Genomic DNA, 72,089 nt, shown 5'->3' with positions numbered 1-72,089 from the left:
ACCGTTAGTGAGAAACGGGGCATAAAAAGAAGAGGTATGGAACTCGGGATTATACTGTGTACGCTGGAGCCAGACTCTGAATTAGCTGTTTATCGGTCACAATTTCGCCCATCGCAAATTAAATAGAAGACGTTCTCTCAAATATGTGTATCAATTATGCATATTGCCGCCAGCATTGCGAGAACACAAGACGACCGCCACATCCCAACTGCGTTTCAAAGAGCCGCCACACCGCATGCGTCAAGAAAAGCACCGCAAGGCAACGCTGGGCCGGTGCTGACAGACCGGCGGCTCGTGCGCGAGCATCGGACTGGCACGCGACAGGAGGCGACAAAGAAGAGAACGACATTAGAAGAAGCGAAGCTCAAGTGACGTTTTTGTTGACGGGAACAGGTTCGCCCAGAATAAATTAGTTTTCATAGAAACGGCCGTCGTAACTGTTGGTTACATATCTGGTGGAGGCATATAGGTGGAGGCGGGTAAGGGAAGAGCTGCAGAAACTGCAGCTGGCTCAAAGCCCTCCTCCAGTGTCCTCACTTGCCAATGTCATACGCGAAGAAGTCTGGCAAGTAATTTGTGAGCCAGAGCGTCAGGTACGGCCTCGCGCACAGCCAGAGCGTCAGCCGCGGATATCGTACGCCCAAGCTTTACGCCAGGACCTAGGACGCTCCGACTTTGGACGAACGGCCACAATACCCCAGGTACTTCCTCGCAATGTGCCGCCCATAGCAGAAGGAAGGCCACGTAAAAGCGATGCATGGCGCACTGCAGACCGGCGTCCCCTCTGCTACTACTGTGGAGAGGCTGGTCACCTATACCGGGAATGCCCGTATCGCCGAGTAGGACTGTGCGGCTCCTCTGTGAATGCGCCTTGCCCTCGAAACGGTGAGCTCCCTGATGAAATTGAAGCACTTTTGTCCACGTGCCAAACTATTCGAAACCTCCAGCGTTGCCTTGCGGTGCTTTTCTTGACGCTTGCGGTGTGACGGCTCCTTGAAACGCAGTTGGGATGTGGCGGTCGTCTTGTGTTCTCGCAATGCTGGCGGCAATATTAAGTTAGCAGGTCAATTGCAGCTACGATCCATCACTTTCTTGACGACGATGTAGGAAAGGTGCCAAGTAATTCCATTCCCTTGGGCGATTAGAGCTTCCGATGACTGTATAGGTCGAAGGAGACCTGCTGGCTTCAATTGCGGTGTGTTACGTTTTCGGGACCTCGGCAGGTTCTCACGTACTATTGCACAAGATTCAACAATGTTAGACAGAAATATTTCATGCGAATGCGTAGAATGTTCTGCTCACTCTTGGGTGAGCTGCTTATGTGTGATCGCGGCATGCTCCCAATATCACAGGTCGTAGCTTTCAGAGGACGAGAAGCATATTAGCCTCTGCACTGTGCTCGCATTTATTATTGTACAGGACGTTATTTCTGAGAATGAACGATGTTAAGCTGTAGAGAAAATTTCTGGAAATGTTGACAGTGCGTTCTTCTAGGTTATGAATCAGCAGATCTAATTCCACGCCGAACTGCTTGTGCTGCATCATTTGTAATAATGCAGCCCTGAACAATGAACAATCTTGTCCATTTTCCGCAGAAGTAGATTCCGTGGATTTAATTGGCGAACGTGCCAAGCAATTAACATCACAGGGCTTGCAACCCGACTTGTATGCGTCCGCTATATCGTGTTCCTTTGTGTCAGATATCTTGCAAGCCGTACACACGAGTCTTTGAGATTCACCAGCCAGCACAGTGAATGATGGTCACTGATAGCTCTAAACGGTCTACTATGAATGTATAGTCAGGACTTGCTGATGGTGCGTATCACCGCGCGGCATTGTTTTCTGGCGCTGAGCATTCTCCTCTGTCTTCGAATCAGTACGACAGGCATACACAATAACTTGTTCCTCTCCCTTTTGTCACTGAATAAGGATTATCACGATGGCTAAGCTGCTTGCATGTCTGCGGATGTATGTTTCTGCTGCCTTGTTGAAATTCGTTCAAGTTTGCTGAAGACAGTCTCCTGTTTATTCAGCAAGATGAAAGGCGTATCTTCTTTTATTAGCCGCGTTAGTGGTTCGACAATACTAGATAAAAAGACGAAGGCAGAGTCCTAAGAGTCACCGGACGACCTTTTCTTCCGTTGGTTTTGAAGGAATTTCCACAGCTGCAGTTTTCTTAGCCTCTAGGCGAATACCTTCTCAACTGATGACATGACCCAGAAAAAACTGTTCGTGTCCGTGGAATTGACATTGCTGTGGATTTATTTATTTATTTATTTATTTATTTATTTATTTATTTATTTATTTATTTATTTATTTATTTATTTATTTATTTATTTATTTATACAGTACGGCAGGCAGGAATGCTGCCCAAGCAGGAGAGGGTTTAGAAAAGATGCTTTTCAACATATTTTTCAAATGAACCTTAAGATATGCATTCAGCAGCACATTCCGGTAAATGATTCCATTCTTCGCTCGCAAATAGAAAAAAATTCTTTGTGTAAGATTTTAGTGTGGGCAAAGTATGACTGGACTACTTTAGAATTAAAAATACGTGACGACCTGTATGGATCATGGGTAATATATGTGGCATTTGTTAAACCTGTTTGGTCATGAAACCACGAGTAAAAAAAATTCAGCATCGCGATTTTACGGCAAACGTGGAGCGGGTTCAGTCCAAGTTGGCCTAACATGCCATAAACTGATGATGAAGTTTTGTAATTGCAGCAAATAAACCGTGCAGCGAGGCGCTGAATTCGTTCAAGTTTATCTATTTCGTTATTGATGAACGGGTCCCACAATATGGTACCATACTCTAGGACTGGGCGTACGAAGGAACGATAAGCTTGCAGCTTGACAGATGAAGGTGGCTTCTTCAGCTTTCGTAGTCAGACCTACTGATCGAGTAGCGTTCATTACAGCTTGCCGTTGTTCTATATGATGTTCCAACGTAACATAAAAAAGCACGATATTATCAAGATAAACGAGACAAGACCGTCATGTAAGTCCGCGGATCGCAGTGCCCATCATCCTCTAAGACGTGTCCCATGAGGAACAAAGGCCGAATGGAAGTACTTTGAACCCGTGTAGTCTATCTGTGTCGCAAATGCCGCCTTTTTGTGATCTCGTTCGTCAGCTTCTGTAAGCCAGTATGCACTTTTCTCTTCCAGAGAGGAAAAAAAAATTCGCATCTTGTAGTCTATCCAGATTGTAATCAATTCTTGGGTGTAGGTAAACAACTCGGTTTCTGACGGCGTTCAGCTTCCGGTAATCAACATAGAAGCGCAAGGTCTGGTCTGACGGCTGAATTACGTCGTCTTTCAGCGTTTACCTAACCTGACTTTCGATAGCTTCTCTCTTTTTTGGCGACGCACGGCAGGAATGCTGGTAAATAGAACTCACTAATTCATCGACAATAATCTATTGTTTGGCGATAGATATACGTCAGACTCGGGATAGCACTGACCAGTATTCGGCGACTTCTCTTACGAGGTCCTCTATTTTCTTCGCTTGTCTGGGCTGTAGCTAGACCTGGTTCGATGTCGATGAATACAAGGATGTAATCCGTATTTGGGAAATTCCGTGAAGCCGTTTCGGGAGTGCTGAGGTCCGTAACTGGGCGAAGTTATTAGGGCTGGCAATGACGGCTCCCTTCGCAACATATTGCGCCTAATTTGCACGAATAGTAAGGAAAACGCTGGCACATCCACCACGCTGTTGAATAACGCAGTTTGCCACGCAAAATCCTTCTAGTACGAGTCTGATGTAACTGTATGCAGTTCTTTCGTGGTCACTGAACGCGATGCTCCTTAAGGCGGAAGCGGCACTCGATCTTGGAGCAACCATCACGTCGTTGCCTGCAATGCTGAGGGCATGAAATTTTACTTCAGTGTCGAAAGTTGCGACAGCGTGATTCGTTGAAAACACACGATTCCAGCAAGTTCATTACAGTGTCGTTAGCTTCACAGAAGTCCACACGAATCATGTCTCTTGAGCATTTGGAAAGCAGAGTGAAACTAGTCACGTATGTGAAGCCTCGTATGACTATTCTAGCAGTGCACTTACCTGTCGGGTCGTTGAAGGGTTTTACTGCGCTGCAAACCTGTGGCCCTTTCCAAGTAGTCAGCACGTTCAGTTTCCTGCCAAGCTCACTATCTAATACAACATAATCTGCACGTGTATCCACTAAAGAATTTACTTCGTAACCGTCAAAAAACAGACGTAAATTGGAAACGACGTGGCTATTACGGCACGTGTTTCTGAGTCTCTCGTAGTCGTGCACAGTCATCTATGGAGGTTCTGTTTTAGCATCGGCAGCGGTCTGCCCTCCCCAGGTCGCTCACTCGTTTTGCCCACGCCGACTTTGCGCACGTCGCCTTAGAGAACTTGATCGTGGACGGAATCTCGATAGTTCATATCAGCTTTCTTCTTAACGTCGCTCATTTTCGAATAATCTCGGTGGAATAGGCGCGCGATGTCTTCGCCCTGCACCGACACGCTTCTATTGATGCGTTGGTGTCTTGCTTGGAGGGCAGCTCTGGCCTTCTCCCTGTGGTCTGTACTCGGGAAACTGGCAAGCAGCTCCAGTCGGGAGGCATCCCACGACGTTAAGGCCGCCTAGTGGTTTCTGAAACACGTTCCCCGCAATCCTCTAACGCGAAGTAAGCGTTTCGTACATCGGGGTCTGCGTCCCATTCGTGAAATTCCGCAACGCACTCAAAGTGCACTGGCAACTCTTCTGCATCATCAAATATATCGCCATGGAGATTCTCTCGCGTCATCAGTGGCTTCACAACCGTGGGAGTGAGCGTGACCTGAGCTGTCATTCGGTAGCGTCTCCGTTGATGGCTGTTGATTCGCCGAGAGAATTCGGCACAGAAGAACACTTGGAGGGCTCACCACGTAGGTGACGACTGCCGCGTTGGTGAACAGCAGTAAGTTCCTTGGGCCCGGGTCGCCGTGGGTCCGGGATCCTTTGTCTGACCCGAGAAGGGCTTGAAACCATTACCCACCACCTTCACCAGAATAAGAACAATAGTTGAGATAATGTACCCTAATTAGTTCATTACGGGCAAACTTGCGCCCGACAAACAACTAAGTCACTCTGACTCCAACGTACACAGCCTCTTCCCAAGGAAGTGCCACACCTCCTTGTCTTTGTCTCATGCGCAGCGCTGATGTCACTTTGCGGCAATCGGAATTGCTTTGTGAGCTTGTGTTGACAGCTTGAGTGCTGCTCTCTCTGGCCCGTAGAGGCAAACTTGAAGGGCGGAGGAAATGGCTAGCGCGCGTGGCTTGAAGGCAGCTCGTGTCAATGTTCAACGCTTTAAATTACCAGCTTAATCGAAGGGCATCAGCGTAGTTTATTTCAAATTTACCAGCACCAAGCTTGTCAAGCTTTCACCGCGAGTGATGAAGCCATTCGCAATTAGAATATTTTGTGTAGTTATTCTATAACTTTCTTGCTGATATCCTTCAATGTCAAATAGTACTCATCTATCGCGTTCTCTTCTACTGCGAAGAATGTCTATTTTTCATTTCTCAATAGATGGAGTAATATCCACAATTTAAATTCTAGCCTGGGTTGCCTGCACGACGGTGAAGATTCCCCTTTTGGAAATCAAGACATCCCTGGCTCTCGGGAGTGCCCTTTTGAACACGGGTACCTGATGAGTTATATACGGAAAGACAGCAACACTTACAAGTTTTCTCCATGCAGCATCGAACAGATTAGAGAGACAGCACGGTATGCTTCTTTCTCTTCTTGCAGTCTTCGTAATAATATATAATGAAGTGGTTATTTACGAACATATGTGATCTGTAGTACAGAAGTATCGTAAGTATGTTAGGCATGAAAGCATGTTAAGGCATTTCACATTTTTCAAATAGTGCATAGTGAATCATTCATGGTACGTACACTGGCATTTAAAATAACGTGGGGCCAGACATTTCGAAACCATAGATAACGAGTGACATGCACACCATAAAACTCGTACATAACCAAAACATTATGTGGTCAAGTGGTTGAGAAACTCGCCAGTTTGAAAAGAAAAACACATGAGGGAGGCGATAAAATAAACGCTGTCTTTACGCGGTGTAAACAGATCGTACACATTAAAGACATCCCGAATAGAAACCATCGCATGAAAGTTTTGGCGTCAATGGAACCTGGTCACATTGAAAATTAGGGTCAACAACCCTTATGCCGCGCAAAACTAACTTGAGAATCTATTTCCTTACATATTTGAGCTTACCGGCATGGCCATAGCGAACCCGGATAGACGTGAAGCGTACCTGGAAGTGAGTGCACACCTGCTTACATGTGGACACCGAGTGACATCAATACCTTGGACGACTGGCTGGTTTATAACCTCAGTGCCCTGTGAGGTTTTTACCCGAAATGCAACTTTGTTGCATGCCGTCTTTACGCGCAGTGTTCTTTAACCGTGTGCACAGCAAAACCACGAACAAAACACGGAATCAGTTTTTTCCCACTCAACTAGGTGCAACATCAAAAATATCAGTTTACACACCTAAATTAAAAAAAGCTGTTTCTGTCTCTTGTGCTGCCATTATTTTTTGCGCTTCTTTTACGAAGGAGATCAACGAACTCGCCTAGTTGTGCACTCTATTGAAGTGAATTAAAAGTTACAATCATTTCCGATTCCGGTGAAATGTTCAAAAATTATCTGCTGTTGTCGGTTATCTCTTGCGTGTTCTACGCAAAACGCATTTCAACAACTTGCCCCGAGTACAAATGAAAACAATGAACAGTGATGTATAGTGTGATGGATTCTACACTCTGAGCCCTCTCTTCAAGACTCGCGCCGTCCAAACGTAAAGTTTAATTATTGCTTTAGTTTGTTTCACCACCTGATAGGCAGTCTCTAGGGCTACAGAGGAAAGACCGGTGGCTTTTATAATAAATAAAACGGGGGGGAACTCTAATCTTATCTCACTCGATGCAACGTTCGGCTGCTGGACATGATGCCATGTAATGTGCTTCTAGAAGTGGTCACCACGTTCCGTTGGAAACAAACACAAAAAACAACCCACGCCTTAAATTTACGTAAACAAGAATCAGCGGTGATATGATGCACCCCTTTGATTACGTGTTTTGCCTACAAGCAACATACCTGGAAAAGTTTCTTTTTGCGAAGTTTCGGTACCGAATACGAAGCTCCTAGCTACATGTCTTCGGACAACCCTGAATGACAGACATCAAACATCAAGGTCGAGGAATCAGTTTTGCACATGGCTCGCGTTCTTTTGAAAGCATCCTCAGAGGAGCGAGACCTATTCAAGACTTCCGACTAGAGTAGTGCTAAGCACGTGAATTAAATCAAAGGAAATATGCATCTATGCTTCAAATAGGACGAGAGCTATCTGCGGGAACTCCATGTCAATCATAGATTGCTCGAGATGAAGCCTCCTTCCAGTTTTGTCTGGTGTTTCCGAGCTATAACCCAAATTGCTTGCGCAAAGTATTATTTCTTTCTTTGTTTTCATTCCTTACGCTTGCTTTCGGTTGTTTTGCACATTTACACACAAAGAACGGAACATTTTCTTTTTTGTTTTCAAAGTGCAGTCAATGAATGAATATTTCGCAGCCTTCTACGGCGGCATTTTTCATAGCCCCGCTGTATGTTCCAGACATTAAAAATATTCTATCAGCCGAAGAATCAACCGCAAGTAATAGAGAAAGCAATAAATTCGTCTTGTGAAATCGCGTATTATACTTCGTCTATGCCTTAGAGCGATTAAAACAAAAATGAACCTTCAGAGCTTGAGAAGAGGTTAGCAGGTTGTTACGGAGGTCCTCAAAATGCAACAAACATTGTTGCGCCTCGTGTCGTGGCATGGCCGCGTCATGTTTGTGATGGCTAATATTTCATGCATGCAGTCTGTGAAACTTGCAGAATTTGTGTACTTCTTCGGTGGTTTGGCAAATTTGATTCCAATTAGTGCTAATGCAGTCCACGTTTGAAGCAGTAGCATGTCCTTCCTAACTCAAAATCAACGCTGCAAACGTTCGCATTTGCGTAAACATCGCGGTTTCTATTTCATAAAACTTACCGGACGAAAAAATTGCGTTCCCAACATAGCGGTCCTCGATAATCTGTAATCCGGTGGACACCATAGCCGTAGATCTACACTTTGACGGCGTACGCCAGCTTATGTTCAAAGAATGGATGAGAAAAGAAATGGTTAGTTGAACTTACAACAGTCACCTCTTATTTAACTCAAATGACTGCTGCAGTTTTGGTTAAGCTTTTATAAACTAATATAGCTATTTATTTTATTCCGACGAATTCTGCCTGCGGCTTATTAAAGAAAAGAAATAGAAAAACTTGCACTTTGCAGGAAGTTCAGCAAGGCTCTGAAATCACAGGCATCTCGACTCCGGTTGCTTCTGGTAAAAAGTGTTTTTCTATCTGCTTAAGAAAACACTCTAACCTTCTGATTTGCATCCGCCTGGCGCGAACACCAGCCTCGTGGCCGTCTGCAGTCATCATGTTGAGTTTAAAGAAACGTTTCGTCGTTTACTCTATGTCAAACAGCGTCTTTTTTCTGTTGTTTAGCTTGTTGTGTTAGTTATGGTCTTCTGTCTTTGCTACATGTAGTTTTTCTTAGCCCCATACAGAATACGCCAGTTGAGGCATGTGAGGTATGTGTAAAAATATATAAATAAATAAATCCATACGTAAATAATTAAGTGTCTCTTTTCATGACAGGAAGCCTAGTACACATATTGCCGCGATTAAATATTTTATTGACCTTGCTTTCTCTGGTTTGGGTAGAAGTAGACACTACGTTACCGCGGTATCTGTATGACTACACAGACGGAGAAACACTTGTGAAGAAGTACAACATTCAGAGCCTAGCTCCCCCCCAATCCTTCGCCGGAATTCAAAAAGGAAAATCGCTTTACGTAAAAAAAAACTTTATTAGGCAAAAAAAAACATAGGTTCGCACCTGAAGAAACTTCAGCAATAATCCCACTGTCAGCGTCCCTCCAGACCCCTGCTGTGCAATAACGCAGTTGCATTTCACAAAATATTCCGCTTTCAGTACTTTTCACACAAGAGATGCCAATAACAGTTGCCAATAACATTTAATCAATCAATCAAAGCAACTGTGTTTCGCAACCTTACAAGGCGAAAAAGGTGGCCGAAGAAAAAGCTGCTACACTGCAGCTTGTTTCGTCTCCCTTGCTGATAGCAAGGGAGACGAAACACATTTAGCATTGCTAAACCTTCATAAAACCTTTGTTGCTACATGATGAAATGTGGTTTTTACATTATGTTCTATTGTCATTATGTTCTATTCTGTGTATGAATATAATTGTTGTTGCATGAATAGCTTGTTTTTAAACCAAGGCCACTTGTAAACGATTATCGTTGAGCCCTGTGTGAATGATGTATTTTCCCTTTTATGAATGTACCCTTTCCTGCCAAAGCCTTCGTTAAGGCTAGCAGTGTGTACCAAATAAATAAATAAATAAAAAAGCACTGTACCAGACGTACAATGAAACCAAGATTACATTACAATCAAACACGCCTCTCTAAGGACATGTAGGAAATAAGAATGAAATAGAAAGGTTAAGTACTCATAATGTACATATATAGTACAATGGCTACACACAACAAAACAAAAATAAATATTTATTTTATTCCCTGAGTAAACTTCTTATGTCTTTCTTCGCCAACGTTCTGATGTCAATATTTAGTGCCTCATAGTGATTTAATGTCGTTGGCAATGTATGCGGGATTCTCTGTCGGCCGTACTGTGGACGCGAAAAATTGCAGTAACAATGGACTTTATTTAAAGTCCAGGAAGAATGCTAAAGTGGTCTCCTCTATTACCAAATAACACCCCTTCGTCTGTAACATATGTTATTTTTATTTACATACTTGCGCATCATTCAGCGAGTTCATTAATTATTAAATCGTCTGTTCCTTTCTCTGTACTTAGGTAACCATGTCAAGCTAAAAATGGAGTTCACTTGGTGAAAGTTGTGACGCACAGTGTGACGATATCATTTTCACGATTTAGGTCCCAAAGTGGTTCCTGCCTCTACGTTAAAAACAACGTTGGAACAAAGCTGAAAAGATACAGTTATCTCCCTGGAGAAATGATGAGCAGGACGAAGCAGTGTCAGAATGCTTTTCCAACTCTGAAGAATATAGAATTCGTAAGAGTGAGTATATCAACACATATACTACCATACCAAGCGCAGTTATTCCATTTCCAAGGAAAAATGTAAAGATGCCGTCAATGTTACTGCTAGGTAATTTAAATACCGCTCTGTTCTTTTGACTCTGTAAATGTTTTTTTTTATTACTCAGCGATTTGCCACAAGGTATATGGAGAATAAAAGAAAAACAAAAAAAAAACAAATGGGAGCTCGTAACTCTGCATTGCATTGGAACTTCTGAACTGCCTCTATGATTGTAAAGATACTATACGTACAAGTTGTCAAGAAAACAGCGCTAGAAATCATATTTATTGGCACTAAGAGGCAACTGACAACTACTGGCACCAGCACCCTAAGTAAACCCCACCTTCAGTGCCAATGAACATATGAATGTTTCCTACAACTCTACATTTGGTGCGTCAAAGCTTGCACCATTGTGGAAGCTTTTTTAAAGAATTACTATCGCCAGGGAGTGTGCAAATCAAAGGCCATGTCTTCAAAATGCTTTGAATTAAAGCAGATCTGAAATTCGTTATTGTAACTATCTCCTCAAAAGCTGTATCGAAACATTCCTGCGTTCATCACCACATATCTCATTACTAGCGCTGCCTTTTACTAACATGGCATTACAAAAACAGGGAAGTCTCACACAAAAACTTGGTAGTATAAATGGTAGTATAATACACTTGAAGGCTACCTGATGTTATAATTAACATTATAATAACCACCGTTCTTACGTTAAAGAGCCACTTCAACAAGTGCAGCGTTTGGACACATTACGTAGCAAGCCAGTAATAAGGAAGAGTTTTCTACTTTCAAAATCAACTTAGCATGATTTCAAATGAGTTATGAAACCTACTGAGACATCAAGAAAATACAAGTGCCGAAGAATACAAGCAAATCGGCCAATTTTGAGGGAATTTACGAGCCGTCGCAATCAGCAAACTCTGGTCTTTCAAAGAGTATACCATTAAAGATTACCATGTGCTTGTGTATGTGGCACTCGAGCCATGCAAGTGAGGCATTGATTATTCCGCGCGAACAAAAACACATGTATAAACATGCAAAGGGGGCACGTATTGCTCTTCCTATAAGAAAACAAAGCGAAAGGTAGAACGAATGTCATATCAGACTTCCTTTTTCGTACTTTGACAGCCGGTTTTTGTTTATTTTCCGTCACCACCGCCTTTTGTTGCTTCTTTTTCTGTATGCGTATTCTTCAGACATTACATGCTAGCTACATAGGAGTTGGTTCCTGATCACCGCGTTTCAGGAAGTCAGAATTATTGTAGAGTTCATAATTTCTTTGTCTGGCCAACCGGAAACGGCGTTAGCATGCTTGTTTTTTTTTTTTTTTGCTGTTACAAACATTTTACGACCATTTTGAAAGCCTGTTGGCGGCAGCAGGCAGTGTACGAAGGTGGGTCTTCCATTACCCTAGCAATGGGCATTTTACGGTTTATTTCCGATAGCAAATTTTTAAACAATTTTCCAGTTGATTCATTCAACAGACTACTGCAGACCTCAAAAGTAGTCATGCTGAAGACGAACACCGCACAAATATCAGTGACAGAAAGATTGGCCAGAAAGTTTAAATAGTTCTACAAAGCTAAACAACCAAACAAAAATAACGGGGAGAAGGCGAAACAAAGAGTGAACCTTAGCAAATGCTCTTTTTAAGAATTGATGAAGCCCTCATATTTGCTTTAAATTTAGGGCTAGGGAACCATTTGATTCGGCCTTGGGGTTCTTTTTTTCTCTGGTGATTACCACTGTGCTCTTAAGATATTGCCCATTTAAGAATTGCTGAAAGCTTCATAATTGATTTAAATTGAGGGCTAGTGAACCATTTGATTCGGCCCTGGTGTTTTTTTTTTCTCTTGTGATTACCGCTGTCCTCTTAAGATATTAATTCTTTGTTGTGCCCCTTTGACCCCTCCTTCTCTTTATTTCACTCGATTTCATCTCATGGGCCATTTTATTTCATAAACGCTTATAGCAGACCAATAAATTTTATTTGTTGTTGAGTGCTCTCGTTCGGTTTTGTGCTCGTCCTTTAGAGAAATTGCATGCGAAAATAATAATTGCCGGAAATTTAGAGAGTAAATCAGAAAACTGGAAAATAACGCGTTGGGAATCTTGTCTCAGTCAGGTGTAGCCTTAGTTTTAAGGCTATGTAATAAAAAGCACACGTTTGATGGTGAGATTATGCGAATGTACTGATGATAACTCGACCGAACGTTGCGTTCTTTGCATGCAAGGGGCTTTATTGCTAATCTACCACGCTGACTTAAATGATCGACTGGGATATACTTTTCCAAAGTTGATATTCAAGTGTTCTGTAGCGTAACGTTTTTTTTATGACAGAAGAATGGAGCAGTTAGGTCTTCAGCTTACTTTTTTTCCGCATAAGAATGTGCTTGGCACAGTAAGAGGTGAGAACGCAACCCTTCTTATTCAATAATGAAAATGAGCCTATATTTTTCTAATCGAGAAGCGTGCCCTTCGAAATAAACACTGCGGTCTAGTAAGAATTGTCCAAGCTACATGACCTCGGCGAAATTACTGCCTTTACAACCAGCCCGTACGCTGCGCTTATCGTGCCAGCTGTCGACCGTGACGGTTCAGTTCGAGTAGGCTGAGACTATAAGGTTCCGCTAAATCCGATACTTGACATCGAAAGCTATCCACTACTGAAAGAGGACGAGCTTTTTTCCGTTCTGGCAGGCGGAAAGCATTTTTCGAGGATAGACCAAAGTCGGCCGTATCAGACAGTTGAAATACATAGCCAATGCAAGCAATAGCTCACGCTAAATACTAACAAAGATCTCTTCCTGGTTAACCGCCTTCCTCTTTGCCTTTCATCGGCTCCTGCAGTATTTCAGAGCCTCATGGATAATGTGATAAAAGGTTTGAACGGCGTGACAGGGTGCCTAGACGACATACCGATCACTGATATTCGGTGTTTCTTAATGTAGCTGCTAAGACAGAGTTGGTTTCATTCGCATAGAAGGCTTCGCCTCATATTGAAATTTGGTCTATGACAGTTGAAGTACCACGTTTATACTGCGTTTGCACGGTTTATATTCAGTTTGTAAGCAGATGTTCTGTTCGGCTGTGCATTTGGTGCCATAAATAGAAGTCTCAGAAAATAGACTATTTCTGGAAATTTGAACGAATGTTCATCACAATAATGAAAACTTCCGTCGCACAAAACGCGCGTGAGCACTTCATTATTACATATTACGAATGTCATTACGTTAAATCTCATCTCTTCAGCCTACCTGAGCATAATCGGTGGAGGTATCACGAAACCGCTGTTGATGGCTGCCACAGTGTGCAGCAGTTTCACTTTATAATACGATAACCCCGCGTGAGATAAGAATGCACAATCATCCTTCTATAAGGAAGGCAAATAAATAGTGGGACAACAACACGTGGCAGAAATAGTTAAGTGCTTGGCTGGGTCATTAGGTCTAGTAAAGCAAAGTAAATCAGATAGTAGTTTGCATTATAGTTATTCTAATAAAAACTTCTGGTGTACGTAACTAAGACATTTGTAAACATACTTAGTCCGCCTGTTTGCTTGCACAGCTGCTGGTCGCACCAATCTGAATCTGAATACGCATGTTGTGCTATTGAGCGATTCAGCTCTAAAGAAAGTATTGAAAATCCGTTCTTGGGGGGGAGGGGGGTGTACATGTTCAATACCTCAATCGCCTCACTTTAATAGAAACTATTATGTACCGGAGAGCTTGAACAAGAAGTCAGCAGAAACCAAAGCATTTCTACGGCAGTTAAAATGCACCGCGATATCGTAATGTTCTCTTTCCCCGTTTTGTCCCACGATACTCAGATTTCTGGCATTGTAGTTTAGCATTTATACGCCCAGGATTTTATGCAATCTTTGATGCTGTTAACGTTTTTCAAAATATTATTGAAATACAGATGTCTGCGTCGTCCACGCAAGATGAAAGTTAACGTATCTTCTAGTTTAGTGTTGCAATACCCGCGCTGCTGAGTTCATATTTTCTTGCTAGTAGCATTACGGTATGCTAGTATTTCAGCATCATAAATTGTGTAGTGTGTTCTTTGTTTTGATGTAGATAATAGGGGAATAGCTCCCAACATCCCTCAAAAGGTGACTCAGTTTTGCCTACTTTGCGAACATTGCCTCAGTAGAGTCCGTCCTACAATTTATGACGTTATATTTTTATATTTGCAAGATAAAATTTCAAATGCAGATTACACGAAACTTTAATTTTTGGATATACCACGCATAATAACCTGCCCTTGAGTATACGCTGCCCTTGTCACGGAGGCCCATTGTTGGGAAGCAGTAATCTTCCAGAAATAAGCGATATAGAACGTTGCTTTAGAACAACCTCCCCTAACCATGATTATTATCACATTTGTAACAGAAAAACTCGCCCTCCTTTTCAGGAAATGGGAGTGAAAGACTGCACCATTAGATGCGGAACTGCAGGCAAAAAACGAGATTCAGAACCCAAGCTTCTTCACTTGAGTGATGGAACACCTTGTAAAACAAAGCATGGAAAGACATACGTGAGCACTTGATCCTTCAATATCCTTTTTTTAAGTTTTCAGAACCTTCAAAGCTCTTTCTAGGGGCCATTCCTTTGTAAAGCACAGGTTCGTATCATGCCTGCCAAACGCTATAGCTATTCTTGTTAAACATCGTGCCCGCGTAGGTTTTTCACTGTCGTATCTGCTCGGGATCGTGACTGCTGGGAATGCGATGATGTCAGTTTCGTGACATCGTCCGCACAATTGTGCCGATATACTAGGAGGCACAATTTTTAGTGCTTTGTTTAATGTCCGCTGAGAAATATCAATGTTGCAATGACTGAAGCAAAACGAGCTGTGAGGAAAGATTCGGTTTTGGAATGCTGTATGTTATAAATGTTATACTTACCAGCAATGCGAGCTAAGGATATATTGCCCAACATTTCATCCTTGTGTACGGTCGGTAGTGTGGTGGTTTTCACGGCGAAAGAAAAAAAAACGCATAGAACAAACATGTCTAAAAGAAATTCACTCACCTAGTCGTTGTATCTTTCTGCAGCAGAAGGGCGTCATGAATATAATATTGTCACGCGCTAAGGCAAGAGTAAGCAGCAGTATCAGCAGCCAGACACGAAAATGTGCGACACAAAAGGGACGGTTCTCCAGCTGGCGTGTGATCTTTGACTTCGTCGTCTTCAACGCCGTTTTTGCTGGGCACGCAATGCTGGCTCAAAACACCAGGTGGCAATATTAATGTCGAAGTTCAGTATGTTGAGGCAGTGGAAGAAATATTACTTATAAGCCTGCCAGAACCTGGCGCCTAATGGCCGAATAGCCAAAGATCACATGGCAGTGTGAGACCTTAGCTAAGCGTAGAATTATACACACTTAAGCATTACTAAAATTTTCACTCATATGTAATTTATTACGTGGACCTTGTTTTTGTTATTGAAAAGTTGAGGACGATGCAGCGTAAATACCATTTAACAATTGCACTAGAACTTGTACCCCGCTGGCAACAATCGTCCACAGCAGGTTTCTCATGAAATCAGACGATTAGCTCTTATCACATTGGCTTCTTTAATTTTTGTAGACAGAGGCAATTTAGACAATTCCTGAAAAATAAGAACCACCAACCCCCTGCGCTTTGCAAAAACAAATCTTTCTAAATTACTTTGCCGTGCTGTGTCTCGTCAAAATACCGCCAGGTTACGTACATGATGTGTGTACCTCTGTGAAACATGCTCTTTCTATAAATTATTGCCAATTGATATATGAATTGCTCTGTTAGATTGCAATCAGTTCCGTTTAACTAAACTAGAGATAGAAAAAGTATACTGGGACCCATGTTCCGCAATTTGCCATTTGACGTGAAACTCCTTTAATATAGTTAAAACAGGGCAGGGCGCCACTTGCTAAAATCGCATGCAGTAAAACATGTACCACTAATACCGCTGATCTCTTTGCAACCGTAACTACCCACGTAGATTGCTTTGATATCTTTGTGGAGCAGAAAATGAGCCATTGCTCGATCATACTTCTATCGCGCCACCCATGACGCAACTATAGGTAATTTTAGTGTCGCGTGCGGCGTCGACAGAGGCATAGCTAGGCCGCATGTTGGTCTATCTCAACGCGAGCTGTCCCGTTTGACAGAGCTCACTATTGAATCGTTGGTAGAATTCATCTAACTACAGCTGGTGCTCATCAGGCTTTATAAGGTGTGCACGTGTGCAGTCTTGTTGGAGAAATCTCACATCTTATTGGCTAGGCACCCCGGCGTTGGACACGTAAGGTCTACGAATGGCGTGGGAGGACACATGGAGCCGGACAGGAGGAGGGCGATCCTCGCCCAACCATCGTAACCGCGGTGGAATGTGTTCGTCTATGTAGGGCGGGGGGGGGGGCGCAAGAGCAAGTGGTTAAGGCGAGCGCCGAAGCACCATCCATCTATGCGTGTGGTGTGCTTGAGAGTTTCAAGCTAGGATGGTCATTTCTGTATCTTATTGCCCAAACACCATTTGCAGCAGAAATCGGCCCACTACGAATATGGAGCGAGCGCGATTTTAAAGTTAGACCGTAAGATCTCCGCTAGCGGTAGCATAAATTAAGCATGGAAGCCTTGTAAGACGTGACTAAATGCAGATTGCGCATTCCGTTAAGTTATTTTCGTACTTTAGCGCCCATAGTCCCTCTGCCGTACAAGACGTTTCAGGTACACCACTGCGGCTACACCTCTGATAGATCCTACCAGTCCTCCGTGCTACACTCTAGACGTTTGTGACCAGATTTCTCAGACACCGAAGCGGGATAGGGGGAGGGGAGCTCTAACTTTTGGAACTTCTTGCGTTATTGTACCTTCGGCATGGCTCCATAAATATGTTGCAACAGAACTGCTTGTTGGCATAGTTGGTGCTTGCTAACAGACATCTTTTCTACCGCAAGTTAAAACACACACAAAAGGAAGACACTCATGGTTCATAATCATGACCGAGCGCCTCACAATTTGCAGTTTTTGGGTGAATTGAAAATAAAGTTATTTTTTGTCGAGAGTTTTGTTCTTTATTTTATTCTATTGAAAACATTGCCCATAGGCACAGGTCAATTGCCATCGCCACAATCACCCCTGCGACAGCAAGGTGTCCTTCTGGTGGTTTGTCAGAATGCAGAAATGGGTCTTGGTAGCACTTAAGACACGATCAAAGGGTAGAAGTTCGATACAATGATTGCGCAGATCTGGGAATGGCGTCAGTGACCCTACGAGGTGAATAATACAAAACATCTTCTCGAGGATATTGCAGTACTATAGTGCTTAGCTATCAGCTTAGAGGAGAAGGCGGCGTTGGTGGTGGATACCTGAAGCTAAACCGAAGAGCCAGGGGTTTAGGCAGATGCAGCGAGGTCTTCATATGAATTGGAGTGTTGCTACCACTGGTCTTTGGTGGAAAAGGAGTGGGTAAGCTTGCAGCGTTCGCCAGCATTCTCGTCAGCCTCAGACAGTGATCTACTTCCCAGCATTTACTTCCCCGGGTGCTCCAAATAATTTTGGCCACATGGGGTTCAACTGTACCCGATGCTCTGCGAACAAGAGCCTTTGTAGTCCGCCTCATCGGGATGTGCCTGGCTGCCGCGGCCGCGATTCTACCCGTGAGATCGTGCGCGAGACGGCCACGCCATAGCCATAGATATCCCTGGGATAGCCCACACAAGTAAGGACAATATTTGCGAAGAGTCCGTGCAACGATCTGCCAATGTGTCTCTGTAAACGAGTAACTGAACTCTTCGTTGGTGAGAGCGCGGATCACGTAGGCAACGAAATATTAATCTAATGACGATTTTCCTCGTGGAAGCGCAGCGCCAAATGGCATTTCGCTGGTATCGGTGTATGCCTCAGCGGGGGGGGGGGGGGGGGGAGCAGGCTCCAATTTTCGGGGAATGGGTCGCGTGGCTAGGAGTCATCTTTTTGACTTCTTCTCTGACCATTATGCCATCTTTCGGCCGTCGATCCTGAAAGGCCCGTCTTGCGAGCTGATATCAAACCGAAGGGTCTGTGTCGCCGCGAAGGGCTATCAGTGCAGCATGTATAAAGTCACTGGTTCTAACGAAACGGCAGAAATACGAACACAGTCCGGCAAAGCTTCGAAGTTTCTTTTTGATCTTTGATTTGGAATAGTCGGCGACTGCGTAATGCTCAGCTGCGCTAGGGAAAATGTCGTCCCTGTACAGCAAAACGTAATCGAGATGGCAGAGTTGCGTGCAGAAATGGAGGGAAAGAAAGATGGCGCCAACAAGGTACCAAACGCATGTGTACCGTTTGAGCACGCACAAAAAATGTACAAAGCATTCTCAAAAGTACATGGTGCATTGCAGTTACCGAAAGGTCTCTATGATCTTCATTGTAGAAAAATCGGTGACTGAGTGTGGCTGAGCGCAATGACGAAGTATGCCGTCTCTCTATTGCAGCACATGTTCGAAATGGCAGAGATGCATGCGGCAATGGAGGGAGAAAATAAAGAGATAAGAGCGTCAGAATGGTAGTAGAGACACGCCTACTGTTAGCACGTGCACATATTGCACATGTCATTCTTAAAAGTAGTTGGGGTATTGCAATGGCCGAAACGCATCCCATAACGGTAGTACATTCTATTAGCACTAATATATGTAGATTTAGGTTGCCTAGCTGGTGTCATACGAACTATCTAGTATCTAGAGCGTAAATGCATAGAAGAGAAATTTTGCGCTGCTGAAAACCATCGGAGGCGTCGTTGCAAGTTCAGAGTTCCTGGATTCACCAGGACCACCACGTCTTGATGTTTATTAGAATGAAACGATAGCAAATGGGCAGAAGTAACACGAGTGTGCCCAGAAACCAGTGACCACACGCTATAGTGTAGCGGTGAAGATTCTGCTTAGGTAATTTCTTTGCTACTATACACGCTGAAGTGACAAAAAAAAAGAAAGATGTATTGAAGCCTGCTCAGAAATTCTTGCAAACGAGTGCTATTTCTTGAAAGTGGCTTGTCTAGACTTTATTCAGGCTGGCTGGGCATTTTGTAAGCATTTATATTTGTCTTTCTTGCAGAACTGCATCAATGGCTTATGCTTGAAAAAGAGGAAATCGTATGGATACAAAGCAGTGCCATGAGGATGTAGCAAACAGGAGAGTGCGCATCGATTTTCAAATTAAAGGGCAGTGTCCATGTTCTCCTTGTGAACCATGGGCATTTGTGTTCATTGTGTCATAGTAGGATAAGTAGTGTTGTGAAAAAACGCGTCAGTACCAGGAAAACGCGATCTCGAGTACCGTCAAATTTGTTCTACAGATTAAAGATCTCAATCACGATTTTTAGGTACAGCACTCGCATATCCTACAAGCTGCGAAGGTTGTTCTTTCTAACTTTTGTTTGCAAACCGAAAGCTCCGTTGTCAGCCAAAAGGTTGTAAGGTTGTACTGAAATGTATAGAGACGTTGATATTACCTGCCTAAGAGAACTTTTGGAAAGCAATTGGGAATGCAAGAGAGGTGACGGTACAGGCTGTAACGGTGTTTGGTAAGTCTAAAGAATATATTCTTCATTTAATGCGGGCCGCACATGGGGGCTTGTGAAAACATGTGTTGGTGTTTACAACAGCACGCGTTTCAAGCAAGTTTTGAGTTTTTCCTTATATTATTAACAATATAATAATCCCGTTGATCGCACTTCGTTCTTTTTACTTTGGTGGAATCAGAATTAAACATGGAATATTTCCAGTAGCGTTCCAGGCGACAAGGGGGGGGGGGGCGGGGGGAGGGTCAGTATAGGGAAAGGGGGCCTACATGCGCATTAGCCCAGGGCCCCCATTTTTCTTAATCCGGCTTTGACGATATGTCTACACTATATCAACTAGTAAGACTTGTCGGTGCTTGGTTTCGTGAGCTTAGAAGCCAACTGTGCACATCCTACCTTGTATGCACGCATTAGGAAGAAAGAAAGTCATCATATATATCGAAATACAGACTCAACGTGCTACTTGCTTTTGTTTCCTATAAGTAAAAACGTAAACCTACACGTGCAGGAATTCACCAGGCTACAGAAGCTGAAGCGGCGGTACCACTGGTTCCGTGTTTAGCCTTCGAAAACTTCTGGTGGCGTGATCCGCCTGCTCAGTCGCTCGCACTAATCCTGAATATTTTGTCTTTGAACGCTTTTTATAGAAAAGAATGATACTATGGTGACGGTCTACAGAAACATGGCCAAGAATTCTTGCAAGAAAAACAATTCTGGCAGAACCAATCTCAATATTAATGTCGACGTCAATGTAATTAGCAATGAAGCAATATACCCAAAAACCACATTGCCATCGCTTCAACGGGTTATGTATGAGCCATGTGCTGCAGCCAAGGTATTCTCCCGCGCTTTCCTGTTAACAGACTATGCCATCTGCAGGCGCCACCAAGAAGCCCGCGCCTGGTGCTTATCTGAATATATGCTGACGCAAGATTGACGAATGTAGATAACGCCGGTTCAATTCCTCTACACAAGAAAATTTTAAAGGATTTAAATGCAGTTAGCATTCCTTGCGAACTTTCTCAGTTTAGGATATGTCTATCTCCTTAATAGTTTGCTTTTCTGCGTCTAGTCTTTTTTGTCCCCCAAATTCTCACACCGGGTAGTCCATATTCTCTCCGGTAGGGCATCAGGGAAGTGTGGTTAAGGGACAACGTTTGAAACCAAGCATAAGACAAACTTCGGCCACTGGGTATCGGTCATTGAGTATCAGAAACTGGGTGTATAGCACTGTTGAACGGGCCTCTTCACACTAACATTTCTCACAAGAGGTGTTCACTTTGCACTTTATGCCATTTTTAACTACAAGTCAACGAACAGAAAGCTCGTCACTCTGGAGAGATACTGAATATAAGCTGCCACGCATACTGCTACGTGCTAAAGGATACCAAAAGTACGGAGAGCTGCGTGAGTTGGTAACGCGACATAATTGTAAAGCAGCACCAGGCTTGCTGATGGCGGAAATAAACAACAAGACAGGTGCGCTGTTGTTTCACTGTCCGGTTCTTTCTATTCTCTTTTTACGTGCCTGCCGCTGTTTTATGGTTGTGCGATAAAATAGGGCACCCAATTTTCCCACCGACTTACACCAAAGACAGCATCGCTAGTGAGCCGTGAACTTCGGTTCCTTAGTTATGTGCGAAAGAAAAATTTGAGTCACCGAGAGCCATGCCAAAGCATGTTGAAGAGTTTTGAGAGGAACAGAGACCTTTACGTGTATAAGTTGTTTCCAGTGTTTCCAGGTATTAGTCGTGGTAATGCCATGGTGTTTAATTTAGTGTTCTGTGTTAATTTGCCCTTTGCAGTGCACCAAAGCAACTTGCCCGCAATTACTTTTTTGGCCAAATGCTGTAGCCGAAAATCTAGCCTGCCTATTTATCACATACTTGTATGTCGGACTTTTCGTGACCATCTCTAATCAAACAGAATTGTTTTCTGCAAGAAATTTCAATCATCTCGTGAAAATTTTGTGAACGCGAGCTAAGAATATTCAGGCACAGAACACAGCCGACGGGAGATGGCGGCATATCATTTGGCACACAATGTCCGTAACTTTATTGTATTCACCGGAGAATACGCAGCTGCAAAAGTGCTGTCGTGGTGCAGCGACTTTTGTATTGTCCCATTGTTTAGCTGAACTTTCTTCCTTCTTTTTGTTTTCATAATTTAGAATGTCGTTCTTATCGAAAACATGAAGTTTCAGCTTGCACTTTGCTATGTGCAGTGGTGTTCTGCCTCTGCTTACTATCGCTTCAGTTTGGTATGCCGACATATCGTATTTCTCTGTTAAATTATGCAAAGTTTTATAATTTGATTCAATTATTTTTCATCAAATGTTGGATTGGGAGTGGTATCTCAATTTTGTGTACGTCACCTGTTACTTTAGTGCATGGTGCTTTGTAATATTATTAGTATTCGTCCTTTTTTGCTTTTTTGACTTATATGACTCGAAACACTGTTCTTCCTTGGGAAACATTGTCTTGTTTACCGCGTTTGTTGGTAGCACATGTGTTCTTTAAAAGATAGCAGTCACATTGATTTTTATTTAGCGTCAAATGATTACACGAGTTTTTATTTTTATGGCTAAGTCAATTCTCATATACGATATGTTTTATATACAGATGTAGATGTCCTGTCACGTTCTTTGTTCATGCGCTTAGATGACGCGCTGGTGATGACGATTTCATCTGCCACTCCTGCTGATTCAAGCTATTATGGGCCAAAGTTAATTTTTCAGTGTGGCAGATTATTTCTTAATTGATTTTGCATTCTATTAAGGTCAGCGCTTTGTGTCTACAGTGGATGTTATATTACCTAACATATTTTCATGGCGTGTCCTCATATTTAGATCACGGTTTTGGAATGTAAAACCCCTGAATGAAATTCAATAACGTTTCAGCAAAGAGCTGCCTGTAAGAAAATGCATTTTTTCACTGAGTTAAATTCGACAATGCAACTATTGCAGACAGTATTTAAAACTTATTCCGCCTAAATGGGCACTCTATACCAAGAAAGGTAATTTTTAGGCAACCGTGAAGTTATGCATCCGCAAAATATGTAAAACCTAGTGTTTTTTCCTCATTGAATATGTGTACTTGTATAATCGAGGTGCGGTAGTTTTCCTGTCACTGTTCCCTATTATTGTCCTCGGGTATAAATGTAAATAAGTGGCATAAATAATTAGCCTTTGAAAGATAATTGGTACCGCTTCATCAATTCGTGTAACGTAAATTATCTTGCATACTTTGCTCATACCTGAATTATTCCGTCAACTTCATCACGTTTTCAGTATTCGAGTGATAACGTAACATTACGTTTTAATTTAACACGATGTTCGCTTTGAAATTACCGTACCGAGAAAAGAATAATCTCCTTGTTGGCATAAATACCTCTAAGTTGGTTACCCTCCAGCAAGAAAGAGCTGCTTATCCTTCAAGTAGGTTCATCAAAGGAATGCTCGACGAGATAGCTACTTCGTTACGACAATACGCAGGAACATAGGAAGCTCTAGTTCAAGTATACTCGGTAGAAACTGCAGGTTTATTAGATTATTTCTTGTAGATCCATTTCAAAAATTGACCGAATGATAATAGCGTTCTTATACCACCCAATGTTAAATTTAATATAAGTGCATTCTTTTTCTTGTCACATAAGTTCTTATAAGATCAGTAGACAACAATCAGGTACAAGTGTTGGAGAGAGATGCAAGCAGGGTTGTTCAACTTACACGGAAACGACCGGTGTATCGCAAGGAGTTAGCTGAATTTCTCGCTTTAGGGGACGTTCAGATAGTCTAAATTGGCTGTTTTCAGCACGATTACTGACATCATAGGCGTTATCATCATTAGCCTAATTTTATTTCACTAAGGGGCGAGGACCTCTTCCATAGCAATTACCCGTCTGGCGCCAGCTGACACCAATCTTGACGACGAATCTCCTAAATTCACACCATACCGTCACAACACATGATTACAGGCAGTCCTCCAGCCTACGGCCTCTCCATTTGGCACCTATTCTTCAACTCTAGAGGACTACTAATTGCCTGTTCAGCGCACAATATAAAGTGCTTAACTGCATTCATTCTTTTATTCGCGTATAGAATATCGGATACATAGGTTAGCTGTCTATTCGGCGCCGCTGTCTTCCTGTTCGTAAAGTAACGCCCGTCAATTTTCTTTCTATCCCACATTGGTGTAGTCATCTTCTCAAGCTTCCTTTTCAGCCTCCAAGTTTTCGCCCCAAATGAGTACTACTATAGTCGGATACAACTTTAGAAGAAAGGGGGCGCTTACTCTTCCGAGGCGGATGCACACGAGCGTCCACCAATGGGCGCGCACGCCGGACCGACGTCATGAGCCAGAGGGCCGCTGTCCCCACCATCGGAGAAGATGCCCTCCCGGGCTTCGAACTGGGCCAAGTCGCGTCAGGTGTGCGCGTCAAAGCTTCGTCACAGTGAATTCCCAAACTGTGTGAGGTTGTCTATCATGCCGGAAATATTACTGCGAGCTTACGATGCGGCATTTGTGCCACGTGCGTTTATTCTAAGCCGTAATCCGGCAAAGAAACATCTGACGCTGCGCTACGCTTTGCCTGAAAACAGGATCTCACAGCGGCCGCTGCAAAACACATCCTGCCTGTTTGGTCCATGTCTTTTATATTTCGCTCCCGAGTGAAGTTACGACGAGAAAAGTTTGCCAAAGTCTGGTGCCTACTGTCAGCTGCGGGTGTGTTTCTGCACTGTGTCGCGGCGTTTCCCGTCGGACGGTGTGAACTGAAGGAGCAAAACCATTCTCATGACAAATGCGAAAAGCGTGCGCGCATGAAACAAACCTACGAGCCTCTCAACAGAATATATTTGCAAAAGAAGCCTCCAATGCAAAAATTTGTCGCCGTCAACTTAGCGTGAACGATCGTTGCCAGTAGTGAGATAGCCGAGCGTCTAACGGCGGTGTTCGAGCGTTGTGTAGCACCGTAGATTGATTGCGTTCCACCATTGCTCACCGCGCGCGCAAGGTGTAGAATGCGTGTTGTGGCACAGTCACGCAAAAGTTGTGTTGCCAGCGCTCAATATGGGCGCTTTCGCGAGGGCATCGACAGTTTGCCACCCGAAATATGCGAAGCTTTGACCTCCCTCCTCACCTTGAACACTGTGCTTTCGCTGACACCGAGTATCTGGAGTTTGTAATGGTTGCGATAAATGCGTTGTTTTATATAAATACTTGTTCAATAGCAATAACTGATTCATTTGAAGCACGGAAGAGTAGTAGTAAATGTGCCTTGTACATGTAAACAAGCGCAAAACCATGCAGAGCTGCTCTTTCTACTTTTGTCACTTGCAATGAAGCTAAAGAGCAGACCACGGGCAGCGTTGTGGAAGCCACGGGGTTATTTTTCTGTCGCGATCCGGCATGTGCTGTAGCACAGGAGAGCTCTACTAAACCTGTCATCAAGATACAAAAATATTTATTTATACCGAGAAGTGCGCGTTTTAGTAGCACGATTTTTTGAGCGGGATTATTTTATTCGCGGAAGCAAACGGACGTCGCGCTTCGGTCATCTGGGTGGGACCTACCATTTTTTCTCAAGTTGTATCCGACTATAAAATACAATCATCGTAAAGATTTATTTTAAAAGGTCGTGGTAAGTGATGAGTCATCACTTGAGAACGCCTGCCGTATGCGCTATGTAACCAGTTTTACTCTTCGGTTGATTTGCTTGTCATAATCCAGGTTCACTGCGACTATTCCCCGCATTGGCGTCTGCATCAGCAGGCGTTTGGTGTGTTGCGCCACCACCTAACCGAGCACATGAGGGTTGCACGCTCCCGCGTATAGCCCTACGCGGCTTCGCCGTGTCTGGGAAATGTGGGATCCTGGGGCTTGTGCCGATGCAGGTGTTCAGAGCTTTATCGCGCCCCGGCGGAGGCAACATATCTCTTTGGCCTCTGCTTCGCATAGACGGCTCCTCCAGACTGACCCACCTGGAGGAAATCGGCAGTCGCCTTTCCCGGTCCTCCTCTTCAATCTTCGTCTTTCTCTTTAGCCTTTTTATCTTTTCTGTCTTCTTTTCACTTCTTACTTCCGAATTTCCTGGCGGCAAGGGTTAACCATGTGTACTATATCCAGCCTAGGGTATGTACATTAGGTTATAGTGGCGGTGCATCGTTGGCTTCTGTATCTCGGTACCTGTAGCGTCCCCTTGGTAGGAACCGTGGTGGGTGGCTACCACCGCCGCCGATATAAAAAGCCATGTTATGGCAGAAGCATTCCCCCGACTTCCAGAATGGCCCCTGAAAAGAGGTCACACCGATGCACCTTTTCAATTTAGCCTCCGAACCGATCTAGACAACTTCCCACATTACCAGGATTTGGATAGTGAAGGAACTACAAGTATGCGTAAGCCATCACCTCCCTTGGTGGCCAAATGGATCGTAGAAAAATTGGCCAAGAATACAAAACCTCAAAAATTACCAGCGGAGACCTGTTAATGCAATTGAGGAACAAAGAAGAAGTGCAAAGGCTGTCTGAACTGACATGTATTAGTGAAATCAAAGTCATGAGTTATGCCCTTCGATCATTAAACATCTGGAAGGGCGTTATCTCAGAGGAACATTTTCTCAGCTTCAATGACGAAGAACTCCTCGAGGGGTGCAAGAATAAAATGTGATCGACGTTTAAAAAATTACAGTCCGAAGAAACAGTAAAGAACGCCTCACCAAACATGTGATTCTTACATTCGGTACTACCATTCTCCCCACCTCACTCGGCGCAGGATATATAAAGATCAATGGCAGACCATACACACCGAACCCAAGGCGGTGTTTCAAGTGCCAGAGGTTTGACCATGCATGACAATCATGCAGAGGAAAAGAAACATGCGCGAAATGTAGTGCCAACGACCCTGCATCTGAAAACTGCAGCGCTCCCCCACGCTGCGGAAACAAGCAAAGGGGATCATCCAGCATATTCATGATCATATTTCTGTTGAAAGAAGGAGAATGAGGTATTTGGCCTAACAATGAAAGAGAAGATTTGATTTTTCTAAGCGAGGAAGAGGCTTTTATTCTTACCTAAAACAAAATATGCTAATGTGGCGCGGCAGACATCACCACATTGGTTTCAGGAGTCTACGGCGGTCACAGTCACTGGTCCCGTAACAACTCCATCCGCTCCTTTGGTGGCAGCAGTTAGTGTTGCTCCACCATCACCCAAGACGGCCCTGCAGGCAGCTGTTCCGCAGTTCCCAAGACTAAACCAAACGCCAAGGTCCGAGACGCGTGTCTAGGCGCCTGGTTCTCGACCACCCAGTGCTTCAGAGAAGGCAGAGGAGATCGATGCCAAAACCCCGGTGTCATCGACGCCAAAGAAACAGCGTTCTTCTTAGCGCTCTAAGAAGGACAAGTTCCTTGTAGCTGCGCCGGAAAAAAGGACAGCTAACCTGTATTGTTACCGTCCATCAAACGCGTGTTATTCCCTATCGCATGTCACCTTTAATTTTTAAGATCACAGATATCAGTACATTTTTGCATTTCACAACCTTGGCTTTCATTGTACACTGCAATTGCAGAGGTCCCATACACAATATAGATGACATCCAAGACATCATCAACATCTTTTCGATAGTTGCAATGTGCCATCAGGAAACGAATCTCGGTCCGAAAAATTGTGAAATTCTCCAAGGTTTCATTGTTGCCATAAGAGACCGCGAATGTTCCAGCTGCTTGTCAGGAGGAATCACTATAGTTGTGCAGGGCGGCACTTCTACACGAAACATCCAATTGAATAGATCTTTCGAGGCGGTAGCCATCGCCAACCATTCTGACCAAGAAAACCATCACCATTTCCTCACTGTATATTCCACCCCAGACCCATTTTACTAATCCACTCTTGGGAAATTCAACATGTCATTTACCGGAGCCATTTGTTTTAGTGGGGAATTTTAATGATCACTGTACTCTTTGGGCCAGTGTCAAAACTGACAACAGAGGGCAGCTCGTTGAAGAGTTTGTTCTGTCCAATGATATTTGCCTTTTAAATTCAGGTGCACCGATCTATTTTTAATGGAATCTATTTTTAAATTGGAAGCCCTCGACAGGTCATAGGGTAGTGATCACGTGCCTGCAGTCATCAAACGCTTATCATCACGACCAATCTGTCACTCAGCCACGCCGGTGGAAATTACAGCTCGCGGACTGGCCGGTTTTTATGGATAATGCGCAAGTGGAAGTTGTCTTTTTGCCAGAACTGAGCATTGACAAACTTAACTGCAAAATCACTACGGTCATAATCTCAGTCGCAGAAAAGGCAATACCCCAGAGATACGGTATTGTGCGCAAAAACCAAAATCCCTGGTGGACAAACGAGTGTGCTGAAGCCAAAAAAAGACGTTCCATGTCCAGGCACCCAAACAACAATACAGGATCAGGACGACTTATTAGCCGATCGCTTTTACAACGTCTCCAGCTTAGCAAACTACTCAAATGAATTCTTAAAATATAAAGAGTCGGCGGAGAAACAGAGACTGCCCACTACTGGGGCGTCAAATGAACTTTATAATGATGTCCTCGAAGTGCAAGAATTCAACAGAATTCTATCTGCCGCTAAAAAAACGACAACAGGTCTTGGCCATATCCACTACACAAATCTGGCACACCTATTTCAAGCATCGGTAGAGGCACCACTTAAAATTTTCAACAGGGGAGTCTGGGGCAATGCCCACAGATTAAAAAATGCAGTGGTAGTGCCTTTTCTCAAATCAGGTAAACCCACAACATCCCCAAGCAGCTACATTGACATTGCACTAACAAGTTGTCTAGCCGAATCCTACGAGAGCATCATAAACATAAGGTCACATTCATCCTTGAATCAAGAAGCCTAAGAGGCATGCACCAGTGCGGATACAGAAAGGGCTGCTCCACTACTGACAACCTCGTACGACTTGGGCATAAAATACGTGACGCGTTTCTACACAAACAACACTGTCTCGCGGTTTTCATTGATTTAGAAAAGGCGTATTATACCACGTGGCGATTTGGAATTTTGAGAGACCTGACTGACCTGAGAATTGGCGGCACAATGCTAAACTATCTATGATTTTATGACAAATAGAACATTTCAGGGGTGTCTCGATGCAATACGTTCACGCACATTTGCACAGGAAAATGGCGTTTCACAAGGTTGAACTCTGAGCGCGACACTCTTCATAGTAAAAAGGAACTCTATTAATAGAATCATTCCATCCTGTGTTATGCACTCAATATATGTCGACGATTCGATAGTGCATTTCCGCGCCTCAAATCTACACACTACACATAACGATAAATATTACTACACATAACAATAAATATTATCACACAATGGGCTGAACAAATGGATTTCTATTTTCAATACACAAAACTGTTACAGTTTTCTTTTCCCAGAAGCGAGAGTGACACCGCAATTCGATTCTCACATTGTATCGTACAACGTTTCCGGTCAAAGAAGCTACAAATGTTTAGGCGTAACTTTTGACACAAAACTGAACTTCCTGGCCCACATTAGCACAACTAAATTTAAAGCGAATTAAGCACTAAATATCCTGAAGGTTTTATCGCATAAGCACTGGTGATCTGACCGAACATGTCTACTACCGGTTCCTTCTATGTAGCAAACTGGACTAATGTAGTGTAGTTTATGGTGCAGCTAGGCTGTGATTTGCACTATGTTACCATGTTGTAGCATATATGTTGTGCTGATGACCGTGATTTGCACTATGTTACGATGTTTTAGCATATATCTTGTGGTGAAGACCGAATTCTCGGTACGTTGGAAAGTGTAAGTAGTGTAGTGTAGTAGTCTAAGTAGTAGTGTAATATGGGATCTATATTAAGCAACTTGACCGAGTCAATAATTTCGGCCTACGATTGGCGAGCGGCGCCTATAGAACATCACCTGTCCAAAGTTTATATGTCGACTGGCATGAGCATTCCTTAGAGCACCGCAGAACACTAGTTACACTTTCCTATGTACCGAGAATTCGGTAATCACCGCAACGTATATGCTACAACATCGTAACATAGTGCAAATCAAGGGTAAACTACACGAATAAGCCGAACATAATTCGGCCACTTATGCTAACACACGAGGAATACTATCATACTTATCATATTCCTCATGAGGTCCTATGGGTTGCTGAATGGCCATCAAGATTGCCCACGTGGTGCAATTTTACGCAGCTATGTGATACGACGTTTACACATCTAAAGAAAAAAATACATTCCACAAAACACACAGTGCAAGAGTTCCGAGCCATTCAAGAAAAATATAAAAACTGTACGAAATTTCCCACTGATGGCTCCAAAACACAATACCTGAGTGTCGGAATTGTAATGAAAAAATTGCAAAAATGGCATTAGGATAAATCTTGTTTTCAGTCTTTACCACCGAAATTTATGCAAACGGAAGGCAGTTAACAAAATACCACGGACAAGCAGATGAATGCTGTCATTTACGCCGATCCGTCAAGAGCGCTCAGAACTCCAAACTTAGGCTCCACATCTGAACCCCTTTTTACCGATTTCTTAAACATGGTCTTTAATAACAAATACGAAAGAACCAGACAATTCTGCTGGGTCCCAAGACATGTTGGGATACCAGGGAATGAAATAGCAGATAGATGTGCATCCATGGCGGTACACAAAAGGATAACTCACATAACGCTTCCATACAAAGGCAGTATGGAGTGATTCGTAAGGCCCTAGCATCAAAGTGGCAGCAAGAATGTAACTCGTGCATAAATAACAAGTTACATATGAATAAATCCCCGCTTGGCGAGTGGAAATCATGCAATCACCAAGAACGGTTCTATGAGGGGATGTTATGTCGTTTTTGAATTGGACACATGCGTCTAACACACCACTTTCTATTACGAAAAAAAATCACCATCTTGCTAGAAATGCCATGAATCACTTACAGTAAACCACTGAATTATGTCATGTCCACATACTGAAACACACAGGCGAAAACTTTTGAACAATTTCCATTACTTGCGTATAACTTTACACCTTGCCTTATTAATGAGAGATGGGCCGCTAGTGCTATCCACTGATTTGTTAGATTTTTAGATGAAACTGGTTATTTCCATCGACTTTAAGATAACGCAGCGTTTGCTGCCTTAACATTGTGTTTTGTACTGTCTTGTGACTGGCGAAGCATGGCCTTAGACGCTTTTGTACCATTCAACTCGAATGAACTTACTATGACTATATATCCAAGGTAAACGTACTCTTGAACACATTAGAGAAGCTGGCTGCCGAACATAAATTCTCGTTCTATCTCTCGGCTATTAAGCATTAACTTTGCATCCTGCAAAAATAATATTCAGCAACGCTCTTACCCTTTCCTGGCTAGATTCATCAAGCATTGGTTTCAAGTCACCTTCACTATCATTCGACAGGACAATGTAAACGGGAAACCGAAGACAGCGGAGATATTCCCCGTTGATCGATACACCTAATCTTTTCCAAGTTATCCGCTTTAATACTTCTTAGCACGCCGTAAAATTGATGTAAGAAATTGTGTCACACTTCCTGGCGCCCTGTTTATTGTCTATTTCTTGTTGCTCTTTGTATTTTCTGTGCAGAACAACGGTTAGTATTGAACTATAGGTTAGAAGTGCAGATATTCGTTAAGACACTCACACATGTTTCCTCTTCTCCTTGAACAAACAATGCCTCTGGGAAAATCTGGCATCGGTCGGGGAGCAAAGCTCAACATTGATTAATAATTCCGAGTTTATTTCTAATGTAAAAAGCATTACGAAACAAGTGGAGGCAAAGGTAGGCCTAGCTGTTTGTAAAGCGAACAGTTGATCACAGTGGCACCCAGCCCGCTTATATTTGCGTCCCCCACCGATGAAGAAGCAGTGCAAAAGAACATTATGGTCGCTGTAATCTAGGCTGGTGTTGCGCACGGGCGTGAAAATAGAGCTCTGCTGGACGAAGCGGTGGCACTGTGTAAGCTTTGGCAGACCTGTGCGACAGCTGTGGCGACAGTTTAACAGTACAGGTGTTTTACGGGATCGAACGCCTTTTCGTCATCTATGGAAACCTTTTATTGTGGAATCTCGTTATAGAAAACCTTGAGGATCCGGAGAGAATTATACGGCTAAACAGGAGTGCCGTTTACAAAGCAAGATGTTAATGTGCAGCACTAAATGCGATATACGGTCTTAACAATGTCAGAAATGTTGAGCATTGTGAAGCGAATGTAGCAGATGGGCAAAAAAACTCGATTTTGTCAGAACGGCAAAACATTGATAGTCATGGCAAATAATAAATAAGATAATAATAAATAATAAGGAGAAGAAATAAAGTTCGCCTTTTCCTGCAACAACGTCGTCTTCTGCTCCCACCAGCAATTGGTTCAGCGTCTGCATTTACTCTATTCAGCCGCGCTGGTTGCTCATAATTGCGTGCAAACTATCACATGCATGCGGATTTATTCAGTATCAATACAACTCCTTAGTACGTTTAAGATGTTTCGGTACAGAGGGTTTAAACTTACAAACTGGAATAACAGCTGGTATCCCCTTATCGTTATTACACTTCAGGACCTCAAAGTTAAACTAAAAGCAATTTTAATAAATGCGATATGCTAGCTACGCAATAGCGGCTTCAAAGGTGGTTTGGGCACTTTACCCCGCAGGGGCGTCTGCGTGAGCAGGCGTTTGGTGTGTTGCGACACCACGTACCCGAGCACACGAGGGTTGGACCCTCCCGCGTGTAGCCGTGCGCGGCTTAGCCGTGTCCGGGGAAAGGGGGATCCTGGGGGTTGAGCCAATGCCGGGTGTTCGGACCTTTAAGGCCCCCCGGCGGAGGCAACACACCTCTTTGGCCTCTGCTTCACGTAGACGGCACCCCCGGACTGACCCACCCGGGGGAAATCGGCAGTCGCCTTTTCCTGTCTCTCTCTTCCTACAACCTTCGCCTTTCCCTTACTTTCCACCTTTCCTGTCTCCTTCTCTCTTCTATTCACTTCCTTCTTCTTGGCGGCAAGGGTTAACCCTGTGTGGCTATCCAACCTTGGGTACACCATATTTGGTTATAGTGGCGGCGTACGGCTGGCGTCGTGCAGACTTGCATGCAAGCTCTGCCGCGTCCCCTCGTTGGGCTCCGTGGTGGGTGGTCGGCGCTGTTGCCGAATTTTTATATATTTCATGGAAACTTCTTTTCCCAAACTTCCTGATCGCCCTCAGAAACGAGGGCGCACCGAAGATCTCTTCCAATTTTTCGGACGACAAGTCCACAACTTTCCGCGATTCCATGTGATTCACTCAGAAAAGCCAGACAAACTAGTGCGATCCATTTCACCGTTCCTTGTATCCAAGTCTTTGACCGAAGTTTTCGGTACAGGATATAAGGTGTCGAGAATGTCAAGTGGGGATCTCCTTTTGGAGCTCCAAAACCAGAAGCAGTATGAGAAGCTGCCGAAACTTGTGTCATTTGGAGAGACCCAAGTAACAGTAACCCCGCACCGTACCATGAACACAAGCCGCGGTGTTGTCTCAGACGATGACTTGCTGGAGCTCACTGAGGATGAACTCTTGGAGGGGTTCAGTGATCAGAATGTTATCAATGTTAAAAGAATTAAGATCAGGCGTGACAGCAAAGAAATCAAAACCAAACACCTTATACTGACTTTCGGCTCAAGTATTCTGCCCGAATCTGTAGAGGCCGGGTACATCAAGCTCCGTGTTAGGCCATATGTCCCAAATCCCCTTAGATGTTTCAAATGCCAACGCTTCGGCCACAGTTCGCAGAGCTGCCGAGGCCGTCAAACCTGTGCGAAGTGCAGTGCCCACGAGCATAATTCTGAAGCTTGCAAGAACACTCCCCATTGTGTAAACTGTGAAGGCGAGCACGCCGCATACTCGCGGTCGTGCCCGTCCTGGAAAAAAGAGAAAGACATAGTCACAATCAAAGTTAAGGAAAACATTTCGTTCAAAGAGGCACGCAGGCGGGTGTCCTTCCTGCCAAAGAACACCTTTGCCGAAGTGGCGCGTCAGGGGGCAGCGCCACAACGGTCTCCGGCGGCTGTCCGACCCACAGGCAGTGAGTCGGCAGTTACGCCATCTGCCCCCACGGTGGTTGCAGCTAGCGCTGCTCCGCCTACTCAGCAAACGGGGCCATAGACCCCGAAGGTGGGCGCAGCCGAGGCTGCCCAACCTCCCCGGCCCCTTCCAGCGCTGGCAACAGCCGGCGCAGCCAAATCCCGCAGGGTGCCCCATCGACCTCCGGGCTGGTGGGCGCAGGGGTCTTGCCCTCCAAGGCAGGACTCTCCCCTGTAACTTCTCGCTCGCAAGAGCACGTGTCCGGCGCCTCACAAGAGGCAATGGACACTACACCTATCCCCAAGGCGCACCAAACGCCTAAGGAGCGTCGAGACTCCCTCGAACGCTCCAGAAAGGGCAGAACTCCCGTTACAGGGCCTCGAAAGAGCTCTGTAACCTAACGCAACACCTCCCTTTCCATACACACAGCACTTATTTCCTTCCAATATGGCTACACAAATAATTCAATGGAATGTCAGAGGTCTCCTTAGGAACCTTGATGACGTACAAGAGCTTATCCAAAAACACAATCCAAAAGTGCTGTGTCTACAGGAAACACACTTAACACCACAACACACAAACTTTCTCCGACCGTATGTCAAGTTCCGCAAAGATCGCGATGATGCTGTCGTATCATCAGGCGGTGTTGCCATTTTAATTCATAAAAGTATCTCCTGTCAGCGTTTACAGCTACAAACGCCCCTCGAAGCAGTGGCGGTTCGAGCTGTTCTTCTAAATAAACTCGTCACCATTTGCTCCCTTTACGTACCCCCAAACTACAAATTAACGAAACATGAATTCCAATCCTTTATAGATCAATTGGCAGAACCTTATGTTGTTCTTGGCGATTTCAATGCGCACAGCTCCCTCTGGGGCGATTCTCGTATAGATGCGCGAGGTCGTCTTGTTGAACAGTTCCTTCTTTCTTCTGGTGCGTGCCTTCTGAATAAGAAGAAACCCACATATTACTGTCTTGCAAACAATACCTTTTCTTCAATTGATCTGAGCATAGTCTCCCCGTCCATACTGCCTGAACTCGAATGGGAAGTTGCGAACAATCCTTACGGAAGCGACCATTTCCCCATAGTATTAAGAACACTTAAAGAAGACGAATATCCACCACAGGCTCCTAGGTGGAAGACTAACACAGCAGATTGGGAGAAATTCCGAACCTTAACTAGCATATCATGGGATGACATGTCCGCGTTAGGAATTGATGCTGCTGTGGAATATTTTACAGCCTTCGTAATAGATGCCGCAACTAAATGTATATCACAAGTAAATGGATTGGCATGTAAACGGCGTGTCCCGTGGTGGAACGACGATTGCAGGATCGCTCGTAAGAAACAAAACAAAGCGTGGGGGTTGCTACGCGCCTCCCCCACTGCGGAGAATCTTATCAATTTTAAACAAGTAAAATCCCAAGGCAGGCGAACCCGCCGACAGGCCAGAAGAGAGAGTTGGCAGAAGTTTTTATCTGGTATCAACTCCTATACAGATGAGGCCAAAGTCTGGAACAGGGTTAATAGGATAAAAGGGCGACAAACATATTCACTTCCTTTGGTGAACACACAAGGTGAAACACTGAAAGATCAGGCAGACTCACTTGGAGAACACTTTGAGAGCGTGTCGAGTACAAACCATTATTCGCAATCCTTTTTGAAATACAAACAAATAGAAGAATGTAAGCCAATAATACGAAAATCCAGACAGAATGAACCTTATAACCAGCCGTTCAGTATTGCCGAGTTGAGAGCTGCCTTGACCACATGCAAAAGTTCTGCACCGGGACCTGATAGAGTCATGTACGAAATGATCAGAAACTTACATACTGACACACAACTTACACTTCTCACACTTTTCAACACTATTTGGGCTGCGGGATACCTCCCATCCACATGGAAAGAAGCAATTGTGGTCCCTGTTCTTAAGCAGGGTAAAGACCCTTCCTTGGCGGCAAGTTACCGCCCGATAGCTCTTACAAATTGTCTTTGTAAGCTTTTTGAAAAAATGGTTAACCGCAGACTTGTACATTTCCTGGAAGTCAACAATATGCTCGATCCCTTTCAGTGTGGCTTCAGAAAAGGGCGGTCCACAACCGATCACCTTGTGCGCATTGAGGGAAACATTCGCGACGCCTTTCTACATAAACAATATTTCTTATCCGTATTCCTCGATATGGAGAAGGCGTACGACACTACGTGGCGCAATGGAATCTTGAGGGACTTGTCGGGAATTGGCATCCGTGGCAATATGCTCGTACTAATAGAAAGCTATTTGTCCAACCGTACATTCCGCGTGAAAGTCGGCAATGTATTGTCGCGACCTTTTATACAGGAAACTGGTGTACCTCAAGGAGGTGTACTTAGCTGCACGCTCTTCATCGTGAAAATGAACACCCTTCGTGCTTCATTACCGCCAGCCATTTCCTATTCTGTTTACGTAGACGACATACAGATAGGTTTCAAATCCTGCAACCTTACAGTATGTGAGAGGCAAGTTCAACAGGGCTTGAACAAAGTGTCCAAATGGGCAGAAGAAAATGGATTTAAAGTTAACCCCAACAAAAGTTCGTGTGTGCTTTTCACAAGAAAGAGAGGCCTCATTGCAGAACCCAGTATCGAAATGTATGGTCAGCAAATTCCTGTGAACAAAGAACACAAGTTCTTAGGCATCATACTTGATTCGAAATTAACTTTTATCCCACACATAAAGTACCTCAAGGTCAAATGCTTAAAAACAATGAACTTACTTAAAGTGTTATCCCACACTACATGGGGCAGCGACAGGAAATGCTTAATGAATCTTTACAAGAGCCTCATTCGATCACGCTTGGACTACGGTGCAGTGATCTATCATTCTGCTGCCCCCAGCGCGCTAAAGATGCTAGATCCGGTCCACCATCTAGGAATCCGACTGGCAACTGGAGCTTTCAGAACAAGTCCTGTTGAAAGCTTATATGCAGAATCAAATGAGTGGTCACTTCATCTGCAGAGAACATACATCAGCCAAACATATTTTTTGAAAGTCCACTCTAATCCTCAACATCCATGTTTTAATATCATTAACAATACGACATATGCTACACTCTTTCATAATCGTCCCTCCGTAAGACAGCCTTTCTCGCTGCGTGTGAGGGAGCTTATTGATGAAATGCGTGTCCCAATCCTTGAGCTTCGCCCAATGCATCCAGCCCAGCTGCTACCTCCTTGGGAGTGGCAGCTGATACAATGCGATATATCCTTCATGCAAGTTACAAAACACGCTCCAGAGATTGAAATCCAAATGCATTTCCGGGAACTCCAGCACAAATACTCCTGCACGGAGTTCTACACAGACGCATCGAAGTCACACGACGGGGTGTCCTATGCAGCCGTCGGTCCATCCTTCTCGGAAACCGAAGTACTGCATCCGGAAACTAGTATCTTTACGGCTGAGGCTTACGCACTGCTGTCGGTCGTAAAGCATATAAATAAATCAAAACTCCAGAAATCAGTTATATATACGGACTCCCTTAGTGTTGTGAAGGCCTTGATGTCTTTCTGTAGCCACGAAAATCCGGTAATTAATGAACTCTACTCCGTACTGTGTAAAGCGTATACAGGAAACCTGCATGTCATCATATGCTGGGTGCCAGGTCATAGGGGCATCGAAGGCAATGTTCTGGCGGACCAGATGGCCACGTCAGTTGCATCGTATTCTGTTAATTCCACCGCCGCAGTCCCTGTGACAGATCTGAAGCCCTTCTTACGGAAGAAACTACGGAACCACTGGCAACGCCTATGGGACGCGGAAACAAATAATAAGCTCCACGTGATAAAGCCACTGTTAGGATTCTGGCCCTCCGTAACAAAATCACGCCGGACAGATGTCCTATTCTGTCGTCTAAGGATAGGACACACATTCGGCACACACAACTTTTTACTCACCGGAAACGAGCCTCCAACCTGTGGTAGATGCGGGGAGAGGCTGACCGTTCTCCACGTCCTTCTGGAGTGTCGGAAAGCCGAATCTGAAAGAAAGAAACATTTTCCCTTAGCATACCGGCAGCACATCCCCCTTCATCCAGTATTGTTACTCGGCCCAGAACCACTGTTTGACACCAACGCAGTCCTGGGCTTCCTGAAAGATGTCGTAATACATATTATTAGCCCCACACACTCGTAGCGTCTCCTCTCTTTAGAGGATGCCGCTGCGATAGCTGTTTCATATAGCACATGCCTCTAGGCCCTTGTGCTTCAAGGGCTCTGGCGAGGCAATGGTGCTAGAGGTAATTTCACCATCCTATATATTTTCTGTATTGCATCGCTCTTTCACGATGAATTTTATTGTACATTGAACACGTCATTTGTCATCGACATAATCTTATTACAGATATATTTTACGCACTCTAGAGCGACAATTTTTTTAAGGCCCCTATACAGCCAATTTTCATTAACCCCATAGAACTCATAACTACATTGCAAACTTATCACCACTGCCTTGGCGCTCTTTGGCCAAACTTGGCCCTTGCGCCAATAAACACTACATATCATCATCATCATCATGGGCACTTTAGCGGGAACAATATTTTCAGACAACTTAGACTCACTATGCAAATAATAACAAAAAAATTTTGTTATCGCATTCGTGATAGAAATTTATATGTGAAAATGTAAAACGAGCTTATTTGAAGAAAACTTCACTTTATTATACTCTATTGGCCCGCCTCTCCTAATTTGTCCCCCCACCCATTCATGGGCACAAATGCCAACATGAAGTGGTGCTCCCTTTGTGACGTCGCTTACGGCGTAAGGCACATCATTAGACAGTTGGGCGAAGCTGATAACAGCGCTGCTTTTCCCATACCTCAGCTGGCGAAAACAAGCAATGAGTCCCTTTTCCCTTTCTATTACGTTGACCTTTTCTCATGGCTTAACTATCCGTTGAGATCCACGGCCATTAATGCGAAATCAGCTGACTGAGTGCCAAATTTGATAATCAATGTCTTCTGAGAAAAGTAATCGAGGGGAATGAAAGATAATTTATCTTAATATATGATTGTAATAACATATGAAATAGCTGCACTTACAATATTGGTGACAGTAAAAAAGCTTTTATGTAAGAAATTTTGTTTGGATGTAGTTTTGATTACTGCAATTTTTCGCGAAAATTATCTCCTCCAAAGCGCATAGACCGTCTTCTATTACTGTACAGATTGATTGGATTACAAATTTCCGCTAACCTAAACATTATCTCACCCCTAGCCTCCAAATTGTCTCAATTCTGGAGCGTCGAACACTTTAACACAACTGAAATCAAGGGGAAGAAGTCTTATAGCAAATTAGCTGAATTTTTTTCGTCATATAATATTCTTGTCAAAATTTAGAGATGACTTTAATTTCTACCGAACTTCATTTCTGAACACAAGAAGACGGTAAATTTCATAAATATAAGTTGCATAAGTTCAAAGCAGTACATTCTATTTGTCTAGTTGGCTCCTATTATTTATCTTAAATCTGATTCTTTCTTTTTTTCACATGACAAACGCTAATGACTTAGAACACTGTTATAACAAATTTTCACATTTTTTATGATTTCGAAGTTCCAGCGCTTGCAAATAATCTCTGTGCTACCGTAACCCTACTAGATTTGCTGTCGTAAAATCTTGTAACGTTTCTTTTGCTTACAGGCCCTAATTTTGGGGGATATGGCAAGGACGGTCCTGCTTATTACCGTTTTAATCGGATTTTTCCATTGGTTGCTCGCTAATGTCGAGAGTGAGTGTGCATCTCACGTATTCTGCCTGCCACGGTTGGGGTCGAGAACACTGTATAAAGGAACTGCCTTCCACCATGTATCATTCTTTTGGCGGAATGCGACACATTCCTAAAATATAGCACCTGCCGAACGGGTACTGTGAGACTGTCTATCACTTTCATCTGACTGAGAAATTGGTCAGATCAGCAAAACGAGAGATTACCGGAGTAATTCATCAATTGTATGCAACTGCCCATGCTAATGCGATGAGCAATCTTTCTCACAATGGATGTGTAATCGGTGATTATGTGCTTTATAGAGTTGATGGACAAACATATTGCAAACTGGGTGAGGCTCTCCGACGACGCTAATTGATATTAAAGCGCATCGAAACGCTCGCAACGACTTCAAACAAATGGTGATTTGTCATTTTCAATATATGTATACCCGCCACTTGATATGGCCTGTGTAGCGAAAAGGCCTGCGTAGATGGGAAACGTTTCTGCGAAAGCTACTACAAAATCTTGGCGCGCGTAATCAAGGTGTCCTCATATCAGATTCAAATTACTGCGCCTCCACATTGCACACGCTGCAGAACAAAATAGTATTGTTGAACAATGACGCTCCACCATGAGTCAGTAGCTACAGCGTTTTTCTGTAGGTGACGAAGTCGAAATCCCACTGTCGTGGTGACGTCATACCGATTCGGACGGAATTACAAAAAAGGAAACTAGGTTACATATGTTGAGTTTTGACCCTAAAACCACTCAGCTTTATTTTCAAATGTCAAAAATGTCCATTTAGCTTCTTCGACTTGTCAGCGGGTGCAAAGCATTGTCTTACATGGCTGTGAATATAGACCGCTCATAGGCTGTTTGAATTGCACGATACTGCTTGTTCGAGGACTTTCGAAGATGAGGAGGCTGGTATGTTGATTTCTCTTGAAACTCCTACGGTATTAGCGCTCGCTGGTAAGTGGTATCTCTGAACAGATAGTTTTAGGAGGCCTCTTATAATAGCGTGTGTTTGAGGCGTAATCGTGCAATAGGTGTTTGCCACGCCGCCAGTATGCCTCCCGTTATACTTGTTTCAAGACGTTTTCATAGCCCTGTATGTCACACTGCGCCTCTAAAGCACGGTACCCTAAACGGCGAGCCTAGTAAAGCAGACTTGAGCAGGAGGGGCCATTGGTGATTTGGTGGGCAAGTATAAAACGAACGTGGACGCTGCCTCCTGAGGGGTTACAGTAAAAAAAAATGTCGCATGTTCAAACAAGAACCCACACGTACCTGTATGAACATTTGCTTTTGTACTTATGTGCAGACCAGTGCTGTTCATGGAGCTACACGTACAGAGGAGCACATAACGCGTCACACTGTAGCACGCAGAGGTCTCGTCGAGTCTAAGATAATTGTGCCCCCTGATCAACTCCTCATCTAGCTGCAGCAAAACGGTAGCAGGTTCTCCTCAAGATTGCTTCCTCTGTTCGCTAGATGGGCCTTTACGGCGATTACGGTTGCAGGGCATGTTGCCCATATGCTCCGGCTTTACAAAACTCTCATCAAATGCACCCGAGCGGCGATTGCAGCCAAGTGAAACATGCCTTGCCTGCAGCCAAGAATGACCACTTGCGCCTACTTCTGTGTTGCATATTAAAGAAAATCGCTTGTGTCGCGCACAGTATATCAAACAGGCCGGCCCAGCGAAAAAAGAAAAGCTGAAATGCAGGACAAAATTGAGAAAACATGTATCATCGTTAGACAACAGAGCTGCCGCTGCTTTGTCGACATGACGCTCTCTCGTGACATTCGAAATAATAGAACATGCTGTCCGCTTAGCACTTAAATATGTTACAGTATATATGGTCTGCAAAGTGCATGCGCTGCACTGAAATCCTAAAGACGAACGATAATTCGCATTTGCTTATGATGCTAATAACAATTCATCTGCCAGCACATTTTGCTGACTCGAAAATAAAACAATATACGCGCGTATTATCTGTTGGTGACTGGTGGAAACCTTCCACAATATTTCTAGTTCGCTGTTTGTTTCTGCAGCTGTCTCATTGTAAGCAAATAACGGACAAAATACCCATTTCCCTCACTAAACAGCTAAGTGACACTTCCAAGTGGTCTTTATATTTTATATTAGTTTTTAATGTATTTTAAGAAATCACTGCAGTGTTCTCACTTGGTTAAAGTCCCGTTCTTTCTCATGCTATGCAAAACGTAAAAACAAGCAAGGACTGGAACTTTATCAATGCTGCATGAGGCTGTCACTTATTTCGTCGGAAATAATGTGCCATGCAACGATCTTTTTTTTTTTGAAATATAGAACACTTAACAAGTTTATTTTTGTTTAGACGAATCACGACCTCAAGAAACAAGCATAAAGAAATACGCCAGAATAGTAAGTACAATAACATTATTCCTTCAACGCCGTATTTATTGAAATAATGTGTTACCAACAAACTTGGCGTATTTCATGGCGTCATAGAACTATCACAATCAACTGTAGTGCTGCTAATAAACCACGTATAGTAGTGTACGCTAACGAGCATGGTACTTCTGACCTATCTTCTATAGTTGTTCTTGTCTTGGCCTACGTGATGCTCTAACTACCTAGCCCATAGTCCTTTCCTTTTGTTTTCACGTTGCTGTTTCGTCGCTAAAGTTAGGCTTGTTAATGTTTTCGAAAGGATCTGGAAGACGCTTTCACGACTTTCAAATCCGGTGTAGAACTTTCCATTGCTCTGCATGAATCTTGCCTCTAAAACGAGCAATGGAATTTTTATTTCTATCCTGCGTTACTTGACTTCTTTTCGTCGCTAACTGGTTTGCCTTTCTACTTTCTAAATAAATGTAGGAAAATATTAGCCTCCGCATTCTCAATGGACAATATGACGCGTGTGACGGTATATACCTACCACACTCTAACCATGGCTGCTTCAAGAATTACAATGAGATACGTTTTCTTGCATTTGTTTTCTTCGGCAGCAAAGGCCTAGCGACTGCTGTTTATCTGAGATCATGAAAGCCGTAGTCTTCATATTCGGCGAAGATCGACATACTCTAACCGTGGCATAATCTAGAGTCGCTCACATATCGCGTGCTCGTTATAGGGATTCTACAGTCCAATTCATACTATGCCCTGCACTAGGAGATATAATTGTACATTATTCGCTTAGAGATGCCGAATGATACAATGACTGAAGGCTTTCTTGCACAAGGTAGAAGCTACTCACACTGTAATAAAGGAACTACTGACAACCAGAAGACATCACTCAATCAGTCGCAAAAAGAAAATTTGAATATACTTGCATACCTATGGAGTCGTGCTTAGAGCCTGTAAAAGAGCCGTTTGATGTGAGTAAGGCTCACAGTATAATCATGTCTTTACGTTGAATAATGCTCGTTATCATACTTTTGGGACCATAGTACAGGGATTATAAATGTTTAAAGGTTGAAATTTTGTGGGCTGCGGATTGTCGATGCATGCTTACCGTGAAAAATTTTGTGCCTTATGATCGTATGTGTGCTTCAAAAGAACGAGGCCGGAACATGCACGCGCGAGTTTTTTCATAACTAAAATATGGTGAAATCAGGGTCGCTATAAGGAAAAGCTTTTGGAAACTGTTTGTATCCCATTTCTGCCATTAGCCCCCTGCGTTTCGTAAAACATTCCCGGGCCATGCCCACTTCGCCAGTCTGTCACGCGACGTCACAAGATCTGTGCAAACACCCCATCTTATATGACACCATACGTAGTGATTATGCATATTTCGGCCGAACAAAACACAATGCACTTTTTCGGATTCTACGTTTTTCTTTCACCAATAGCCTTCCGCCATTGGTCGAAATTTTCCTAAAGTCACTAAATTCGCTTGTCTTTCACGCGGTCTCAGAAAACTGCAAAACTCACCACGTGAATGTACCTGCAGACTTTACGATGCATAACTATGCCGCATAAACTGGGGCCGTATAACGTAAAACTATTCCCATATGTTCTTATTCCAATCTCCTGACGTCCAATTTGCGTAACCACCAACGCAAGCGTCGGGCGGTCACCCGCCGGGTTGTCTGAACAAATCAATCAAATTTTCCCCTCGTTCATAGGAGGTCAATTTTGTTTGCTTGAAGAACAAATAACATTGTCTGCACTGAGTGGCTTGTCTTATCTAATTGGCTCACAAGAGGCGAGGAGCCTGCTCAAGTGGAGAGGGATTCGATGGGGTCGAGCCGCTGCGCTGAATATCGATAACCGCATGAAGAGGTTGGTGCCGGCGTCTGCGATCGGTTCGCTTTCTCTTACTTAGCTTGCGGTGGCTCGTAGACAATCGCGGCAGCATGCAACGGAAGCTGATATGAATGACGCTAAAACGGATCCTCAGCAAAGAAGAGTTGGCATAACGAGGTAGTAAACGTGCCGTAAGCTCTCTAAAACGTTACAAGGCCACGCAAAAAGCTTTATTACACGCAAATAAAACCCTGCTCTCCGGCAGGGGCGAGTAGCCAGTGCCGGAGTGATCGGCGCCAGCCATCTTTTATTCCTTTCGGAACGGGACAACCTGCGACTATTCAGAAGAAAATTCTTTTTTTTCGGCGTATTACTGCATCTTTAACGCATACACGTCACTTTGAGGTGGTAAGGTATTGCGGTTTTGTGACGTCGCGTGAGAGGCACGTGAAGTGGGTACAGCACGAAAACTTTTGACCAATAGCCGAGTACTAATGGTGAAAACGCGTCTAATCAGAAATAACTACTTTTGTTTTGTTCTGTCAAATTATGCATAATCAGTCTGTACACGTCATATCAGCAGGGCAGCTATCCTGGTTTAGTTTTCGTGGCGTCGCGTGACAGACAAGTGAAGTGGGGGTGGTCCAAAAAGTTTTTGACGAATCGCGGTGGGCTGATGGCATAATTGGAATAGAAAAGTTTGGAATACTTTTACGTTATAGCACCCCTGACCTTTTTTTTTGTCGAAAAGCTGGAGACGCTCCAGTTCCAAAAATATAGAAGATTGCGGCCCACTCTTTACTCTTGCACTGCGGCTACTCGAAGCTGCCAGTGTCAGAAGGTTTATTTGCCGATGATAAACATTCTTCCCGTGGACGCATAACATTGTCTAGTACATTCAACAAGTATAGGACATCACTGTGCCGACACTTTTAAGTAAAAGCCCGTTTAAGCGGCATTTTTGCCTCCGCCGATCACGCTGCCGCAATTTCATATTGGTGATTACAATCTAAGCAAAGGGAAGCGGACCAATCGCAGACGCCGGCAACTTCCTCCTCACACGGTTATCCACTTTCACTCAGTTCCCTCGGCCCCACCGAAATGCTCTCCATTCTGCGCACTCGTCGCCTCTTCTCACTCAATTAAATAATAAAAAGCTACCAAGGCAGAAAATGTTATTTCCTTTGGAAGGAAAATAGGAGATTGGTCCTTATAAACTATGTAATCGCTTGATTGCCCGGTTCCAAAAGCGCTGCGGACCGCCACCCGATGCTTGCGTCGCGCCTCCGTAAATCTGGCGTCAGGACATTGGAATAGAGTCAGAATGGAATAGCTTTACGTTAAACGACTCCCCCCCTCCAGCTCTTCGCATTGATATTCGCTTCGTACGAGCACAATTTCTAGGTCGTACCGGCAGTGCGTGAGATGCAAGAAAATGCTTCTCGTGATACCAAAAGTTGTTGCTTTTCAGGGCCTGGTATTTGTGACTGCCTGCGCGAACCGTCGTTACAAACTGGGCGACGCATTTATACAACACTTTATACATGTTCAACATATAATAACCATTGTGACGAGTTCGAAAAGATCAGGAACATTCACGGAATTCTTCAAGCTTAGTGTAATCGAGTGCGCGCCAGAACTAATTGTTGTGTAGTCAGTTGATGAGTTTCAATTTCAGTTTCAGTTTATTCCGGACATACATACGCATTGTGCAATACGACCACGAGGTAAGGCGAAAAGGGACTCCTATGTCTCCTGACAGGGCCTTATCCCCGGCCTTCTTCGTCGAATCCGACGTGCCTGCCTTGTTTTGTTTTGCTAACTCCGACGGGTATAATTTCGAGATATTTCAATTGAATCTAGAAACGCTGCCAGTCGAAATTACAACACGAGAAGGGCACCCCATTCCGAGGGTGAACTCCATGAAAACTTTAGGACTTTTAATCAACGCCAAAGGCTGTAATGCAAAAGCTCTAAACAAGCTGGGCGTGCAGACGAAAATATACTAGGACTCATAACTAGAATCGCAAGCAAAAAGGGGGGACTCAAGGATGACAACCTACTTAGGGTCTTCCAAGCTTTCTTCATCAGTCACATTACTTACACGGCACCGTACCTCAAATGGAGCAAAATTGAAAAGAACAAACTCGACACGCTCATCAGGTCCGGCGTCAAAAGAATACTCGGTATTCCACAATCCGCTAGCACATTAAAACTACTTGAACTCGGAATTCACAATACCACAGACGAATTGATTGAAGCACAGTTTATTCCACAGATCTCTAGGCTTTCGTCAACTAAGCCGGGAATCAAGATTCTTGATGAAGTTGGTCAACTCCCTATACAGGCACCGCTCGACAGACACCCCCTGTCTAAATTAGCCCGTGAAAGTATAAAGGTTGAGCCCGTACTGAGGAACATCCACACAATATATAACGAAGGTCGCAGAAGAGCGTGGGCTAGAACCAACCTTCGACAATTTGATCCTTACGGGGCAGATGCATTCTTCGTTGACGCCGCTAAATATGGCAGCGAAGACAGGTTTGCAATCACGGTCGTTGACGCGCGCGGAACACTTATCAGCGACGCATCAATCTACGCTAAACACTAGAACGAGGCGGTGGAAACCGCGATAGTCTTGGCTCTTGAAGCCGCAAAAGGCCCGGCGACCATTGTCTCCGACCCGCACACGGCGGTCAGGGCTTTCTCGTCCGCTCTAGTCTGTAAACACGCAGCCGACATCGTCAACAGATCCTTTCGTATTACTACGCGAGAAGAAACTGGAGGTCATACCATAGCATGGTCCACGGCCCACATGGACGATACAACTAACCAAGCGGGTTGCAACCCTAACGAGCGGGCCAACTGCCTGGCGCGTGAATTCACGAACCATGCCCGAGCTAGCGGTCCGGCTCTCATGCAGGATTGCCGCTTCAAAGATAATATTACGACCTTTCACGAAATTACGTCACATTCCAGACATAGCAGGCAGAAATTACCTCCCCCCAGCCGGAAATTGAAAAGGGCTCAGGCTGTTACTTTCAGGCTTTTACAGACGAGATCCTACCTCACCCCGAGAGTGCTTAGTTGGACAGACGCCAACTTCCCGCACTCGTGCTTCAAATGCGGTCACGCGTGCTTCTCCTTCGACCACATGCTCTGGCTGGGCCCGTACAACGCGGGCTCCGACTTTCATAACAAGTCCAAGTGGGACGCCTTGCTGAAGTGCTCGGATTCCACAAACCAACTACAGGCCGTCCAGAGGGCCCTCGACGTCGCGGACAGTCACCATCTCCTTGTCCCGTCGCGGGCGCAGCCACCAACTTGATCGGGGAGCCATCGGTTCCCCCTCAATCGAGTTCCTCAGTACACTCTAATAATTAGAGTTCTTGTCACTGTCACTCCAATATACAACCTAATATCGGACTCAGGCTTTTACAGATTGACAATAAAATGTTTGCCTACTGTTAAAAGACAACATAAAAAAGTATAATGAGCTGAAATTTGCCTTGCGGTGGCGGGTGTATGCTATCAAGTATAACATTTATCTATTAAGCCAACTGGCTCCGGCGGACTACATACTGGGCGCGGACTTAAATTCTGAAAAATGATGTGCAAGGCTCAACGTTGCATGGGTCGAAAATGCAGGTCTGAGCTGTGGCTTACTCTGCTTCAACAAAAACCAAAGCGTCGGTGTAACTGTCACGCGTTGCTAGATGTCATCAGAAAGGCAAGAAAAACTTGTCTTCGTTACCACATGAAGATATTTAGGTGCCTAATAACGTTTTATTTTTTTCGACAGCTGCTTCGAAACAACAATCTCACCCTGAAATGGGCTCCTGTTGACCCTTACAAATATCTGAGTGTTAAATGTCTATATTCAACCGTGTTGAAGCGGATTCTACGACCTGTCACCCGCCGTGTGTATTTCCGAACCTCCTTTGGGGTAAGTGTCCCCATTTAAGTAACAGTAGGGCAAATACCGAAGTACGCTGTTCAATTTATTACCAGGTTTAGTGTTGTGTTATGTGTACAGCAAGTAAAATAACTAAACACTGATTTTGGAGTCTCATCGAGGCCTTGATCAGCTGGAGAGCGCTTCTAGGCAGAACCAGGAAAATCGATGCCGTTAAATTGATTTAGTCTCGTAATATGAAATGCAAAATAACTAACTCAGACATGACGTTTTTTATGTAGACACAGTCGGCGTAAAATTAATGCACGTTCTCTGTGATACATTCAAAAATCTCAAATGTGTAAAAGGAGCTTGCATAGTAGCGAAACATGGACGAATTAGGCGAAGTTCGTATTTCACATGCAGAAGCGGTAACAAGACCCGGCTGAAGAAAACAAAAATCATAACATAAGCGCTCATGTTCTGCTCTTCTTCGTCCTCTTTCAGTTAGTGTTGATTAATATCAAATAGGTGCTGTCGTATTGTGAACGGAGTTCATGAAGAAATGCTGATAGACGCCGCTGTCGAAGTACCGACAATATTTGAATTTTGGCTAACTGCCACTGCAACTGGACATTACGTCCAAATGAGCCTGCAGGACTTCACTTGTCCGTGAGGCATGCGTTCGCTTCAAGAAGGTTTAGCAGCTTTCCCCAAGGCCGAAGTATTGAAAGCAATTGCAAGTTTCAGCGATGAGCTCGATCTTCTCAGGCTTAAATTGCGCGGAGGCGAATCGAACGACGCATCGCGCTACACAATACGGCGCCATGGCCGCAACCAGGCGTGTCAGAACGCTCACAAGATCAGAAACGCCGGCAGATGCGTTACAGCCATCGCCCGTAGATTGGGGATCACACGAGACCGATGGAAACTAGTCGGTATTTGTCAGCGCCCATAGAAACTATTTAAAAAATAGTGGCAATTTAGCGGTAACTCCGAGAGGAATGCGTTATCATGACTTCGCACCTCTTTGAGTGCCCATACCCATGATCCAAACTGCGTTCACCAGATTGCAAAGCGTTGTTGAAGAGCAATGTGCGGGACGGGGCTAGTTGCTAACCCATTATTGTTTTGTTGTTTTACTGATTTTAAAGCGAAGGCTTTACTGGCCGCGAACTTGCGATTTCGCCGTGGCGATGCTCCGACGAGGCACATGAAGTCACAACGCGCGCCTCGCCGCTGGCTATTTCTCTCTCTCTCTCTCGCTCCTTAGTCACTACTGCGCATGCGCCTCTAGTAGCCGCAAGCCACAGGTGTTCCGCCACTTCGCAGCACCGCGCCTTTCCGCCGCCATTTGGTATGACGTCACAGCCCATTCCTCGTTGTTGCCCTCACCTCCGCTCGCTTCGCCAGCTGCGTCGCATGCCTGATAACATGTCGGAGCATTGAAAGGGAGAGCTCCCGTGCGCCGCAGCCACTGTTGAGGCGGAAGTATGGACGGCGACAATTCTGATAAGCAGGAGGAGCCCTGGAATCGACATCGGAACGAGATGAAGTGGGAACGAGTCACCCAGGAAACAGATGAGCAGCGCGCCGAACGACTGGCTAAACGCCACAACATGGCTAGACATCCAAACTACCCTGGACTTGCAATCAAGATTGACCAAGGCTAACCATGCTATGCCTTAGCTTTCGCTAAGTCTATCCTGGCATAGCCGACCTATGCCACTGCCAATTTTTTCTTTCTGTACATCAACAGAACTCGAAGCAAAAGCAAAGGCTATACGCCTCGTGCACCGCCTATAGAGGTGCCACTGAAAGCCACCTAGCGGACGCTTCCAACAGTACATGCGGGAGCAGTAGCAGACGACAACCCTTTGCAGCAAGGATGGTTGAAGTTCGCGCCTGCGATTTCTTCTTTGTTCGGGTGCCAGGCTGCTTCTTCTGCGGTGACAGCTGTAGGGAAGATGCTGACCTCTGTGCGAGCGGGTATGAACACGATGTTGCCGGTGTTTGGGACAACATGGTCCACATACGTGCAAGGTGTGTCCCGCAGACAAACGCCAGGAACCCCATTTACATGACGTGGAGCTCATGTTCACTAGCCGATAAATTTTATTGAGTGATGCGATCTCTCGATGGTATTTTTCTTTATTCTACCCTTGCCGCAATGCTGCTTCTGTACCTGAATAATAAGCACCCGTCGTTAGTGCAGACTTATATCAAACAAATCCGCACGGTGCAGTCTCTGCATATGCCGTTGTGATTTTTCTGCCAATGAATACATGTGACATCGCCGAATAAGTGCAGTCGAAGTCCCCTCAAGAAGAGTAATTGCCAATTTATTGATGAAAACGCGTACATTAGCCAACGAAGTCACCAAACACACGGGTTAATAAAAGCGCGTGTTAGTGCTGTACCGCCGATGCAATTCTGCTGCATACGCCGATGAACTACCGTTCCCGCTGCAGTTTGTGCAATTTTAAATGCCCCAAAGGAGCTGCTTGGAAACGTACAAAGCTAAAGACTGGCTAACTTTTCAGTACTTTTTTATATTACTAGAGAGAGGTGCCACATGATATATTTAAAGGCAGAGCAGCGCCAGTCAAAGCAGATGAGCGCTGGCGGCAAGGCCCGGTTTAGTCGTCTGCCGCGTAAGTATAAGAAAGAATTCAGTTGAGTACAAAACTCACATGCAAGAAGGGACTACGTTGTGAAACAAACAAATCACTCGGCGTGTTAAGTTTGCTCAGGCAGCATCGAGGTGTGATAACTTCCCAAACGGGACGTGAACCTTTCAGCGAGAAATGAAACAAAAATACCATATGCAGCAGCTATTAGCAATTCTCGCCCTGAACTACCGATTTTCTAAACACATTTTCAAAAAACGCAAACAATATCTAAGGTGCCCTCGGGCGATAAGAATAAAGCTGTTAAAGAAGCACTTCCTCAGTATCATTCCGATAAGACACAGCGTCATTTACACCCTTTACAAACAAGGCAGGGTAAAAACTTCGCAGCTCAAAAGAATCGACAAGAGTTATGCATGGAGCAACTACCAACAGTTAAACGTGTGCAAAGCCACGCATAAAATAGATGTAAAAACATGAAGTGCGCGACAGCTGGGGCGAGGATTTACCGCGCCACACGATAGCAACAATTTCAGTTCTTGCAAACTTCAGTAGCTTTAACATACGACGCATACGCTCGTGCAGTCGTGCTGCCTAGCTAGCGCAACGCGGCAAAGAAGCGGATAACAATATAAGCGGCAAACAGCATTCCGAACTTTAGCAAAATCCCTTTAAACCTCATGCTGCACTGCAGACAACCTTCGTTGCTCACGCGTCTACCTATGATCTAGTGGAAAAAAACACCGACGAGACAAAGGAAAGGATGAGAACAAGAAATTTCCCTTCGAAGCGACGATCCATTTTTGCTACCGTTGCTCCCGCTGATGAGACTTTGCCGGGAATGATTAGAACCGTCTCGCCGGCACGTTTTCAGCGGTATTTGAGTCCCCACCCTGCAACAATTCTTCTTCGACACTCCCTGAAGCTTTGGCCACCCCACACGTGCGAATGGTATTGCCTATCTTGCTCTGAAAACGTGAATAAGACAGAGAAGCACGATCAACGACACAACAAACTACAGCGTGCGCCAGGCTGCTCTCCCGCGTGTTCTGCGCAAGGCCGCCACCAGTGGCGCGTCCGTCGGCATGCACGGCGCGTATACAGCCTGACAGAGGCTTTTGCTTCGAGATACAGTTGAGCACACAGTCATAATACAAGTAGAGGAACAGCAACAATATACAATAACTAACATAAGATATTCATTTAACAATCTAAATTGTCTCTATAATATATAAAAAAACAAAAAAGACAAGAAATATCTCAGAGTAAGAAAACAAGCAAATCGACATACATATATTGTGACAAGCAGCAGAAAAAAAACAAAAGCAATGTGCGCTCAGAAATAAAATACACAGTGAACATTGAGCAACAAAGTCGATACACATGGAAGTTGTAATCAACACTTAAACAGTATTTAAACATAATCAATGCAGTTTTCAAGAAGAAATTGTTTAAACCTATTTTTGGAAATGTTATAAAATAGCGCAATACGGCGGACGGAGCATAGAAACCAACAATTTACGAGCACAAGCTTTGACAGTTAGCGGAAGTTGGCACCTGTGTTCACTCAGGCCTTCTTTCTGTCAAACGTCCGCTGTTGCGCTGGATTTATAATTGTGTGCTCTTCTGGTGCTCAGTCGAGACACCTATTGCGTATGCGAGGAGCGAAGTGGAAATGAAGGTGGTCGGGAACATAATAGCGTCACCTGCACAATATATATATATATATATATATATATATATATATATATATATATATATATATATATATATATTACTTTATCACGTGACCAGTTTTCCATTTCATACACTTTTTTTTCAATTGCACAATCCACATGATGCCGAAATAATAGGTTTAGGTTGACGTTGGGCATGCGTTACCCACCGACCATTGTAAGCACCATAATGGTGTTCTCACAGAGCTCTATATAGGAACGTTTCTTTGGGTGTGCGTGTGTGCGTGCGGCTAAATAAGCCTTCTCGCTGCGCGACGGTAAAGACGAATATTCTACTGTAAAGGTGCCGAAACGTTGAGCAGCTGCGCACGAATGTTTGCATTTACTTTAGCCCTACGTGAATATAGCGGCAACTCATCGATGCACCGAAGAGTCAAAATGAAAAGAGTCCGTTCCTAGTAAAGAACCCATTGAAGCGGCACTTTGGACCCAGCACCCTGGACATGGAGGCCCTCTAAAGTGGGTTGTGCCACACGCATTTCTTGAACAAGAGCAGAACACCCGCTACTCGAGAATTAGCACGATTCTCGCACGAGAATTAGCACGCTTGAGCCCTACAAACTTTTTGGGGCAACAACAACAAACTTTTCGATGAATAAAGGCAGGATGTAACACTTGCAAGGCGTTTGCTTCTAAGCCTAATTATAGGAGATGATTGGTGTTGCTACGGCCTCTCGCATGCCAACGTTTCACGGAGACTGCGTCATCAGACGGCATGGTGGCACCCGGTGAGCATGTAGCCGTTTCTGAACCATTTGTCCGCTTTCCGGGAAAAGAGTGCTGTTGTATACTTTCGCAATACCTGTTATCGCACCTTAGCAGCAAAGATAGGGTGTTATCTCGATTGATCATTGATATTTAAGGAGGACGGCGTGGCCAATGGTAGCATACGGGCGCCTTGAAATTGTTACTGTGCTGGACTTGCGTTGGCTTTAAGAGCAGCACATGCTCTATGTTTGGGGCCGGTCCCGACTTGAAGTAATTGAAACATACGTTGACACAAACAAATGCGTGAACGAGCCCGGGCACTTAAGATGAACGTATGTAATTGTGTGAAACTTGCCACATAAAGGCACACGTCCCGGCTTATATGTGCATCTCAATACTATCGCAAAACGCGGACATCGACCACATGTACATTTTTTGTTCTTCCTGCTCTGTCTTTCTTCTTTAGGACAGTGTTTGCAGGCGACTGATGCCCTCACTTACGTTCACGAAAGCGCAGACGTTCCCCATGCGCGCCGTTTGAACGCGAGAGCTTTAAGGGTCCCTGTTGCACAGTGAGCAGGCCGTCCGCCCCGTTGAGCGTGAATTGGCCGCGTTGACCGCGAGCGAAATGTGCCTACCAATCACAGCGTGGCGTGGCGCGTTTCTCCCATGCGCGGTAGCGGTAGCGCCGGAAGGGGGGAAGTGAGAAAGAAACAGCAACCAGAAAGCTCGCCTTCGTGTGGAGCGTTCGACGCAGACAGACAAACAGACAAATAACTTTTATTTTGGTCCTGGGAAGACGATGAGTGTCCCCGTTAGGGGACAGCGTCTGCGGGCCGCATCCATGACGGAGCCGGGAGGTTGAGACTCCCGGCGATATCGCGGGCTGTCTGAACAGCCCTGAATTGCTCTTCCTTGGCGGAGCTGGTGACGAGCCGGAGCGAGTGTTCCTCCAAAGAGGGAGACCCTGAGCCCCCGCGCAAGTCCAGGCACGGCCAGAGCATGTGCTTAAGAATGCATCTGGGATTTCCATAGCGCAGGCAGCCTGGTTTGATGAACCGTAGTAATTTTAAGCAAATAAATGGAGACGGATACGTCTCCGTCTGCAGCATTCGCATGGTGATTGCCTGATGTCTATTTAGGTGTGGGTGTGGAAGTGGAAACTTCCGACGCCCTAATTGATAGTGCTTGCAGACCTTGTTAAAAGTAAGGAGAGTGTCCCTGTGCTATTGCCCACCCCCGGCCTCCGATTGCCCACTTCCGGCGCGGTGGGTGAGATCTCGCGCCTGGGAGTCGATAATTTCATTGGCGTTGGGGACGGCTTCATGAGCATTGCTGCCCATGTAAACGCGGAACCAGATTAAGTGATTTTTGCCTGTCCAAGATGCTGCATAGAGAACGCGAGCGGCTTCCTTGCATACCGAGCCTTTCATGAATGCTCTAACGGCAGCTCGTGAGTCTGTCAAAATAGTGGAACGGTTCGTGGTGGCCATGGCGATGGCTACAGCCACCTGTTCGGCTTTGTCCGCGTTCACGTTTTGATGTGTAAGGGACATCAGCAGCTCCCCTCACAGCGAGGTAGCCACCGAAACAAAATTATTGGAAGCTGTGTATTGCGCAGCTTCTACGAAAGCGACGTTGTCCTCAATCATAGCCGCCAGGCTAAGAAGGGCCCTGGCACTCGCTTTACGTCTCCCGTAATTGTGCTTAGGGTGCATATTTCTCGGAATCTGGAATACCTAATACATTTCTCTCACTTTGACGGGGAGCGCGCACTCCCTCTATTTGGCGATGCTCGAACCTTGACCGATATGCGCTAGTAGCCGTCTCCCGGCTTCCGTAGATGCCAGTCTTGCAACTTGTGCCATCTGTTGCGCCACGACTATCGCTTCAAAGTTGTTGTGGACGCCTCGCTCCAACAGTCTTTCGGTACTGGTGCTCTGTGGGAGACCCAGTGCCTTTTTTATACTCTTGCGAATGGTTGTTTCTAGCCTAGCTGCTTTCCTTATGCTCACTTGTGGGCCAGGGCTATGAAATTAATGTGGCTGATTAGGAAGGCATGGATAGTCGCCGAAGATTATCCTCCAATAGCCCCCCTTTTTTGTTGGCCAAGCTCGCGATTAACTTTGTCATGGAATCGGCTTTAGTTGCGATGCGCTCTATGGAGTAGTCACTACTGCCGTCCTCCTCCAGGAACATGTCCAAGATTCTGATTCTGTGTACTACCGGGATAGCGGATCCGGTCCCGGTGGTGATAGAGATATCGGGAGGTGTCCCTTTCTTTGCATCGATTGTGGGTCGGTAAGGTAGCAGTTCCGATTTCTTAGCCGACAGGCAGAGTCCTGCCTTCGTGATAAAATCCTGAGCGACTGTGATCGCTCTTTGCAATTTCTCTTAGATCTGCCCTTCGCTACGTCCCTCGCACCAGACTGTGATGCCGTCGGCGTGGAAGGCGTGACCGACTCCTTCAATCTCAGCCAGATTGTGGAAGAGAGCTCTCATGGATCAGTTGAATAAAAACGGGGAGAGGACTGCCCCTTGCGGGGTGCCTCTGGGTCCGAGATCGAAGGCTCGCCGGAAGCGTTTCCCGCTCAACATTACGGTTGCATGAGCTGCCTTTGCCGGGAGGCATCTGAAGCAGTCAGTGCGACCATTTAATGCTATCACGTTCTACCCTTAAAGCCGAAGCCTAAACGCTTCCCACGTTTTAAAGCTGACGTGCTTAGGCTGATGGTTACATTATCGAAATATTGTGCTGGGCGCTCAGGGTTCGAAACCGACCAGCGGACACATTTATTTTGCCATTGGTTGGGACTGGAGTTGTTTCAGGCATTTAAGCTGTCTTTCACGCGACGTTGTTAACAGAGCTTTTCGTCATGGTGGTGCACCAACATGGCGGATACGATCGGTAACCTATATCATTGTGACCGAAATGCGGTCGCAACGCCGCTCAAATCTGCAAGAGCCGCGGCAGAAGACCCGCTCGATGTATTGTCCCACAAGAAACGCGTCTGCGTGTTTGTCCAGCTGTCCTTCATCGTTCGCCGAGCTGTTTCTAAATAAATAACGCGTAGGTGCCGTATAACTGAGGTACTGCCGAACGGCGATGGAGATCGTCTTAAACTATGCTATCTAAAAATGGAGCTAGTGTTACTTACAAGGTATTCTTAGGGGTGACTTCGTCCGTCTTGCTGCTGCTTTCATATTGAATCGTCCGAGAGTCGAGATATGTGACTAATCCTACTACCTTCTTCCCCTTTCATTTAGAATATGTAGAAATATCAAAGCAATAGTGTAGCGACAGCGATAATGCCAGTAGCTCTAATGTCGGAGAATACGGAGGCTGCATTGTGGCAGAGAAGTAAGGAAGCGTGCCGTTACCGGGTCAGTAAGACTTCATGGTCCCGTAAAAGAGCGCGCCCTTTTCACGTGTCAGGCACCGTTTCCTTTTTTTCACTGCATGTGTTCAGAATGTTCTCAGTTTGTGCGTACGCGTGTATATTTCAGTATTTTCTTCAAAACACTATTGTCTCTTTTTCAGATGGCTTGGGTGACATGGTATGTATACCAAGGAGACATATACTCAGTACGTTAGCAAAATTTGCACGTGATAAAGTCGAAAGAAATAAGGCGGCACGGAAAAGTGTGAAACAAGTGGTTTGATGACACTTGGGCTTCATCAATCACTCTAGAAATGTCTTTTCTTACCATCAAATTGTTTCCTTCTTCCCGAAACAAAAAAAAGCGAACTTGAGTGCTTGGGAGCACGCTTGCTGAATGCCGTACTTCGTGTCCTACGTCTAAGCAGGTCTAATAGGGTGGAAATTCGTGAACCTAGCACAATTCCATTGTCGTGTATCAATCATCTCGCTCTAAATATTCCACGTTTCTGGTACGCTAAGGCACAGGAACTGCATTCTTTAGACACCCCTGTTTAGCAATGGGAGGACGAATTTTCTTAAGCAATCACGCGTTCTTCTAAGTACTATGGCAGAACGGGTGACGCTCCTCTCTTCAGCCTAATAAATGTAGCAGAATAATAAGTATATAAATGCACCGGCAAGACGAATGCGAACGTACCACGTCACCACAACCTTACGTCATATTGTCAACAAGAAGCTCTACACCGCAAAGCACATGCTATCATGTGAAGAGAATCTGAATGACCGATAATGCTCAATTGAGAACGTTTCGCCTTGGTTATACGGTTATATGTATAAAATCTATCATATCAGTCGCCTTCTTCATACAACATAAGATGTGCTACGCTAAATGCGTCACTTGGATCACCTAGAGATACTAGAACTTATATATTCACAGTAGCATACGACCCACATCACTTTTCAATGTTATTTGCCCCTTGTAATTTTCCCAGTGCTGCTGGTGCTGCTGCTACCGTTGTCGCTCTCTTGCACGTCGCGTCTGAGGGTGCTTCAGAGCTTGCATACACATCGTATGAGCGTGCAAAAGCGGAAAGGCGATGCGATCGAGAAGCCCGTTTGCGCCTTTCCATAGCGTGGCATGGGCTCAATGCCTTCAGGAGCTTTCTGGGTGTCTTCACCTTAGTCTTGCGACAGCTGTAATTATCCGCGACCCTCCTGCAAAAGCATTGCGGAAGCTGCAGTGCTTAGCTTTCTATTGACGTGCAACAGCACAAAGGGGAGGTAGATAGAATGGTAGAGAGGCGGTAGGAAGAGGAGGCAGAGAATGCGTAGAGCCAACGCACACACAAAAGGTGTGAATGATAGGTGTGCCACTCTTCGCTCGCTGTTCCCATATAAAAGGGGGAGGGTGGGAGAGGTAAAAGGCGACGTGAGCTGGTGAGCAAAAACTACTTCTAGAAACGACAGAGGTTTCGGACAAATTGGGCAAATTTAGGTTCAAGGCACGGTGTGGTACGTTACTGCTGTTTCTGAAAGATAAATGCCATGCGAATTCGTCATGCGCACAACTGACGCACGGTGCACAGACGCAAAGCCACATTAAAACACGCTAGCCACTAGGCGGCATTACGGAAGCGGCTCCACTTCAACTCAACGCTTGTGTGCTCACCGCGGCAGCTTTACGGTTATGCCATTGCTTAAGATCACAGATTCATTTACGATCACGACAGTCCCATTCCGACGGACATGAAATACAAAAAATCTCGTATGCATAGATTTAGGTGCCCGTTAATGAGGCCCAGATTGTTAAAATTATTGTGCAGTCCACCACTAAGGCCTGCCTTATAATCCGATTGCGGTTCCCACACGCACAGCCCCATAATTCAGTTAAAATTGAGCAGTTCTGCCACGATGCGATGTGCCGTGTAAATCAATGGCAATGTTAACCTTCTCGGAGAATATAGACCATGGCACGAACACCGCATAAAGTAAGCACGTGAGTTTTGTGCACTGCGCAACCACACACCCATGGCGCACTCAAAATAACATTTAACATCTAGGCACTTTCGTATCGCACTAAACGCTGAATTAAACATTAGTTGTCAACATCATGGCTAAGTCTCGTCATTCGAAGCAAACAGAATGGAAAGCTTCGCTCACATTGATTCCCATAATGCGTGAGATTCGCATAATGTTTTGTGCTGCAACTTGCTGTAGTGTTTACCGACCGGCGGATTATTTTTATTTGGAAATTAAGACTTCCATGTTACACCCTATGGTGTTCGTTTTGCTTTCACCATGGATTCATTATTTGTGAGCATGTTTTACCACTTCCGAAATAGCGATAACATGTCGCCATTTTCTTTATGTAACCGTCCTTTCTGCGAACATCAGAATATTTGCAGACGATGTACAGCGATTCTGCCCCTGTTCCTACCGTCGTTTTCTACGAAAATATTTTTGACACTATGGCCAATGGGTCTTTTGCGCTACTTGCGTGAAAGCATTATTTTTTCTTCAGCATTTGACATTTGAACACGCAAAGAGTGATTTTATACTAGTAGAATTATTCGAATAAAATTTGTCCCAGGAATATTACAGGAAAGAAAAGAAAACTCGCACAATTGTTACGCGTCAGTAACACGAATGCCCAGGCGTTAGCTATGTTGTGTACTGGGCGTTTTCCGTCCCAATCTCGAGGTTGAAGAATAGCTCCGTGATCTCTGCCTTCAGGGCATTTCAGTGCAAAATGTGTTTTAAGACTTTCTCGTGTAAACTACACGTTCGTGCCCGATGCTCGTGTGTTTGCCGGCTCGCTTTATTTACACTAAAAAGATGAACTCTAGTCTTAAGGAAAGAGTAGTGAAACGCGTTGTTGTTCGCTTCTTGTTCTCGCCACTTCTTGTACTCTCCAACACAACACAATGGTCGGAATTAATGCCACCTACAGCGTGCGAGAGGCGATTCCACAGGTGGGCGATCTGCATGACAGCCGCGCTGGAACATGCGGATACGCATAAGGTTCCGGATAGCTAGCACCAGGCTTTTCCTGCAGTCTACAGGTGCGTCAGCCGATTTACTTAGGGGCTATTTTCGGCTAGGAGAGCACATGTTTCCGACAATTGTACCCAAGCTCATTGTGTGGAGATGCATACGTGTTGATTATTCATCCTGCATCTATTGGCACAAAGAAATTCACCAGGTTTTGCATTTTCCGAGTGACCTTGCACTTGGTGATAAAGGTCACACGTAGTCAGTTTCAGATGGCCCAACTGGTCTGATGCTAACCTTCGGTGGTCAAAATATTTTGGGCAGTGCATGCACAGGTAACCCTCAGGAAACGTCTAAAAAACGCCTTAAAGGGCTTTCCGAATGAATTCTATTCATTGTCAGGAATTTTCTGATCACGACATGTCAATTAACTATTTTTTTGTTCTTCGCAAATACCGTACCAGCTAACCGTTACATAGCCAAGTATACACTACATCTTAATTGGAATAGGCTCGTGAAACTTCTTGGGTAACATAGCGAGCCCGTTTTTTTTTTTCGAATTTCGCAAGTGCGAATTTTCCTCGCGCTCCAGCGTAAATATTCAATGCTTACGTGCAAATTTACTTTGATCAGTTGTGTACATTTCAAATAAGTTCAATTTACCTTGTTGATATTTTTCGCATTTTATGAAAACATGCTTCTACAATGCTACTTACACCGCTCGACATTCATGTAGTACATAGAGAACTTTATTGGTATTGATTGACACCTGAATTTGGATCTTGTTACTGCCGCACTATATATAGTGTGCCACGTAACTTGAGCCAAACATTAAAAATATGCAAATGTCACGTAGATGGACAGAACCAAGGTAATGTTAGCTGCCGTCGCTTGGAGATACTCAGATTAACCTTTGTTCATTCCGCCCAAATCGATAACTTGTCTTAATTATGATAATCAGCTTCTCAAATATTATAAGTCGATGAAACGTGTGCATGAGAAAATTGTAGAGCAACATGAAAAACTCCCGATACAGCTTCCTGTTGCTCTGTACGTGCTACATAAATGTGCTTTTCAAAACGTTGAGAAACCCACGAATACACGCAAACTCCCTCGAGCGGCCAGTCGCGCAGCAATTTTATGTGTATTTTGGTGCTTCTTTCACGCTCGGGAGAACATTTTTATGTAGCACGTATTGAGAAACAGATAGCTGTGTCGGAAGTTTTTTCATCTTGCTACACGATTTTCTCCCTGACGTTTGCGTCAAATTATAATATTTGAGAAGTTGATTAATTCGGTAAGACTAATTATCTAATAAGGGGAACTACAAAAATTATTTCAGTATATCCAAGCGACGGCAAACAGCATTACCTTGGTTCTGTTGAGCTACTTGGCATTTGCATATTTTCAATGTTTGGCTGAAGTTACGTGGAACATCCCATACATTTTTACTGCTTTATTAGCCTTTCATTTCTGTCGGCGTTTTTTGCTTCATGAAGCTGTACCGCGAATATCGACGGCGTAGTTTGTTTAGTTATGTTTGGTCATTTATTGCCAGAAGATGTTGAGTTGCATCATTGTGATCGCTTTATGTAAATAATGTACACGCAGACGTCTCCTATAAAAATTATTAAGTTTCAACATTTAATAAACGTTTCTAAAAATATATGCTTATTGGTTCTCGTTCTAGCTAAAATAATTATATTGTGGGAAACTGAATATTCAGCTCTGTCGAGCTGCTAGTCATATATCATGCGTTTAATTCAGGGCGCAGCTCTAAAGATGAGACGTTTATTTTTCTTCTAATTCAAGTGCTTATCAACTAACGATGAAGGTCAAGCAAAAAGGCAACGACACTTTTCTCGAGATATCAGATGCCGGTGAGTTGCCACAATTTTGATCTCTCTTTATTTATCAATCACATAAAGTTTTATTATTGGAATAAAAAGGCGAGGGAAATGCTAACAGGTTTTGCCCTTTCATTGGATAACACCTAGAAAACTGCACAGCCTGTAGATCTGTATGAACGCTACATGATGGGCAAACCACATATGAGTGAATGTAGTGGACGGAATAGTTTTTTTCCTGAAAATGATCACTTTTGCATATAACGCACCAATTCCAGTGTTCTTGTAGGAAAAAATAAATTCCATCCTTTCAAGCTCCCCTAATTATAAAAAGCATAATACCCTCAACTTAGGACAGACAAGAAGATCAGCTTCATGTGGTTACTAAGAAGCAACACACTACCTCTTGTTATCAAAAGAGACATACCTAATTTTTGCCTTCACCTGTGGAGAATGGATTTTTGGCTGAGTTTGTCGAATGAGAAAATATTTCGTTTTTCTCGCCAATTTTGTTGGATACCAGATTGTTTAGTACATTTCACTTTATGGCACATCGGTCCTCTACGATATCACAGTGAAACTATGAATTTTTCCTCCAGCATATTTATAGGTAAGTTTGCTTTGAGCGAAGAGAAATTGCTATGAGAGGCATTTGCTTTGTATCTATTATTAGCAAAGTAGCAGAATAACTCACATGTCTCTGTGCTTTCCTCAGGAGACTGCAGTGAAAAAAAGAATGTGATATCTTGTTATTTGATCAATATCTATCGCCGTGCGCATAACTTTGCTTTCTCCCGTATCTTTATTGCGTGCGTTAAGAAATTTGGACCCGCCGCTGTTTCTCAGTGGCTATGGTGTTGGGCTGCTGAGCACGAGGTCGCGGGATCGAATCCCGGCCACGGCGGCCGCATTCCGATGGGGGCAAAATTCGAAAACACCCGTGTACTTAGATTTAGGTGCACGTTAAAGAACCCCAGGTCGTGTAAATTCCCGGAGTCCCCCACTACGGCGTGCCTCATAATCAGAAAGTGGTTTTGGCACGTAAAGCCCCATAATTTCATTTTTTTATGAAATATGACCTGCTACCGCTTTGCGAGTGCTACATTTTTTTTAGGTGCGCATTGCTTTCTGTACTCCCTAGCATCGATGGGCACTGTCCTCTCTTCTGTAAACATTTCATTATGGCAGTTTTTCTGGCAATTTGCGTTTATTCTTTATCGATTTCTTTATTATGAACCTGGAAAGTGTGCAAGAAGGTACAGTTGGCCGCTATCTTCACCAAAATTTTATACTGTTGTCTGATTTAAAGATAATCACGGGTCAACTGAAAGGTCTAATATATATAGCAGAGTACTGTCAAACGCGAAGCAGTCAATTACAATTCATATAAATGAAACATAAAATGATATATCGTGTTCCGCATTGCCTTAGATAGAGACCATAAAAAGCAGCCTTACAGGTTTCTGTAAGGGTCATCACGTTGGTAAGGTGTTCCCACATGCTGGCGACGTCGTTTTTCAACTCACATGCCAGCCGATGTGACCTCATGTTGCAGCCAGTTTTCAGACACACAGCCTGGCCTCTTAGCGTGTTACCCGGCTGGTCGTCCTTCACCCTCATTGAAGACGCGGCATCGACCCTTGAAATAGTCCCTACGACCATATACCGGACAGGGACTACAGCACCGCTATCAGTTTCATCAAGTCGACCTAAACAGCGTGGACCAATAAGTACGCTCAGTTTATACAGCAACTTGCTGAAAAAAAAACCTTTACATATAAGGTCGACGCCAAGCATGGGAGGGAGACTTCACAACAACCACGTGCATAGAGGATAATCGACCGTGATTGCACGGGACGGCATTTTAAAGCGATGTTTTCTTTCCCTGCCATTCCATGGTTTCGCCTGGGTCGGTCTGTGTGCCCTTCAGTCGGCCGGTCAGTCACAGTGTTCTCGCCCAGTAAATTCCTGCTGACTCACCCCTCCCCCTCCCAAAAGAAGAGCGCGTCCGGCGGAGGGATTCGAACCCCTTCCCCTCAGTGCAACAACCCGATGCTCTCGCAAATGGTGATGATGATGATGATGATGGCCACATGGTATGACTCATACCCACACGCAAATGGACCACAATTGCTTCTTTTTTTTTCTTGCATAGTATCGTGCGTACACTTCTCTCGTAACAGCACCACCTAAATATTTCAGATTGTCGCCCCATGTGGATTCTGATGACCACTTCCGTACTTTGGAAGCTACCCACAAGGGGGTATTAGCCAAGAAGCGGCCGGCACATTTAAAACAAATGAGTAGAAAGGAAGAAGAAGAATACACAATAATGAATAATTATGAATGAAATGTCAACATAAGATTTGTCAAAATGCGTAGCACGGGCGTGTCAGAGCACAAGCGCGTACCAGTTTTCTTTACGCCAAATACGCAGAATACGCTTTGTGCCGAAATTTGTACCATTTCATTGCCCGCTTCACTTACATTCCAACATGTGCACTGGATCCGCACATTTTTTTTTCCCGGGACTGCGGGAAATGGAGCAAGGGACACAAGTGCAACCACAATTACGCTCAGTTTGTTTCTATCGCCTGCTTACCGCCAGCGTTCGGTCGCCATGTCTTTGTCGTCAGCTATCCCGTCATCAATGGGGCTGCATAGTACGAGCTGGGTTGGTAGCTGGAGAGAGCAGATGCACTGACCTTAAGCAAGCTTTCGAGAGTAATGAATTATAGTCTGAAAAGAGAAAGAAAATAAAAGAATTTGTCCACATTTACCACAAGATTTACTCTGTTGCAGCAAAGTACCTTCCTTTCGGCGTGCAGAAAAGCTATACTATTCTGCATGCTGAAGAGACGTGCCTAATATTGCGTGACGACAGCAATGCAACCGGTAAGTGCTTTAAGGTTCATATTTGTCGTGCAGTTCTCGCCAGGATCCAGCAGTATTCGTCTAATTCTTCATTTGATTCTTTTGCAGAAAGTAAACAAGTCGCCTCATTGCGAGAGCTGTCGAATGGCACCGTGTTGAATAGAAATGGTGAGAATCTCTTCATTATCGGTTATCTCCTTCAAGTCTAGCGTTATAATACAATACCATATAATAAAAATTAGATGTCATTATCTTTCATGTCCGGCGTTCGTGCTGTCGTTCTCTTCTCGTGCTTGTCCACTGGTGCGCTCGAACGATGTTTCATAATGCCCAGCATCTTCCCAATGCACCACGCCGAACATGCCTCTAAGTGTACATTTTAGCTATGACATCAGTAAGAATGTCTGTCTGCGTTGATGTTTACATTTGCATTTTAAGAGCCAAGATGCGCTTTCACTCCACTACGTCAACTGCCTCATCTCTAGAAGAGTAAAAGTGTTGTTACTATCGACAGGTACATAGTGGAGTGCTAGAACATCGATTTTGCTGTACTATCCATATTAAATGCTAAATGCAGAAATAGACAACGGTGACCGGGGACACTGTTAGGGTTGTTACTGCTAATTTCGACAGTTGTTTCTCGCTCTTGACACTTTCGAGCGCGCATATAATTCGTGTGTTCAATGAAAAATAGCTAAATAAACATTTGCGGTTCATTCTGACAACATACTGGCTTGTTACGGTAGCGCTGTACCAGAATAATGAGACCCGAGCGAGACAGCTTTTCACGCAACTTTCTGGAACAACCCAAAACTTCTTTTTCACTTCGCAAAAGCTTATGCAATATTTCTTGGAAATTAACTAATCTGTCAGTGTAACGGCACATGTAAGTCCACAGACCTGTATGTCACATCTTACCAAATAAAACAAAACGGATACGCAACCATTCCTGCAGATGGCATGATTTTAATCAGCGGCCGATTTTCAGGAGGCCGATAGCGCATTGCTGGTGCCTCGTCGCGATGGCACAATTATAACAATTGGCCACGTCGACTTTAATACCAGTGTCGGTGCTATCAGCATTGCCGGCTTCAGAGAAGCACGATTTAATACCGCGCAAGAGGAAGGTACAACGTACACAACCGATGCGAAACTGACATACAATGTTAAAGCGTCGCGACGGAATGCGTTTCTGTAGCGGCGTCAGAGCTTATGTCGCTCCGACAGAAAGTGGCAGATTTCTAACGCCACGACAGAAAATATGCAGTCCCGACAGAGAGCTCATGTTGTGACGTCAGAATCACTGTTGCGATAGAAAGTTGTTGTTGCCACTTCATAAAATCTTGTTGTCGCGGCTGAACGTTTCTGTTGCGACGTGAGAATGGCTGTCGTAACGTCAGAGTCGCTGTCACGATAGAAAGCTGTTGTCACGACTTCCGAACTCCTGTTGTCGCGACAGAACATTTCTGTTGCGACTTTAGAACTCTTGGTCTTCGCGACAGAATGTTTGTGTTGCGACTTCAGAATTTCTGTCGTAACGTCAGAAATGTCTGTCGCAACTACAGAAACATCAGGAACTTCTGTCGTACAACAGAAATTTCCGTAGTCGCGACAGAAATTTTTGTAGTTGTGAATGGAATTCTGGTTGTCTTTTTCAACTGGGATGTGACAACGTAAATAGATTATTGGGAAGTTAGACACCTACTCAATTGACTAGCCGCACTGGCTCAGGTGCTAATCGCCTGTTCTACGTTACGAGGTCGCGAGTACGAGTTTTGATCGCATTTCGTCCCGGGTCCACTTCGATGGGAGCCACGTGAAAACGCATTCATGTACATGTGTCTTAAAAAACCACTAGCTCTTATTTCGACACCACACTGACGTTTCAAAACAACATTTCTCGTAGGCGCAGGGCTGCTTAAGCAGGTTAAATCCCTTAAATAATCAGGCTTCAGTTCGTGTGTCACGTTGTGGTTCTGCTCTTACCTTGGGCAGCTGAACAGTCAGGACGACTCTTCCTTTAAAACATACATTTGATGTTCAAATTTAAAATATTTCTGGGAGTTTTACCTGCTTTTTGCATTTCGCTTCCATCGAAATGTGGCCGCTGTGGTCGGGATTTCATCCCGCGACGTCGAGCTCAGCAGCGGCATACCAAAGCCGCTAAGCCACCCCAGCTGGCAGTTGATATATCCATATTCTTCTCATGTAAGATACACCGCAAGAGACATCACCGGCAAAGGGAATAATAGAAATTGACGTTCTTTATTTTTTTATAAATTTCAGCTCAGGCTACAAACTCGATGAGAACAAATTAGGCTTTAATGTCCCTTAAGGAGCATTATCGTGCTGCGAAGCATCATATAATGGCTTTATTAGGAAAATGTAGAGCTCAATAAGCACACAGGACGTAGAAATGAACCACACACCCCACCCGCTCACTAAAAAATGATGTTTAGTGCACGTATGGGAAAAAATATATAGAAAATGAACGCATCGCGCATGTCAAGACGAGGTACAAAACAAGCATACACCCAAGGCACGTTTTTACAACTATTAATAAAATTCAATTATTTTTCATGCAGTAATAACGATGTTTGGCTTACATAAAGTGCGGCGACCTTGGTGATATGATAGGCTTCCGAGATTTATCGTGGAATTTGGTTAGAGTGACGAAACACAATGACCATGTCTTCGAATATGGCTTCACACGGACATCATTTAAAATGTGACGCAGGATGAGCGATTGGCGCGCTGTTTAATAAATGTCTGTGCTCTGGACGGCGTACGTTAACACGTCGGCCTGTCTGGCCAATGTAAGCGTGACCAAAGCTTAGGGGATTTTTGCATACTACGCTTGAGATACAATCGAAAAAACGACTAACAGGTTTCTCGCTGCATTACCTATCACCCAATGACGTGACCTGTGCCCTTCTGCGCACAGTGGAGCAATTGTGACTAACTCTGTGTGGGGCAATAATGGTGTGGGGCAGTAAGAGTGTGCAATATGGTGCAATAAGCGCGTGTGGTTTGAGTTTCTTTTCTACGTGCTGCGCATTTATAGCGCTCTTAAGTTTTTCTAATATTACACTACCAACTAGCCCACCGATCCGTCCTTTTATCATATAGTGGCCCCGTCATTTAAGCGCCCAAACATTATATCGAAGAGTCAAACGGTATCACCCCTGTAGCATTCTTCCTTTACCATGGTAGGGTTGCATTTCGAGAGCAGGAGTAGCTGTGGAGAGTAGCTGTGGGGCGCTAGTAGATAGCCCTCTGCTACACTCCTCCTCTCCTGTCCCACCTGGCGCGCAGCTGGGGCGGGCGGTGCGCGCCAGCTGTGCGGTATTGCTGCGTCTCGAGAGCCTGAAAGGGTTCGGAGCTTTCGACTGTTGCGGATGACTGGGCCTCCCCATACTCATGGGACCGAGCAACGAAAATTATCATAAATTCCCGTAACTGTGGGTCGCCTGGGACCTGCCAGGCGTCTCACAGCGTTGGCTTGACGACGAGCGCCACCTGGCGATTTTGCAGGCGTCACATGACAACGAAACATACACCAACGGACAACCGTCACAGTTGGTCAGCGTCGGGCGAAATAGTGGATGACGTTAGCTTCACCGTTTCCTGTCTGTTCCGCACGGACCAGGCAGTGCGTACGCAGAGGTGCTCAGAGCGAACGCTATAGTGGCCCTATAGTGCGCGGGTGTTAAATGCTCAAGCAAAGTGCGAAAGGCAGGTCGCTAGCCTAGTTCACTCGCCGAGGTGATTGTGCTGTAGTTTCAAGGGTGCCCAGTTCGCCTCGTTGTTTTGGCAGCCAAACGCACTTGGCAACTTCACCAGCCCTCTGAACCTCAAAACGTGGGTCACGCATCTGCCTCGTTGTCGGAGCAGAACAACCGTGCTGGTGACCCCGACGGTATGAAGCTGTCTCGAGCGACCGTATAGTTGCTGTTGCAATTCTTACTTAGTTGAAGAACGTTCATTTGTTTGAAACGTAGCACTTCGACATATTGTATTGGATCTTTCTGGGAATGTTGAGTAAATTTTAATTGGCAATTGTCACGTGAATTCGCATGGCCCCCTTTGATAGTGAGCTTGGCAGGTGAAAATTACCTTGGGATCTAGAGCCCTGAATATTGCACATACTGATAGCATCGCAGAAACAAGTAGATTACATTATGTTTTTGTTGTCTTGTTTCAGAGCAACCAATCTGCTTACTGTGGGTGACATCTAATACAACTGACGAAGAGCATCCAAACTGCAAGTCGAAGTTGGATACGCTGTGCCAACGGGCATCATATAATTATGCAGAAGATGAGCGGAAAGTTTGCACTAACGTGTCTGGGCTAATGAGAGATGTGCGGCATGGATGCGTAATGAACGTCATTGCTCGCAGTCACGCCTGACTTAAATTTTTTAACCCCTTTAGTACCCAGCACTCTGTTAAAGTTGTCGCAGTCAAGTTTAATGGTGCGTTTAATTCGTGACAGTAATTACCCAGAATAAAATCATGTGCAGATTTTGTGCTTTCCGATAGCAATATAGGGTAGGTCGACGCAGGCAAGTGCAGATGTTGCCTGGTTGTAATGGATTGGAGAGTACCTTTAACTCTCACATTTATTGTTGTCAGTCAATAATACTACGGAAAGATTTTTCAAGAGTTTGTTGTGGTGTCTTTAAGCCAAATAAACCTAGAGTAACAAAATAGCTCACGTGCTGTTCACATATTTAGGTGGTTGGTTATTTTGCCCCCTTTTGAACATGCAGGCTCGTATTATCCTAAGCCACACGAAAACTTCAACGATCACGCTCTGAGACTTCAAAGCCACCACTGAGGAAAATAAGAAGCGCTATATCAGCGACAACAATATAAACAAACAATACGGCCATCCTTATTTTCTGGCTAACACGGGGATGTGTTTATTAAGAGAATGAGAAACTCCTGATAAAATTACGTACAGAAATGCCATTTTCTTATAATGTGCAGGCTGTCTACAAAGCGCTGCAATTAGAAATTTATTGGGTCTTTTTCAAGCTAGCTTTAACACTTTGCGATGACCACTTCTAGATGATTTGGTGCTGAGCGGCATAGGTGTGAAAGTACCACATCACGCGGACGCGCACTCATCCTAAAGGTGGGAACAAAGAGAAAGTACTAGAGGTACGTGCAGCGTTCTCTAATCGTTGTTGCATTTCGGCCACATCATCTGCTGCCACATGTGCTACAGCGGCATAAGCCATACAGCTGAAAGGAATGCTTTTTTGTCAACTAAAGTTTCTCTACATATATATTTGCACAGTATAAAAGAACAAAGTATCTTCATATATATTTGCACAGTATAAAAGAACAAAGTATCTTCAGTTGTGTACATTTTATTGCGATTGCAATTATATGTCCACTCCTGGTGCATTTACAACGTCGGTGTCTCCGTGATGTTCTGATGAAGTCCAAGTGCGATAACTTCATAGCAGCACGCCGTATACTTTCCACGGGAATGAAAGCCTGCGAAGGTGAGCTGAGGAAGGTGGCTCTGTCACAGGCGCGCAAAGGAAGAAGGTGGGGAGGAAGCACGCCCTCTTCCATCGCTCGCAAGGAACGAAGGAAGACATTCCCCTCCGGCGGTGGCTACACTTGGTGCAGCTGAGCGTGGCTGCGGGGACCGTGTTTTGAAAGCGACCTGCAATGGCGACATAGTTCGGGATCGCCAAGGGCTGATAGCTTCGTGTGCGCTGTGTTTTCACCGCTTATTTCGCGTTAAAGCGAGAGGCAGCACGAAGTTCGATTCATTCACTGCTAATACCGCACTTCCTCACGCCATCGTTTTGACAGCGAGCGTCCGCAGTCATAAAGTGAGATGTGCTCGTGTTTGCCAACACGCACGCGACGCCATGCTACCTAATTCAGTGAATAAACGAATGTTTACTAGTTTCTCCGGCTGATTAACCTAGTATCGCTTGTTCGTGTTGCTGGCTAATAATTTGCTATCGCAATAAGCGCTTCGCGTTTCGCGCTAGACTGCCACATTTTAAGGCGAAAACCTTAAATAACACTTTGCGCGATGGTCTTGAACAAACGTGGCGTCTAGTCTAGTGGTATAAAAACCATGTGACCTTCTCTGAGACAGCGCCGGGTGGAGAGGAGAGCGAGCGTGACGCGCAGATAGAAAAGCAGTTGTTGCGTCACTGACGTCATGTGGCAGCGGCGGTGGTTTGGCGACAATCGAGTGCGAAGCGAGAGAGAAGGCAATGGAGGACGCTCGCCCGGGGCCTAGGGTATTGCGTGGTAGACATCGGAAGTATGCTACGGCCGAGAATGCTCGCCAAGCGAGAAACATGGTGCTACGTGCCAAACAGTGGGAGCAAGGCGTTCGACCGTGGGTGCTGTGGAGAAGATGCAATGTAATTGTGTTTGGCTTGTGGTAAGCATTTCTAACGGTTACTGTAAAAGTAAAAGTAAAACCCTAAATATTCCTCAGTATAGAAAGGTGATCACCCCCCTTTACCGCTCTTCCCTCCATATTTAATTGATGGTCCTCTGACGACTGACAACAATCACTGAAAATATAATAGCGCAAAATTATTTTAAACAGCGTTTATAGTAAGACTGCTTTGACGCTATCTTCATTCAGAAATATTTAGCAAAATTTCATAAATACGTGATGATTACCATTACAACCGAAGATGCTTCTTGTTGCACCTCTTTACACACCGAGAACTATGCAGCTTAAGGGAAAAGCTGACATGTGGTCCTTACAAAAGTGCCTATTAACATTATTTAGGACTCCTGCAAACTTTCTATTCACTTTACTGACAGTCTATTTACGTTTACATTCTAGTTGCAATTGTTCTTACATTGCCAAAATACGTCTTTCTAACTTTTGTATAAAGAACATTTTTTCATACGCCGTTAAAAGGCTTTCTACTTTCTTTTGTGTAATGAAAATTTTAAGTACGCCATTAACATACACTTTCAAACTTCTGTCTATATTACAACTTTATTACTCCTTCAAAATGCTTGTTACTTCTGTGTAAAGAATGATTTACTATACATGCTTTCCTTCTGAAAGACATGTATCCTCAGAACGTCAACAGCTCGGGGTACTTCACGAAAAATATCTAGAATGGGAAGTAAATTGGGAGTTTTTGATAAATTTTCTAACACAATAATAACGATACCGCATACTCAGAAATCATGCTCTTTGTTTTAAATCATGGTTCCAATCCAAGTCGCTTGCAGATTGTTGACGCAGTGTTACTGAAATGATTAAAGAATTATGTTCGTAAACTGGGAGAACTAATCTTTTGAAATGTTTCACTGGAATAAGTAAGCCTGTGGTGACGTCAGCACACTTCGAGAAAATTAGCTTGCGCTACTACTGACCAGTGTGATGATGGCGGAGTACTGTCACGCCAGTTACACAGCTTTATCCCGGCCTTAGAGCTGATTAATTAATACCGATTTACGCCCGAGCCGCACCAGCCGCTTGCTGCACGCGTGCGGTCGTGCGGAAAACTGCACATTTCGCACACTGGTGCACAAATTTCGGTATTCACTGGGCTCCCACAAGCAGTGTAAACCGAAATTGGTGTACCAGTCTGCGAAATCTGCAAATTGTCGCCCGACCACATGCGTGCGGCAGGTGGATGGTGTGGCGTGCGGCTCGAGTGTAAATGGAGCCTTAATACGCGCTGCTATTGCAAGGCTACCAATTAGCTTTCTAAAGAGATAATTAGGTCAGTGAACTCGGTGATATAAATTGTACACCCTAAGCTGGAACATGTCAGCATCGGCGGTCGTTGCTTGCCATAAGAAAACAAATCGAAAAGTGAGGATTATGCACTCCTAATATTCAGTGCTTTCACTTCATAACACGGCGACAAAATTCTGAACTCCGATAAGGTTTCGCGGTGGCTTTACGGCATCCGTAATTATGGCGTTCCGCGGTACCAAGAGCCAGGATATCGAAGGCCATGCTGTGGCCGTACTTCGGGCACCTGAAAAGCAGTGACGTCATATCCGCCACGCTTTGGACATCTATTGAACTATAAAAGCACTGCTACAATAACTTTCAGCATTATCTTGCGCTGGGCGCTACGAAGCAATTTTTTTTTCTTGGAAAGCGATAAGTGCTAAAGGTTGTTCTTGTGCAAAACAGAATAACCACATAATTTACCGTGTATCATA

The 72,089-nt window shown here is 44.5% G+C and overlaps 2 protein-coding genes across 2 annotated transcripts in view; both read left to right on the top strand.

Moving 5' to 3' along the window:
• Positions 1–19,443, top strand: part of LOC142564774 (A disintegrin and metalloproteinase with thrombospondin motifs like) — a 34,493-nt gene extending 15,050 nt beyond the window's left edge. Inside the window, exons 6-9 of the mRNA XM_075675927.1 lie at positions 5,579–5,746; positions 10,057–10,201; positions 14,642–14,764; positions 19,308–19,443. Of these exons, the coding sequence (XP_075532042.1) occupies positions 5,579–5,746; positions 10,057–10,201; positions 14,642–14,764; positions 19,308–19,370 (499 nt within the window). The 3' untranslated portion in view covers positions 19,371–19,443. The remainder of the gene's footprint in view (positions 1–5,578; positions 5,747–10,056; positions 10,202–14,641; positions 14,765–19,307) is intronic.
• Positions 19,444–41,964: 22,521 nt separating this feature from the next.
• On the top strand, positions 41,965–69,159 carry LOC142564112 (uncharacterized). The gene is made up of 7 exons (XM_075674970.1): positions 41,965–42,009; positions 47,639–47,782; positions 56,347–56,363; positions 60,992–61,059; positions 63,829–63,921; positions 64,009–64,068; positions 68,105–69,159. Exons 3-7 carry the CDS (start codon positions 56,347–56,349, stop codon positions 68,308–68,310), a joined length of 444 nt encoding a protein of 147 aa, XP_075531085.1. The 5' UTR covers positions 41,965–42,009; positions 47,639–47,782; the 3' UTR covers positions 68,311–69,159.
• Positions 69,160–72,089: the final 2,930 nt, after the last annotated feature.

This window comes from Dermacentor variabilis, chromosome 11, assembly GCF_050947875.1.
Source record: "Dermacentor variabilis isolate Ectoservices chromosome 11, ASM5094787v1, whole genome shotgun sequence".
Classification (NCBI taxonomy): domain Eukaryota; kingdom Metazoa; phylum Arthropoda; class Arachnida; order Ixodida; family Ixodidae; genus Dermacentor; species Dermacentor variabilis.
This window is presented reverse-complemented; position numbering and strand designations above follow the sequence as displayed.

What these genes read in the sequence shown, in the direction of transcription:
- LOC142564112 (XM_075674970.1), top strand. An exon ending in TGACGACAGCAATGCAACCG is followed by an intron (nt 63,922 to 64,008) that starts GTAAGTGCTTTA and finishes ATTCTTTTGCAG; the next exon opens with AAAGTAAACAAGTCGCCTCA. An exon ending in CACCGTGTTGAATAGAAATG is followed by an intron (nt 64,069 to 68,104) that starts GTGAGAATCTCT and finishes GTCTTGTTTCAG; the next exon opens with AGCAACCAATCTGCTTACTG.